The sequence below is a fragment of the Cherax quadricarinatus genome, chromosome 3, assembly GCF_038502225.1.
Source record: "Cherax quadricarinatus isolate ZL_2023a chromosome 3, ASM3850222v1, whole genome shotgun sequence".
Classification (NCBI taxonomy): Eukaryota; Metazoa; Arthropoda; class Malacostraca; order Decapoda; family Parastacidae; genus Cherax; species Cherax quadricarinatus.
In genome coordinates, this window is record NC_091294.1 from 71,233,443 (window position 1) to 71,305,531 (window position 72,089).

A 72,089-nucleotide genomic window follows, 5' to 3' on the forward strand; every position below is an offset into this window, starting at 1 on the left:
TAAGATACTCACCGTTCTTGCAATAAATTTATCTTTCATGATCTTCACAACTACTGCGACTAATCGAATAATCACAGACATCATCCTTCTTTATCACGCCTTTTTAATTTTAGCCTTCAGACTAGTTCTTTCTCACAATTTGTCCCCTTCTTGCTGTTCACCCTATTCATTTCTTTTTCACCTTAAGAGGTCTAAGACATGCATCTGTCTTTCCTGGTAGCGCAATTCAGAGAGTCTTACTAGATTTTTCTAGTATTTTCACGGCTGAGTTCAGTTCACTTCTTTCAGTGATCACTACCTTGCTTCTCTTCTTTCTTTTGTTGTAGTCTCTGACTGTCAAAGTGAACTGAGTACTTTTCAGAGCTTTGACTCCTCGCATCTCATTGTCCTTTCTATTCAACGCTGCTCGAGTTACCTCTTCAGCAAACGTAAAGTCATTGTTTCTTGTTGGGTCTTGGTCTTACTGGTGTCCAAGGCAACGAACTTGCAGATTCTTCTGCCTATTCTGCAGTTCAGGACGTGATCGTGCCATACAGGGATGCTTCGTATTGAGACGGTTTTCTATTTTTTTCTAAAATGCATTCTGGAACATGGGCAACGTCGCTGGTCCAGATTAAAGGATGAGAAGCTGTTCTTTATCAAACTACAGTCGAGTTCTTGGCTGACTTCTCATCATTGCTGTAGCTTTTGGGAAACAGCTTTCGCACGACTTCGTATTGGCTGCACAAGACTCTCACATAGACATCACATGGAGAGGCACCCAGTATCTCCTCTGCAACTTGTCAGGTGTTGTTCATAGTTAAACACCAGCTGCTTAATTGCACCACTTATCAGAGATTATGTAGAATTCATTTTCATTGTTTTTCATAGACTTGGTGCACTCTGCTTGCTCTCCTTTGACACACTATAACTTTTTAATTGAACCTGATTTATTGATGCAACGTTGTTAGCTCATAAGTTCATTAAACTCTCTACCTCCATTTGCTGACAGCCTCCATCAGCTTTGTAGCACTTTTTGACCCATACGATATGGCGAAATTTTGCGAATGTAATATTTTTTTAATCACACCTAGCGCTGTATGACCCTGGTGGGTTTAGCGTTTAGTTTTGATTATAATAATAATTTAATCACACCAACCATCTTCCACCAATGTAGGGTGGCCCAAGAAACACACTCATTGTCATCCATTCAGTTGCTGCCTTGCCAGAAGCTTACATAACAGCTCAGATAACTCTCTGAACTGTAACATCCTCATCTCTCCCTCAGAGTGCAGGCACTGTACTTCCCACCTCCCGGACTCCAAAGTCTGGCTCACCACATACTGTCGATTCAATCTCACATTGGTCTTCAGATGCATGATAAAACTGATAAATTGGCTAAGCTGTATGCTCTCAAAGAGGGAGTAGGTTACAATCTTGGCTTGTCAGTTAGCAGTTTGAGAACAATACGAAAAGAACTTCAACTGAACTTTATTGACTTAAGACTTAGGGAGATTGACACAAGTCAGTCCATCTATCATCATTCCATCATGCAGGAGGAGCCACATGTCTATGGTGCATCCAACAAAATAAGCAGACTCTTGGATGTCACTACTGCCCGGCTTCGGCTGGGTTACAAGTATCTTTGGCAGGTTAAATCACCGCCACCAGATGTAGACCAAACGAAATGTAAACTTTGCCAGATGGACTATTGTCACACCTTGCGTCATTATGTACTGGAGTGCGATAAAATTAATGAATTTAGAGACAACTCACTCAGAAATGTTCAAGAAATGGCAAAGTATTTTATCCACAGTGGTATATTACAGACCATTCTGGAGAAATACCCTGACTTTGCTAGCTGTAAATAATGCATTACCACGTGTGTGTGCGTGTGTGTGTGTGTGTGTGTGTGTGTGTGTGTGTGTGTGTGTGTGTGTGTGTGTGTGTGTGTGTGTGTGTGTGTGTGTGTGTGTGCATATATTAGTACGCTCATGTGCATGTGTCTGTGCGTGCGCCCTCGTGTGTGTGTGTGTGTGTGTGTGTGTGTGTGTGTGTGTGTGTGTGTGTGTGTGTGTGTGTGTGTGTGTGTGTGTGTGTGTGTGTGTGTGCGCGCGAGCGCGCGTGCTTGTGTGTATGCATATATTAGTACGCTCATGTGCGTGTGTCTGTGCATGCGCCCTCGTGTGTGTATGTGCGCGCGCGCACTAGTGTGGGTGTATGATCCACTTAATATTTGTATTTATAATTCATTACAATTGTGACCAGGTGTGGACGTATCAGTGGTTCATTACTTTGTAATTTGCTCATGACTGTAACCATGTATAGGAGTGAAGCTGATTCATCACCTCTGTAACTTGCCATGATTGTGACCAGATCTACCTGGAGTTCATTACCTTTGTAACTAGTTCAGCTATCATAACTTTGGGGTCCAGTCACTGGACCCATTATGTACCTTTGTAATCTTTTGACTACCGCCCACAGGATGGGTATGGGGTGCATAATAAAGATATTAAACTAACCTGATTCACTGAATACCTTCATTCATGTTACCTTGCTCTTACACTAACAACATGTCAAGACAAAAAAAAAAATTGTCTCCATTCTAATCTAACATGCTCACATAAGCCTCTTCGGTGGTTAAGCCCCTATAACACTCAAATCCTTTACCCCATTACTCCAGTACTTCTCAGAATCTCGCCCGTCCTTCCCAGATTTATATACCTTCCTAGTCATCCTATTTTGCTCCTTTCCTTAAATACCCAAACCACATGAGCATCCCTCCTCAGCCCTCTTGAATTATGCTTTTGGTGACAGACCCTTGTGATTTTAGCGCACAGTTCTGATGATGAGGATGATGATGATAATGGTAATAATAATAATAATAATATGCCCTTGGTAACTCCACACCTACTCTTTATGCTCTGACTTCTTTGCATAATCACACTACACGTTGCCCTCAAACACGGCATCTCCACTGCCTCCAGCCTCCTGGCTTCAACGCTCACAACCTATGCTTCACACCCATGTAAGTGTTGGTAGCTTTACCTCCATGGATAAAGTTCTTGGTCTCCAAAGATGACTCAATGCATAATACTCTTTTTTCCCCTCGTCTGTTCTATAGTTTACCCTACCTTTCACTGACCTCTCTGCTGACAAATCCACTCCCAGATATCTGAACACATTTATTTCTTCCATACTCTCTCCCTCCAACATGATATACAGTTTTTCATAGGCTAGATTTTTGGTTGCTCTGATGATCATCTAACTCTTTTCTATGTTCACTTGTAAATTTCTTCTTTTACATACCCTCCCAAATTCCTCCATCAATCTTCGCAACTTCTGTACAGAATCATCCAAAAGGGCCATGTCATCGTCAGAGAACAAATGTGACAACTCCCACTTTGTATTAAATTTATTATCTTTAATCCAAATCTCCCCAACGACAATTATGTTGATATGCAACACAATTGTCCTCAAAGATTTGTTAAGTTATATCATGAATTAAGGAAAGATCGTAGACTTCACCTTACGAAAGCAGACAAAGCAAATGCGATAGTAATTATGAACAAGGTGGATTATAGGGAAAAAATAAACATGATAACAGGAGACAGGGAAACTCAGGTGCCGTCTGCGATGTGGGGAAAGACTGACACATGAATATGAATGTGACTGACCTGACTAGGTTAAGGCTTAAGCCGGTGGGAGAATTGGACTTGCCTCGCATGGGCCAGTAGGCCTGCTGCAGTGTTCCTTCTTTCTTATGTTCTTATGAAGTGATACAGGTGGACTGCCGAGGAAGACACTGGCCTGGGGAAGACACCCTGATTGCTGACCTTTGGGAAGTTAGGAAGGGAAGGCATCCGGAGGGTAGAGGGAAGTCCACGAAGGGATTCCTGGACACACGAAATTGGGAAAACCAGAGATGCTCTGCATACTAAGGACTTTCTGCATGCACACCTAAATATCACTTCTCTCTGTGCAAATATTGTATCATACTGAAATAAAGAACCTTGAATCTTGATGTTGGTTGAAGAGGTGGACCTTGGAGAGGTGAGTAAGGACGATCATCTAATGAGGATACAGGTGATCTGCTGGACACATGAACCTGAAGGAAGACTCACTAGTACTGTAGTAAGAGGGTAATGGATCCTAAAGACGAACCACTAGCCTCCACTTGGCAGGGTTTGGCAACTCAGAGATAACTCTGATGCTCACAGTGGAGGCAATCACTAATAATAATGATAATAATAATGAACAAAAATACAGGGCACCGTGACTCGAACAATACACTAGTCAATGACCCAAATCCTACCGAAACGTTGTTATAAGTTTCTATTATGTGCGAGTTATTTGTGAACAACAACAACAACAACAATAATAATAATCTGAGAGGTGTGCATGACAACTAAGTGGTATTGCAGAGTCTCTGGGTAATGTGATGAAAAGGTAAGTCAACCACAACTGTTATGAATTACAATGATAACATTGAGGAACATATTAAGAGACCGGAGGGAGACTTGATCTCTTGATTCAACACTCTCTGGCGGTTCTTGATTCAACACTCTCTGGCGGTTCTTGATTCAACATTCTCTGGTGGTTCTTGATTCAACACTCTCTGGTGGTTCTTGATTCAACACTCTCTGGCGGTTCTTGATTCAACACTCTCTGGTGGTTCTTGATTCAACACTCTCTGGTGGTTCTTGATTCAACACTCACTGCGGTTCTTGATCCAACTTGAGCACCAGGGTCAGTTGCTTAAAAGCAACTGAGTACACACACACACACAGGAGCTGAGTCTCGACCCCCTGCAGCTACAATTAGGTGAGTACACACACACACACACACACACACACACACACACACACACACACACACACACACACACACACACAAATTTTTGTGAACGACATGACGGAAGGAACAGACTCCGAAGTGTCCCTGTTTGCAGATGACGTGAAGATGATGAGAAGAATTCATGACGTCATACAGTCACAGGCCTAAGGGATCTTCTATATAAACACATGGATGGTACTATGATACTCAGCTAATCTATATAACACATATAAGGGGATCAGCAACTATGCTGACATCTCTCATTCTCTCTCTCTCTCTCTCTCTTTCTCATTCTCTCTTTCTCATTCTCTCTCTCTCATTCTCTCCCTCTCTCTCTCTCTCTCGGTATTACAGCACCATACATGTCCTATGAAAATTCATTCCTGATTAACTAAGGCTGCTCATTATCTGCTTTTATTTGGTGTGTGATGCTGAAAATTTAAGACAGCAAAGAATGGTACTAACTTAGGCTTATGGAGCTGCATAGACATGTGATGATGAAGGAGTGTTGAATGAGACAGACAAGTTGTGGAAGGCAGCCTCCACTGCCCCTTCTTCTCATTCTTTTTTTGCTTCCATAATGTTGACATCTGCAATAAATAACACCATGTGATGCCATGCATATCATAAAACAAACTTCATATGCACTTAATTAAAGATAAGGGAGTAAAATATAAGTTAGATTTCTTGAACTGGTAGAGGGTAAATTAAATGAGCATACCTTTCTGCATTAACCCTTTGACTGTTGCAAGCCCCTTTCTGAAACTGTCATTCTATGTCACAAAAGTTTTGGAAAAAAAAAAATTCTTCTGAAATGATAGAGAATCTTTTCCCAAAAGTACGAAATCTGGTCGAAAACTCACGGAATTACGCTCCCGTGAAGTTAGCGGTCTCGGCGACATATACGCATCGGCAAATTCGCCGAATTTGAGTCCTGTTTTTGGCCAATTCCGTTGTTCCGGTTGACCAAACTCATAGCTATTTCTTTAGAACTCCAATTTTTATTTATCAGTTGAGTACAAGAAACTGCCCATTTACCGATTTGAACTACCCAATAAAGTGGTCAGAAATTGGTAATTTGGCCAATTTCACGCAAATTAAAAAATGCCAATTTCAAAATGGGGTCCAGAATAAACAATGTAGACATTCTTGGCACTAAAATAACATATCCTCTGTTCATTAGTCACGTCTCTAGGCCCCTCTTATATTACTATTGCTTTCTATATTGATTTTTTATTCATACAAATAAATACATAATTTACTGTTATGCAGACTAACGCATTATTGTAAAAATGATATAAATAATATCAGTGCACTAGTGAAAGAATATTAGACTCCCCAGTTGACGTGTATTGGACGTGTGGTGTAATTTGCTTACTCTTGAACATTGGTAAAAATCAAACATTTCCGCTACTTTGAGCTCAATTTCAAGGTCGTTTTCATCATGAAAGAAATGAAAATCAGCTCTATTTCTATAATATGTTTTCCATTTTATCACCTGAGACCATGAAAACGGGAATACAACGATAAATACTATAAGAAAATACAACTCAAAGTAGGCGTTTTAATCCAAAAAAACAGTCTCGAGTTTTTTCTCATTACGCACTGCGTGCTGCAGGATTTTTTTATGTAGTGCACACTGACCACACAGACCCATTCTCTCACATGTGGGCCTACCAGCTTTCTCCTGCTTTATTTGAAGCCGATAGAATTTACGCGTATAAATACATCAGAAACAGTGGCGCGTAAGACATATATATACAACGTAAACAGTCAATGGGTTAAAATATACTAAATATGAGATGCTTAACCTTGCCCACAGAATATTAGCCACTACAATTTAACCTATTTATAAAATATAAGGGGGTTTAATTAATCTTATGCAATGCAATTATAGTTATTCAATTTAACAAGAGATGGAATACTGCAGTAATTATACCAGTCATCTAAAAATTAATATTTAATGTTATGAGGGAATTTTACCATCAACTTATTCTTCTCGTGTAGTTAGATAATACCATGTAGTAATATCTAACTACAACAAAGGTTATTGTAAGTAAATGTGAAATGCAGTTGGCAACTGGCTGACACTCCTTATCATACTGCTCATGACTCAATGTTCTATCTTATCTCCAAGTTTTGAATCAAACTTAATTGGTTTCCTTGCTTAATCTTTGTTAAGCTTTCAATATGATGGCACTTCTTGGTCCACTCTCTCATAACACACAGACATTTGACCTAACAACAGCAGACTCTGCTCCTGTTATCATCAAACACTTGTGTATTTCTCTGTACAACATTATACAGCTGTATTTGAGTCAAACTGTAATAACTATTAGCAGAAATCTAGTAAAATATTAAAAGGAAAATGGATTTCATAAGAGTTAGGTTAAAATAGGCTGGTATAAGGTAGTTACATGGGTCATACATAAACTATTTAAATATTAAATCATCACTATTTATACAATTGACTGTAATCATATAATATACAGGTATTATTTTTGCTATAATAAAATGACCCCAATGAAAATAAGTTACTGTCTGACTTTTTTGGGTTATTCTAGGTCTTTATGCATATGCTGCTATTTATAAGATAAGATTTCGTTCGGATTTTTAACCCCAGAGGGTTAGCCACCCTGGATAACCCAAGAAAGTCAGTGAATCATTGAGAACTGTCTTCCATTGTGGTCCTCATTCTTGTCCCCCAGGATGCCACCCACACCAGTCCATTAACACCCAGGTACCTACTTGCTGCTAGGTGAACAGGACAACAGGTGTAAGGAAACGTGTCGAAATATTTCCACCCCGACAGGAATCGAACCCGGGTCCCCCGTCTTGTGAAGCGAGAACTTTACCAACCAGAGACATCTTCCACACTTCAGCAGTAAAACTGGCCAGTAATGATGAATAAAACATAAACCTGGTCCACTGGGGCTTGAAAGCATATTAATAGTTATCCTCGGGGTTTGAGGAAGCTTGGTTGGCATAAAGTTGCTCTTCCTAAGTAAGAATTACGGTAGTCCTGGCCACAAATCTCACCTTCTTGATCAGACAATTGAAACTAATGTCTCTCTTGATCTCAAATTAAATTTTTGAAATACTGGCTATCTATAATACTATTTTTTTAACTTATTTCTAACTATTCTAGGTCCTATAACAATGTTATTTTCTCTGTGTAACTCCATAAGTCTGTCTAAATTGTCAAATATTATATAAAAGTGGTTATTTAAGCTGTTATATTAAGGACCGCTTATGCTTCCACTATAAACATTTTCCACGGAATATTTCTGACGCCTAATAATTTCCACATTACTACTTGAACATAAACTCTAGTGAAAATATATTGGAACCAGTAATAATTAAAGATCAATATGTGCTGATCTTAATACTTTAGTACATTTTCTGAAGTCAATGTATAACTTTTATAGTAATGATGCCTCTCAAAGGAGGTTCCTTGACCCTGGTGAGAGGCTCTTGATCTAGGGAATTGGATCTGTGATCCAGTTCCCTGAACTGAGCCTGAATACCCCCTCCCCCCTACAGGTGCTGTATAATTCTACGGGTTTAGCGCTCCTCCATGATTATAATAATAATATAGTAATGATAATTGCAAATTATTTACAGGTGACTATGTTTATGTATGAAGAAAACTGTGACCATGTTGATTCCTTCACTTTATTATGATCTTTGCGTGCAGCCAGCAGTAACAGCCTGGTTGATCAGGTTCTGATCCACCAGGAGGCCTGGTCACAGACCGGGCCGCGGGGGCGCTGACCCCCGGAACTCTATCCAGGTAAACAATGATGACCAAGTCATCCTGACTCTCACTCTCATACTTAGTTATGTATATTAACTCAAATTAAGTTTAATTAACAACTGTCCATTAATAAACAGAAAGGTTCAGGCGGGGATCGAACCGCCGTCCTCACATTTACAGTTCGACGCTCTACTGACTGAGCTAAACTAGAAAATTAACTTTATTAATTAGAAGTAATTATATTATAATATATACAGACTTTGCAAAAGCCTTCGACAAGTGTGGCCATGGCGTAATAGCGCACAAAATGCGTGCTAAAGGAATAACAGGAAAAGTCGGTCGATGGATCTATAATTTCCTCACTAACAGAACACAGAGAGTAGTCGTCAACAGAGTAAAGTCCGAGGCAGCTACGGTGAAAAGCCACAGTACTCGCTCCCATCTTGTTCCTCATCCTCATATCCTTCATAGACAAGGATGTCAGCCACAGCACCGTGTCTTCCTTTGCAGATGACACCCGAATCTGCATGACAGTGTCTTCCATTGCAGACACTGCAAGGCTCCAGGTGGACATCAACCAAATATTTCAGTGGGCTGCAGAAAACAATATGAAGTTCAACGATGAGAAATTTCAATTACTCAGATATGGTAAACATGAGGAAATTAAATCTTCATCAGAGTACAAAACAAATTCTGGCCACAAAATAGAGCGAAACACCAACGTCAAAGACCTGGGAGTGATTATGTCGGAGGATCTCACCTTCAAGGACCATAACATTGTATCAATCGCATCTGCTAGAAAAATGACAGGATGGATAATGAGAACCTTCAAAACTAGGGAGGCCAAGCCCATGATGACACTCTTCAGGTCACTTGTTCTATCTAGGCTGGAATATTGCTGCACACTAACAGCACCTTTCAAGGCAGGTGAAATTGCCGACCTAGAAAATGTACAGAGAACTTTCACGGCGCGCATAACGGAGATAAAACACCTCAATTATTGGGAGCGCTTGAGGTTCCTAAACCTGTATTCCCTGGAACGCAGGAGGGAGAGATACATGATTATATACACCTGGAAAATCCTAGAGGGACTAGTACCGAACTTGCACACGAAAATCACTCACAACGAAAGCAAAAGACTTGGCAGGCGATGCACCATCCCCCCAATGAAAAGCAGGGGTGTCACTAGCACGTTAAGAGACCATACAATAAGTGTCAGGGGCCCGAGACTGTTCAACTGCCTCCCAGCACACATAAGGGGGATTACCAACAGACCCCTGGCAGTCTTCAAGCTGGCACTGGACAAGCACCTAAAGTCAGTTCCTGATCAGCCGGGCTGTGGCTCGTACGTTGGTTTGCGTGCAGCCAGCAGCAACAGCCTGGTTGATCAGGCTCTGATCCACCAGGAGGCCTGGTCACAGACCGGGCCGCGGGGGCGTTGACCCCCGGAACTCTCTCCAGGTAAACTCCAGGTAAGTACACAACACGCCACAATGGTGCACAATACAACACAATGGTACACAATGCAACACAGTGGTGCATAATACAGCAGTACGCTACACAATACAACACAATGATGCACAATGGTGCGCAATACAGCACTAAATAACACAACACTACAAAACACAACAAATTACTGTTACCAGTGGTATGTCGGCTACTATGTTACCTGCTGTGTTTTAGACCTTAGTGTGTTACTGCTGTGTTATTGTTTTGTCTGATTTGTTAGGCCAGCGGGATATGAGTAAAAATATTCAACTAAACATATTTATACACCACAAGAATTTTTGCATAGGTACCTAATAGTGACAGTTATAATGTAGAGTTTTATATAGTGATATTGGAATTTGTTATAACAAATTCCAATATCACTATATAAAACTCTACATTATAACTGTCACTATAAGGTACCTATGCAGAAATTCTTGTGGTGTATAAATATGTTTAGTTGAATATTTTTACTCATATCCCGCTGGCCTAGTTGTAAAACTCAAGCATCGTTGGTTCGAGCCCCTCCAGTATCCTGGTTTATTAGAGTGTAAGTGAATAGGATGGACATCGAAGAACTTGGTGTCTATCACCCTCTCATGGAGGCCACCAGACCACTGACTGTAGTTAATGTCTGGAACATTGTTAATAACACTCCTCGTCCATTCGGCAAAGTATGTCAAGTGTGTTGGGATGATGACCTCCTGCTGGAGCCTCCATTACCCAAAGGTCATGGTCGGATTGTACTGATGACAGGAGAACAACACTGCGTTGCTGTGTATTCCTGCCTTGATGGGATGTTGCTCCACTATGACAGTGCTCATTCTGAGACCTCCCAGGAATTGATGAAAAAATACCTCAAGATGAACCCCTGTTTCACAAGACTTGGAGCCATTAATTGCATAAAACAGGACGGTGGGACCTGTGTGTACCACGCACTAGCATTCCTAGACCTAGTTGTCAGCTCCGGGCTCACGGACCCCGATGACATCGCCCGCTGGATCTACATTAGAATGAAGTATTTCCCCGATATTACGGCAATCAACATGGTCAAATCAATGTTGACTGAATTCAAAAATGATATAGATATATCCTGCAAAGACCCACAGGAGAACGTATTGTCGGATGAGATTAAACATTCAATAAAAACTACATCTGTCAAACGTCGTCTGGAAAGTGAGACGCCCTCAGCCCCACCACGAAAAATGATAAAGGTTTGAATTGTGAGATAGAGAGATCAGCAGTATCACTCAGCAAACAGTAGTATCAGCAGTAAACACTCAGGTACACAGGTGAGAAACATCAATAAACACTGAAGCTAACACAGCAGGTAACACTGAGAGTAACACGACACAGTAGATAAAGCTGCAGGGTAACAGCAACAGAACAAAAACAGAAAATACAACAACTTAGCAGACAACATAACGCAACAGGCAACACAGCAGGAATCACCACAACACAACAGGAATCACCACAACACAGCAGGAATCACCACAGCACAACAGGAATCACCACAACACAGCAGGAATCACCACAACACAGCAGGAATCACCACAACACAGCAGGGATCATCACAATACAGCAGGAATTGCCACAACACAGCAGGAATCACCACAACACAGCAGGAATCACCACAACACAGCAGGAATCATCACAACACAGCAGGAATCACCACAACACAGCAGGGATCATCACAACACAGCAGGAATTGCCACAACACAGCAGGAATCACCACAACACAGCAGGAATCACCACAACAAAGCAGGAATCACCACAACACAGCAGGAATCACCACAACACAGCAGGAATCACCACAACACAGCAGGAATCACCACAACACAGCAGGAATCACAACACAGCAGTCAACAAATCAGACAAAACAATAACACAGCAGTAACACACTAAGGTCTAAAACACAGCAGGTAACATAGTAGCCGACATACCACTGGTAACAGTAATTTGTTGTGTTTTGTAGTGTTGTGTTGTTTAGTGCTGTATTGTGCACCATTGTGCTGTATTGTGTAGCGTAGTGCTGTATTGTGCACAATTGTGTTGCATTGTGTACTAGCCCCCCTTAAATCAGGGATAATCACAGATAGCACTACAGACCACTACCCTACCTTCCTCCTGACAAACATTAGTAAACCACCACTTGAATACAACAAAGTCTCATTTAGACTTCATGACGAGGCCTCAATAAGGAAGTTCACAGCTGACCTAGAGATTGTTGACTGGCCTACAGAATTCTCCAAGGCCAATGGTATTGATGACTGGACAGACATTTTTCTTAACAAATTACTTAGACTATACAACAAACATTGTCCTATAAAAACGAAACAGATCACAAACAAACGGCTTGGTTGCCCATGGCTAACCAGCACCATTCTGAAATCCATTGACAAGAAACACCAATATGAAAAGCAATATAGACAGGGCTTAATACACAAAGATATTCTTAAACACTATTCATCAGTTCTCACCAAAGTAATAAAGAAACCCAAACAACTATACTACTCCAGTAGATTCACAGACACTAGAGGAGATATAAAAAAGACCTGGAAAACACTCTCTCAGATTCTAGGGACCCACAAACTGAAAAAAAACAAGAATATTGTCCTAACTAAACCTAATGAAACACCACTACATCCCACTGACACAGCTAACAAGATAAACGACTTCTTCTCAACCATAGGATCTAATCTCGCCAATAAAATCCCACATACCAATGCCCATGCTGGGGACTACCTAGATGGGAATTTCCCAAATTCCTTCTATCTTGCACCAACTGACCCCTCGGAAGTCACCGAGATTATAAAGTCACTTAAAAACAACTCAGGGAATCTGTCTAATGTCCCACCATTACTGTACAAGCGAGCGGCCCATTTCCTTTCGCATGCTATTTCATTACTTTTTAACAAGTCACTAGAAACTAGCACCTTCCCGAAACTACTCAAGATGGCAAGGGTTACACCAATACATAAAGGTGGTGACCCTACAGACTTAAACAACTATAGGCCAATATCAAACTTACCATTGCTATCCAAAATCTTTGAGAAACTCGTGCACAGGAGACTATATTCATTTATAACAGCACAAAACATACTCAACCCCTGCCAATTTGGATTCAGGAAAAATAGAAACACTAATGATGCAATCATAAAAATGCTAGATCTGCTTTACACAGCATTGGAAAATAAGGAATATCCACTAGGAATTTTTATTGACCTAAGAAAAGCTTTTGACACAGTAGACCACGATATCCTACTCCACAAACTTGACCATTACGGTATAAGAGGCCATGCGCTTGCTTATTTCAAATCTTACCTTACTAATAGGTATCAGTATGTCACCATTAAAGACACAGCATCAACAACACGGCCACTTGATACTGGAGTTCCGCAGGGAAGTGTCCTTGGTCCCCTTCTCTTCCTCATAATACATCAATGATCTTCCAAATGTATCTCAACACCTGAAACCCATTCTCTTTGCTGACGACACGACTTATGTCATCTCTCACCCTAATCTTGCCACCCTCAACACCATTGTTAACGAGGAGCTGATCAAAATATCGACTTGGATGACAGCCAATAAACTTACGCTTAACACTGACAAAACCTACTATATTATGTTTGGTAGCAGAGCAGGAGATGCACAAATTAACATTAAGATCGACAACACTCTAATTACCAGACATAATGAGGGCAAATTCCTAGGCCTATACCTTGACAACAACCTGAATTTCAGCACCCATGTCCAACACATAACCAAAAAAGTATCCAAAACGGTTGGGATCCTCTCCAAGATACGATACTACATGCCGCAAAATGCCCTTCTCACACTATACCACTCACTTATTTATCCATACCTCACCTATGTTATTTGTGCTTGGGGATCAACTGCAGCAACACACCTAAAGCCAATAATAACCCAACAAAAAGCTGCAGTAAGAATAATCACTAAATCCCATCCCTGGCAACACACCCCCTCTCTTCATAGATTTAAACTTACTCCCTGTTCAGTACATCCACACTTACTACTGTGCAATCTACATCTACAGGACCTTAAACTCCAATATCAACCTTGACCTAAAACGCTTTCTTGATAGTTGTGACAGAACCCACAGGCATAACACCAGACACAAACATCTCTACGACATTCCCCGTGTCCGTAAATGTAGTGGACTCCAGGCAGGTTGTGTAGCGGGCTAGCTGCGGGATTTTCAAGGATAGCTCCTGGTCAAAGAGGCTGACCAGGTCCCTACTTAACAGAACTCAGTGTGAATGCTTTGAGAAGATACCAGAGCAGCGAACGGACTTCCCAGTGCATCGTTTCAGCGTAAATAGTTGAAGTGTTGTGCAGAAGGTTTGGTGTTGTTGAGTCAGGACCAGTCAGCGCCTCCCCCCCTCTCCGCTGGGGGGGAGGGGGAGGGCGTGTGTAGTAAACAGTGACCCTCTCATAACGCCTCGCCCCTGCCCGTCTCCCCCGCCTCACCCACCCAACTCCCAGTGCCACCCCATCTATAGAGGGTACTTCTCCCCTAACCCACGATGTCAGCGATGGCACTGCAGGGAGTGCCGGGCTCACAGGAACTTCCACTACAGGGACAGCATCGTGGAGTTCGACCGCGAGGCAGCTGTCAGGTGTGCCACAGGCAGTGTGTACTCAGTTCCTCAAGCTTCAACATCCGTGCACACGAGGGCCTGGGATCTTCAGTCAACTTGGCGTCCACCAGGACGTTGCCATGTCCCTAGGACAGCTCTCCATCTGGCTGCTAACGGAGCCACTGGCTTCTTGGACCTCTTGGGGAGGGTCGATGGTGCTCGTGCAAGCAGCAGATCCCGGGGCAACTTGCTGCTGTTTGCAATGGCTGTCTGCCGAGGAGAGACAGGCACCTAGCAATATCTGTTGTTGGGGCAATGGATGAATTCCCTGCTATGTTTGTTAACTGATCATTACTCTGTAATTTGTCTATGATTGTAATCATGTGATAACGTGTTTATCATTCATTACCTTTGAAACTTGTCATGTTTTTGACCAGCTCTACCTGGAGCTCATTACCTTTGTAAATTCTCATGATTAATGTGTTTATGATTCATTACCTTTGCAATTATTCATGAGTGTGACCAGCTCTACCTGGAGCTCATTACCTTTGTAACTTGGTCATGATTATGACCAGATCTAGTTCATTACCTTTGTAACTTGCTCAGCTATCAAAACTTTGGAGTCCAGTCCCTGGACCAATTATGTACCTCTGTAATCTTTTGACTACCGCCCACAGGATGGGTATGGGGTGCATAATAAACATATTAAACTAACTAACTAACGACTAAACCTTTACAAAAATTCAATGTATGTCAAAGGCCCTAAAATCTGGAACACCCTACCTGAGAACTCTAGAACTGCAGACACATTCATCACCTTCAAAACTACCATTAGAAAACATCTTATCTCCCTGATAAACCCCATCAACTAACTACACAAATACCACCTGGTGGTTCACACTTACACTCACTCACCCATTTGACCATAAACAGAAATATTAATCTCAATCTTAAAATAATGAATCCTATGATACTCCAATACTGAAACTATGTACTGTGCCAAAACAAAAGCACTCACATTGCTAAACTCACAAACTAGTATTTAGTCACTTAGCCATAATACCAACTTACCTCATAATTTGTAATATTTTAAAATAAAGAATTAAACCAAGTCTGCCCGAAATGCCTAGCCATGCTAGGCGTTCTAGTGGTACACTCTGTAATCATTATTTAACTACATGTAAACCACACAACAACCAAATTCTGTAAATTCAACATTGTAATCCTTATAGAGAATGAACTTTGAGTTTGAATTTGAATTTGAATTGTGTTGTATTGTGCACCACTGTGCTGTATTGTGCACTATTGTGCTGTATTGTGTAGCGTAGTGCTGTATTATGCATCATTGTGTTGTATTGTGCATCATTGTGTTGTATTGTGCACCTGTGCTGTATTGTGCACCATTGTGTTGCATTGTTTACCATTGTGTTGTATTGTGCACCATTGTGCTGTATTGTGTACCATTATATTGTATTGTGAACGATGTTGTGGAAATTTATTTGGTCCAAATAGTTCCACAGCTCAGATCCAGCATGAGCGTCTGGTCGTCTGAGCCGAGCGACCCTTAAACCCTCCCAAACAAGCAAGGCATTCTCTGGTTGGCGGTTGGTAAGCTTATTTAATTTATAGATTTACTCTTCGGGGAAGGAGTAGGTAGGTTTACTGGTAATACACTAATATTAGGTTTACTAAGGCATCTGTAGATAATGATAGAGTAGACCTAAGACCTTAACATAGGTAGTAATAGGCCGATAATGTAGGCAAACATTAGGATAAGTTAGCTAGGGAGAACTGGCAGCCCTAGCTTGAATGGCGGGGCGCAGGTCACAAAGACAGAATAGCGTCCTTCTTACGATAGACTTCGACTGGACAAGACGTGCCGTGAACATCAGGCGGCGCCCCCACGTGTCTTCACATCTGAGACCTGGGGAAATCTGGTAGAGACACCTCGATGTACCGTAGATGATCTCCTCCATCAGCCCATACAGTAAGACGAGATATTCACCCTTTCCCGTAGGATCTGGCCAGTGACTTAGGAGATCGTGAGTTGAGTTAACTGAGGGCTCGGCGTGCTACAGAGAGAGTATGCCCAGTAAGTACCAGCGTCTCAGAGTCGTCTGAAGCTAGCGTCTGAGTCTGCATAGTTATACTAGGGGATACATACCCTCTTGGATATAGGAATTTCTGAGGTGCAGGCAGGACACTAATAACGATTGAATATTGCAGGAATTAATGCTCCCGGTTGCACGTGGTTCCCAAGGGGAAGTCCAAGGGGGCTAAAGCTAGGCTTAGGAAGTTGAAGATCAGGATATATGCTGCAACACCAAGTAAGTTAGTCCTTTATACGTGCATGCAGGCGAGGTTTCTTGCAATACCAATCATTTGTGAAAAAATCTGTCCTATAAGCCACTTGTGAGGCTGAGGTACCCATCTCAGAGCTCGGTGTCAACAGAGTTTGCCAGGGTAGGCGACTCACTTGGAGGCAGCCCAGACAAATTTTCACAAAAGTGGTCCTTCGAAAACCGGATGTGGAATAGCTAGGTTAAGCTATCATAGCTAGGCCACAGTTAGGAACCAGTTTTACAGAGTTAGGTTAAGCTATCATAGCTAGGCCACAGTTAGGTTAAGCTATCATAGCTAGGCTACAGTTAAGAACCAGTTTAACAAAGTTAGGTTAAGCTATCATAGCTAGGCCACAGGTTAAGCTATCATAGCTAGGCCACAGTTAGGAACCAGTTTAAAAAAGTTAGGTTTAAGTTAGCACACCTAGGTCAAAGTTACTCAGAGGCTAGGCCAAGCTGACTATACACAGAAGTTGTTATTTGCAGTAATTTACAGGCAGGCCAGGTAGGCTAGAGAAGCTTGTGAATTTAATTATTTACAGTGATTACAAGTAATCCAGAGTAGGAGACTTGTGTGTTAATTACTTACAGTGGATTTGCAAGGTAGCCACAGTTAGGCTAGGCTTGTGCAATATTTACAAAAGGTTATAGTAGCTAGGACAGATTTAACCTAGTTATTATTTACAGGGAGTTATAAAGCCAGGTTTAAGTTATAGCACACTAGCTAGGTTAGGATTTACCTTATCCAACCATCCACGCTAAACAGAGTAAGCTGGGCACAGTTAGGCCAAGCTGTTTACATACATTATTTATTTACTGTTTCACAAGTTGAATTGTTGAATTTGCTTGTGTTAACCAAGTGATTTAATTTGTACACTGCACTCTTATTGTGATTTTCATCATCTTTGATTCATGTTAATGTGGGATTTGTGAATTATACCTGAGACTAGGTTAAGTCCTGTAATTATTTGCTGGCATTGTACAGTTGAGTGCTAGATTAAGCTTTCACATCGATACACATTTTGATTGGGATTTGAGAGCTAACAGTGTACATTTTTGATTCATAGTAGAGTCAATATAACAAAGGGAATTGTTAAGCTTGTTGAGAAGCCTTAAGACTCGTTCATTCTTACCTAACACCGTGACGTGCTGTGGGGTGGACTGGGTAAAGTACAATTAGTGTCACACTCCTCATTAAACTTCGACAATGGCAGATGGGGGTTCAGGAGAGTCTGGTTCAGTGCTAACAAAATTAAAACGATCAGTAGCAGCATACAAAGGGCATCTGAACAGAACGCGTAACAGGTGCAAGGCTACTTGCCAACGCAGTAATGTAGACTGCGATGATTTGCAGAACTGCTTGAAGAGTTTGGGGGAAAAGTGGGAAGCCTATGAACAAGCATTCTCAGCATATGAGCTACAGGCTATTGAGGATGAGGAATCCCAGGGAAGTCTTCAGCAGGCTATGGACGAATTCACTAAGGATGATGTAGATTGTCATCAGGAGATGAATATGTACAAAGATAAGTTAAGTACATTAAAGGCTAGTATTCCAAGGATGATGTTGAACACCGCAGGTACCCCAAACAACCACACACCTGTCAATATGTTGCCCAAGTTGCCCCAGCTGAATTTACCAACGTTTGACGGAACCTTAACAGAGTACATTGGTTTCTGGGATCAGTTTAGAGCCCAGATAGATGACAGAAATGATTTGTCAGATGCCGTCAAGTTGCAGTATTTGCGGTCGCAACTCAAGGGTAAAGCCTTAGATCTGGTCCGGCACTACCCGATTACTGACGCTAATTACCAACATGCCAAAGACCAATTAGAAGACATGTTTGGCAACACTGAGGAGATAAAGGTAGCTATACTTTATCGGTTGTTGGATCTAGAGGCTTGCCGACATGACCGTCAAAGTCTAGAGAAGTTCCGTATTGAGATTATGAGCTTGACCAATAGTTTCAGAGATCTGCATGGTGAGAATGATTCAAAATGGGTCCTTAGCCAGGTGATTCAGAGGAAACTGGCTAGCACGACAGTGCATGAGTTACACTTAAAATATCGGACGAATAGGTTCACGATAAGCCAAATTATTGAAGGGTTAGGGGATCTCATATCTCACCTGAGCATAGGTCAGGGGGAGAAATTACCTACCAAGGAGAAGTCGGTCGACTTCCCCAGACATTCGAGAGATAGACCTAAACCACCTCCCAACTAAAGTAGGCACGTATTATGCCCAGGGCGAGTCCTCCACCCACAGGGCCAAGGGAGAAGCCACTAAAGCGGCCAGTATGAGACGGTGCGTGTTTTGTGATGAAGAACACGCTAGTTCAGGGTGTTCAAGCTTCACCACCTATAACCAAAGGGTTCAACGGCTAAGAGAGTTGAGACTTTGTTTCAAGTGTTGTGGAGAACATTTTGCCAGGGACTGTAACACCATGCTCAGGGAGTGTCGGGGCTGCCGGAAGGGAAAGCACCACAGTGCACTGTGTCCTAATGATGCCGGATTAGCACAAGTTAAGGAGAGCAAACCGCAAGAAAGGGCGGAGAGCAAGAACAAGTCAGAAGTAACGATGAGTGTGGTGAGTACGGCACCGAGAATTTGTTCTGGTGAGCAATTTCAAGGCTCGGTGGCCTTGCCCACCATAATGGCGGTGGTCGCGAATGGGAAGAAGTCTGAAACAACCCGTTTGTTCTTCGACAGTGGGGCACAGAGATCCTTCATAGCGGAGAGTCTAGCCACTAGGTTGAAGCTGGAGACAGTTGGTAAAGTTGACATGAAGGTGGAAGGGTTTGGTGGGGAAGTCCCACGCAGGTCTTATCCAGTAGTCAATGTGACGGTCAGGTTAGCCGGGCATCGACGGGAAATTTCAGCCTTGATGGTGAAGAGGCTGCCCAATATCATTACCACTAGGGGACTGGCTGAAGCAGTCAAACGTTTGAGGGAGTTGGGTGTGAAGCTAGCAGAACCAGACATTGCTACAGACAATGTTAGTAATGTAGGCATATTGGTAGGAGGGGATTACCTAGACGAGTTCGTGTCTACGAGAAGGGTTATCAAGGAAGGTGTGGGCCTGTACAGGACTCCAGCGGGGTACATCGTAGGAGGCAGAATACCAGCTCACTTCCCTGCGACCCCGGGAAAGGAGGGCTCTGGTATTACAGCGACTGAGGCTGTACTGGTGATGCAGATTGGTGTGCACGAAGGCCTGTCAGAGGCGCAAGTTGGCATATCCGACAGTGAGCCGGTCCATAAACTATGGGACCTGGATGTAGTAGGGATTAAAGGTGACCAGCCGCCCCCCGAACACGAAGAGACGTATCGAGATTACTTGAACCATGTGCAGTTCAGGGACGGGCAGTATTGGGTGCGACTCCCATGGAAACCGGGCCACCCAACGCTGCCCACTAATTTCAAGAGGGCACGTGGTCAGTTGAATTCATTGGTGAACAGCCTGACCAGGAAGGGTCTGGTGGGGAAATATGATGATATTATTAAGGAACAGCTGGCCCTTGGGTTCATCGAGAAAGTGCCCAATGCCAGCCCTGGGGAAAACACCCATTATCTTCCACACATGGCAGTCACCAAGGAGTCGGTAACCACTCCCATCAGAGTAGTCTTCAACTGCAGCTCGCAGGCGAGTCCCCGAGAGCCATCGTTGAACGACTGTCTGCTCACAGGGCCCTCCCTGACGCAGAAATTAGCAGATGTGTTGTTGAGATTCAGGACGGAACAGTACGCCTATGCGGCAGACATTAGCAAAGCCTTCCTACGTATTGGGTTGCAGCCACAGGATAGGGACTACACAAGGTTCTTGTGGCTGGCTAACAGGGAGATGCCCAAGCAAGGGTATGATACCTATAGATTCAGGGCAGTGTTGTTTGGTGCCACTAGTTCACCATTCCTATTACAGGCTACCATAGACTACCACCTTGTGAACTGTAACAGCCCGCTTAAAGAATTACTGAAGACCCTATTTTATGTAGACAACATGCAGGGTACCACCTCAGATGAAAGGCTGTTGATGGATATTTACCGAGAGTCTAATCAGGAGATGCTCTCAGCTAACATGCCATTGAGAGAATGGGTGACAAACAATCCAACGTTGCGGGGCATGGTGGAACATGACTATACTGGCTACTCAGTGCCTGAGGTAACATCGGTGTTGGGACTAGAGTGGGAAGTCAAGGAAGACAGACTTAGGCTAAAGAGGAAGCCTGATGGGGAAGGGAAGCTGACCAGGAGGTCTTTGCTGAGCAAAGTGCAGACTGCCTTCGATCCTTTGGGTTTGTTGACACCCATCACCATTCGAGGGAGGATGCTAGTACAACAGACCTGGGAGCTGAACCTAGGTTGGGACGACCCACTGCCAGAAACAGTCTGCCAGGAGTGGGATCTGGTTAACAAAGACCTAGCGGAATTGCACGAGTTCACATTCCCCAGGTCCATCGGGTGCACTGGGCGGGATTATGACTTGCACGTCTTTTGTGATGCCTCCTCCAGGGCCTATGGGGCAGTAGCGTATTTGGTGGCCGGGGACCAAGTCAATCTGGTCACCAGTCGTGCGCGGGTGACACCCCTGAAGGATTGCTCGATCCCAAAGCTAGAGCTCACAGCGATGTTGCTGGGAGCAAGACTGGGTAAGTACGTAGAGGAGGTGTTAAGTAATCTGAGGGTGACACACACCTATGTATGGACAGACTCGGAGGTGGCCTTACAGTGGGTCCAGAATGACAGGTCTAAGCTCCCCTATGTCAGGAATCGGGTAAAGGAGATACGGGAACTACAGTCAACGTCAACAATTCTGTATGTGCCTACAGATCAAAACCCAGCCGACCTGATAAGCCGAGGGGTGACACACAGAAAGTTGAGTAAAAGCGAGCTTTGGTTCAAAGGCCCAGACTGGTTACCGGCAAGGGATTGCTGGCCGGAGCAGAAATTCGTGGAGACAATCAGCAGCATAGTACATTTCGCGGGGGAACACGACACTGAATTATTTGACCCCAGGCGCTACTCCTCGTGGAGAAAACTTATAGGAGTCACGGAAATGGTATTTCGATTCGTGAGGAAGCTGCATGACAAGGTAAGCCAGGGTCGACAGTTGTCTCTAGTGGGTCCCAGAGAATATTGGATAAGGCAGTACCAAAGGGGGAGGTTTCCAGGAGTGCTGGAAGTACTTGCGACCCGACAGCAGGTTATGGCATCAGGACGCGTGTCCAACGATGACGACTCAGGGAACAGCAAATTGGTTCACTCATTGGGATTGTTCCTAGATCATGCGGGGCTAATAAGATGCAGGGGAAGAATACAAAACTCTGAGCTCAGCTATGGGGCCAAACATCCCGTGCTGCTGGGAAAGGAGGGATGGGCGACAGAGCTATTGATACAAGATGCCCATCAGAGGACCTTACATGGGGGGTTTGGAGATACCCTCACCTGCCTACGTCAGAATTACTGGGTACTGAAGGGTCGAGCTGCCGTCAAAAGGGTGCTAAAGAGTTGCACGGTCTGCCGGCGGTACGATGGGAGGACCCTACCCTACCCAGGTCCACCACCGCTGCCTCAGGAGCGGGTACATAGTGACAGGCCCTTTGAGACTGTAGGAATAGACTATACGGGGGCTATCACATTGAAGAACCCAGGAGACGTTAAGGAGGGCCCTCAGAAAGTATATGTCTGCCTGTTTACCTGTGCCACTACTCGAGCGGTGCATTTGGAGTTGGCAGAAGATATGACGACAGAGACTTTCGTGAAGTTGTTCAGGAGGTTTACTGCCAGATTCTCATGCCCGCGATTGATTATCTCGGACAATGGCACAAGCTTTAGGGCGGCCGATAAAGTTTTCAGGAATCTTAGGGACAACGGAGAAGTACGAGAACACCTGAAGAGAATAGAGTGCGAGTGGAGGTTCATAGCTCCCAGGGCACCCTGGCAAGGGGGATTCTATGAACGCATGGTGGGCACAGTCAAAAGGTGCATTCGGAAGGTCTTGCACGGCAGGAGGGTGAGCTGTGATGAACTGAGGACAGTGTTAGTTGAGATAGAGGCAAGAGTTAATAACAGGCCTCTGACCTACGTACAAAATGGGATTGACGAGCAAGAAGCTCTCACCCCCAATCACATGCTGTTTGGAAGAAGGATTGAGCCCTTCCCCGCAATTTTGAGTCAGTCTTCCAAGGAGCTGGATTATTATGGGCCAGATGGTCCCCCCATCAATGAAGAACTGCACAGGAGTCACAACAGACTGGTGAACATCCTGGACAAATGGAACCAGGTGTGGCGCAGGGATTACTTGACAACCTTGCGGGAACATTTCTATGGTGCCGACCCCGAGGCGAATAAGATGATGCTAAGTGAAGGGGACCTGGTGCTGGTAGAATCCGAGGCGCCGAGGGCATACTGGCCTCTTGGCCTGGTAGTGTCAACCCACCCAGACAAGGCTGGGCGGTTGAGAATGGTGAAAGTGAGAATGAACGGTGTCGAGACTATAAGACCCATCAACAGGCTTTTGCCTCTCGAGGTCCACACGGTGGGACCGGGACATGAGAAATCAGACCAGAGGTTGAGTGAGCTGAGCGGCCGGACGACCCGTCGAACGGCGCTCGAGTCCAGGGCCCACTGGGGGGGCCTGCGGGAGGCAGACTTGATCTAGACTTAGCGCCTACCTTCGCCGGCGGGAGGATGTGGAAATTTATTTGGTCCAAATAGTTCCACAGCTCAGATCCAGCATGAGCGTCTGGTCGTCTGAGCCGAGCGACCCTTAAACCCTCCCAAACAAGCAAGGCATTCTCTGGTTGGCGGTTGGTAAGCTTATTTAATTTATAGATTTACTCTTCGGGGAAGGAGTAGGTAGGTTTACTGGTAATACACTAATATTAGGTTTACTAAGGCATCTGTAGATAATGATAGAGTAGACCTAAGACCTTAACATAGGTAGTAATAGGCCGATAATGTAGGCAAACATTAGGATAAGTTAGCTAGGGAGAACTGGCAGCCCTAGCTTGAATGGCGGGGCGCAGGTCACAAAGACAGAATAGCGTCCTTCTTACGATAGACTTCGACTGGACAAGACGTGCCGTGAACATCAGGCGGCGCCCCCACGTGTCTTCACATCTGAGACCTGGGGAAATCTGGTAGAGACACCTCGATGTACCGTAGATGATCTCCTCCATCAGCCCATACAGTAAGACGAGATATTCACCCTTTCCCGTAGGATCTGGCCAGTGACTTAGGAGATCGTGAGTTGAGTTAACTGAGGGCTCGGCGTGCTACAGAGAGAGTATGCCCAGTAAGTACCAGCGTCTCAGAGTCGTCTGAAGCTAGCGTCTGAGTCTGCATAGTTATACTAGGGGATACATACCCTCTTGGATATAGGAATTTCTGAGGTGCAGGCAGGACACTAATAACGATTGAATATTGCAGGAATTAATGCTCCCGGTTGCACGTGGTTCCCAAGGGGAAGTCCAAGGGGGCTAAAGCTAGGCTTAGGAAGTTGAAGATCAGGATATATGCTGCAACACCAAGTAAGTTAGTCCTTTATACGTGCATGCAGGCGAGTTTTCTTGCAATACCAATCATTTGTGAAAAAATCTGTCCTATAAGCCACTTGTGAGGCTGAGGTACCCATCTCAGAGCTCGGTGTCAACAGAGTTTGCCAGGGTAGGCGACTCACTTGGAGGCAGCCCAGACAAATTTTCACAGATGTGCACCATTGTGTTGTATTGTGCACCATTGTGGCGTGTTGTGTACCGTAATACATTATAATATAATTACTTCTAATTAATAAAGTTAATTTCCTAGTTTAGCTCAGTAGAGCGTCGAACTGTAAATGTGAGGACGGCGGTTCGATCCCCGCCTGAACCTTTTTGTTTATTAATGGACAGTTGTTAATTAAACTTAATTTGAGTTAATATACATAACTAAGTATGAGAGTGAGTCAGGATGACTTGGTCATCATTGTTTACCTGGATAGAGTTCCGGGGGTCAGCGCCCCTGCGGCCCGGTCTGTGACCAGGCCTCCTGGTGGATCAGAACCTGATCAACCAGGCTGTTACTGCTGGCTGCACGCAAAGATCATAATAAAGTGAAGGAATCAACATGGTCACAGTTTTCTTCATACATAAACATAGTCACCTGTAAATAATTTGCAATTATCATTACTATATTATTATTATAATCATGGAGGAGCGCTAAACCCGTAGAATTATACAGCACCTGTAGGGGGGAGGGGGTATTCAGGCCCAGTTCAGGGAACTGGATCACAGATCCAATTCCCTAGATCAAGAGCCTCTCACCAGGGTCAAGGAACCTCCTTTGAGAGGCATCATTACTATAAAAGTTATACATTGACTTCAGAAAATGTACTAAAGTATTAAGATCAGCACATATTGATCTTTAATTATTACTGGTTCCAATATATTTTCACTAGAATTTATGCTCAAGCAGTAATGTGGAAATTATTAGGCGTCAGAAATATTCCGTGGAAAATGTTTATAGTGGAAGCATAAGCGGTCCTTAATATAACAGCTTAAATAACCACTTTTATATAATATTTGACAATTTAGACAGACTTATGGAGTTACACAGAGAAAATAACATTGTTATAGGACCTAGAATAGTTAGAAATAAGTTAAAAAAATAGTATTATAGATAGCCAGTATTTCAAAAATTTAATTTGAGATCAAGAGAGACATTAGTTTCAATTGTCTGATCAAGAAGGTGAGATTTGTGGCCAGGACTACCGTAATTCTTACTTAGGAAGAGCAACTTTATGCCAACCAAGCTTCCTCAAACCCCGAGGATAACTATTAATATGCTTTCAAGCCCCAGTGGACCAGGTTTATGTTTTATTCATCATTACTGGCCAGTTTTACTGCTGAAGTGTGGAAGATGTCTCTGGTTGGTAAAGTTCTCGCTTCACAAGACGGGGGACCCGGGTTCGATTCCTGTCGGGGTGGAAATATTTCGACACGTTTCCTTACACCTGTTGTCCTGTTCACCTAGCAGCAAGTAGGTACCTGGGTGTTAATGGACTGGTGTGGGTGGCATCCTGGGGGACAAGAATGAGGACCACAATGGAAGACAGTTCTCAATGATTCACTGACTTTCTTGGGTTATCCAGGGTGGCTAACCCTCTGGGGTTAAAAATCCGAACGAAATCTTATCTTATAAATAGCAGCATATGCATAAAGACCTAGAATAACCCAAAAAAGTCAGACAGTAACTTATTTTCATTGGGGTCATTTTATTATAGCAAAAATAATACCTGTATATTATATGATTACAGTCAATTGTATAAATAGTGATGATTTAATATTTAAATAGTTTATGTATGACCCATGTAACTACCTTATACCAGCCTATTTTAACCTAACTCTTATGAAATCCATTTTCCTTTTAATATTTTACTAGATTTCTGCTAATAGTTATTACAGTTTGACTCAAATACAGCTGTATAATGTTGTACAGAGAAATACACAAGTGTTTGATGATAACAGGAGCAGAGTCTGCTGTTGTTAGGTCAAATGTCTGTGTGTTATGAGAGAGTGGACCAAGAAGTGCCATCATATTGAAAGCTTAACAAAGATTAAGCAAGGAAACCAATTAAGTTTGATTCAAAACTTGGAGATAAGATAGAACATTGAGTCATGAGCAGTATGATAAGGAGTGTCAGCCAGTTGCCAACTGCATTTCACATTTACTTACAATAACCTTTGTTGTAGTGAGATATTACTACATGGTATTATCTAACTACACGAGAAGAATAAACTGATGGTAAAATTCCCTCATAACATTAAATATTAATTTTTAGATGACTGGTGTAATTACTGCAGTATTCCATCTCTTGTTAAATTGAATAACTATAATTGCATTGCATAAGATTAATTAAACCCCCTTATATTTTATAAATAGGTTAAATTGTAGTGGCTAATATTCTGTGGGCAAGGTTAAGCATCTCATATTTAGTATATTTTAACCCATTGACTGTTTACGTTGTATATATACGTCTTACGCGCCACTGTTTCTGATGTATTTATACGCGTAAATTCTATCGGCTTCAAATAAAGCAGGAGAAAGCTGGTAGGCCCACATGTGAGAGAATGGGTCTGTGTGGTCAGTGTGCACTACATAAAAAAATCCTGCAGCACGCAGTGCGTAATGAGAAAAAACTCGGACTGTTTTTTTGGATTAAAACGCCGACTTTGAGTTGTATTTTCTTATAGTATTTATCGTTGTATTCCCGTTTTCATGGTCTCAGGTGATAAAATGGAAAACATATTATAGAAATAGAGATGATTTTCATTTCTTTCATGATGAAAACGACCTTGAAATTGAGCTCAAAGTAGCGGAAATGTTTGATTTTTACCAATGTTCAAGAGTAAGCAAATTACACCACACGTCCAATACACGTCAACTGGGGAGTCTAATATTCTTTCACTAGTGCACTGATATTATTTATATCATTTTTACAATAATGCGTTAGTCTGCATAACAGTAAATTTTGTATTTATTTGTATGAATAAAAAATCAATATAGAAAGCAATAGTAATATAAGAGGGGCCTAGAGACGTGACTAATGAACAGAGGATATGTTATTTTAGTGCCAAGAATGTCTACTGTGGAAAATTTTTAATTTTCCGAAACTATAGCGCCTAATAGGTGTTTTATGTGCCGATATGAGTCAAAATGTATTTGAAAATGGAGTAGAACCAAGAGTTCCCTTGGCGCATGCGCGGATGTGCGGGGGAGGGAGGCGCGGATTGTTTTGAATGTGGTGAAGAAGCTGAGAAAGCATGGAACCACGAAATTGACATTCACGGCGGCCTAAGGATTAATATAGGCCTCATTTCATAATAAGAAGTGTCGTAACTGTTCCTGGTGGAGAGTGAGGGAACGTGATTTACGGGACCACGGTAATAGAGTGGCAAAAAGTGTGATAAGAGTAGGACCGGGTGTCAGGTGCACGGCCAGGGTGTGTCCAGGGGACATACCCGTGTGTTAATCCTCGCTCATCGGCCTCAGATCTTAATGGAGTGACCTCTAATTTGTGTAATAGTTATGAGACGTTAAATCGTCTTGTGAATGGTAATGTAATCAGTGATAATAACATTGAGTTAAGAGAATGCGGGATGTGAAATAGAGCGCCTTGCTCCGAGTGAACGTGTGACTCTCGTACCGGGGATAATGGAGATTTATGGAATCACGACTTCTAACCGGGACAAACCGACGGATACCTCGTCCTGCCGGAAGGAGAACCGTGTCGGTGTAGCAGGACATCGAAACTGAGATGGTGAATGGAAGAAATAAGGAGTATCAATCACCCACAGTTAAGTAACCCTTCTAGTTATAGCAAACTTATGCTGGCCAGTAGTGTTATGTTATAATTAGATAGGTTATGAGTGATCCAGCTACATCAAGTGACCACCAGAGAACATCTGGTAAGTGGTGGGATTATGTACAAATGTTTTCCTTGATGGATGTATCCAGGTGTACCCTACCCCCCTCCCCTTCATTCAGCGAAACTACTATAATCTATACAGTCCACAATTAACTAGTAGCACCGTACTTGTGTGTGCTACCCAATCCATACTGGTCTCGGATAGATATGGATAAGATTGTGAGGTCGAAGGGGCCACCTGCAGTGACCAGAGGTGGTTAAGTTTTCTCACATGTCTACACGGGGTGACTACGGTAAACAATATGGTTGTCTCCCAATGAGATTACTTGTATGTATATAATGTTGAGGTACATACAGATAAACACCCTAGAAAATTTTCCATATCTGCCCGCTGGTCCTTCGTGAACCGGATGCAATCAGTGAAAAAATTAATTGAATTAATTACTTAATAATTAAGTGACTGATTGAAGGAAGTCGGTGTAGGGTGCACAAGTTTAATCGATCGTGTGATGGATGATAATTAGCCCAATAAATTGCTAGCACATGGGTGGCTAGGATTTATACAAGAGTAAAGTGCAAGAATTACTCTTATAAGGCGTCTACTTAAGTAGTATAATGGGTGATTATTAATTCCCTAACCATGGCTGGGTCTGAGGAAGTTAGTGCGACTGGCAAGTCCATGGATGCCAAAGCAAAGAAAGCGTCACTACAAGCTCGGAAGGGTCATGTTACTAAATCATACAAGAAGTGTATGGAGTTAATGAAACAAGAAACGGTAAACCCTGATGAATTAAAGCTACACCTAGATGCCTTAGGAAATAGACATGAGTCATATAGGTTGTGGTTTAAAGACTATGAAAAAGAGCTGCTAGAGAATTGTGCAGATGATGCTGAAAGGGAGCGACTGCTGGATCAACATTATGAAGTGGAGGACAACATTGTGTCCTGCAAAACTAAGGCTTTGGAGAAGGTAAAGGGTGTAAACAATGTTGTTGGTCAACCTAGTAAGGAAAGTCAGAGACATCTACCAAAACTCCCAGAATTATGTATGCCTGTGTTTAATCCGGGAGAACACTGGGAGGAGTTTTGGTCTATCTTTAAAGCAGTCGTACATGATAGGAGTGATCTTGCAAGTGTTACCAAATTATGCTATTTAAAGGGACAAGTAAGGGGAGATGCGCATGTTCTCATACAAGCATTCCCAAATGTAGATGACTCCTATAGTGAGGCAGTTGACTTGTTGGAGGTCACTTACGGTAACTTGGAGCAAAGTAGGCTGGACCTAGTGGCTAATTTGGCTAATTTGAAGACTCCAGATCACAACCGCAACAGTTTACAGCAATTTAGGATCAAACTAGAAAGCACTCTTAAGACCTTGAGTAATAAATATGATCTGGAGGGAGCAGAGTGGTTGTTGAGTGCCTTGATTCAGAATAAATTGAACCACAAGACCATAGAGTGGTTATCTAACAGATATCACAAGGGTTACTTCAGGTTGGAAGAAATAAGAGTGGGACTGCAAGAGCTAATTGTCCAACTGCAGATCAGCCAACCCATTACCTCTAGGAATACCACATCTACAGACCCCAGTGCACCTGCCAAGTTCCACAAAGGGAAACCTTATCCTAATATCAATAATCCTAAGCCACCTACTACACGGGGTTACGTAGGCACGTATCAAGTGACAGGTGCCAGTTATAGTGGTTCTCCACCTCCAAGCAAGAGGAGGAAGTACCACAATAAGGGTAGCCCAGTTGATAAGAGGTCAGGCAAAGAAAGGAGAGATTGTATCTTCTGCAACGGTACTCATTTCTCTAAGAACTGTAATGCCTATAATTCATGGGATGTTAAAGTGGAAAGATTGGAAGAGCTTGCTAGATGTATCAGGTGTCTAGGAAATCATAATGTAAGGGATTGCCGTGCTAACTTGCACTATTGTTATCAGTGTAACAAGGGAAGACACCACATAGCTATGTGTAAGGGCAGATCTAATCGTAATGATGGTAACAATAGTACTGATAGTGATAATAACCCAGACACAACAGTAGCCCACGTAAAGATTGCAGCTAACGTCGGTAATGATGGCCTAGCTGAGGTAGCTTTGTCTGTGTTGGATGTGGTGATTAATGATAAACGGCGTAAATCCAAAACTGTAACAGCATTACTGGATCAGGGATCACAACGTACCTTCATAAAACGTAACTGCCTTAATGGGATGAAGGTACAAATGGGAGATCCTGCTATACTCAAGCTATCTGGCTTTCTCTCGAATAAGAAGGCCCAGTCATACGACACTGTTTATGTAACTGTCCGGCTGGGCGATGAGAGAAAACGTATTAATGCCGTAATTGTGGATAGGCTCCCAGAGAAAATATCTACCATAGGGCTTGGTAACGCTACTGAAAGGCTTTCGAGTAAGGTAGATTTGGCACCTTCTGGTATAAATAATGATTCGGTGGGGCCAATAGATATTTTGATAGGTAGTGACCATTATGCCACCTTTGTAAAGGGTATGACAAAGAAATGCGGAGTCACCTTTCTAAGGACCGCCGGAGGTCACGTGATGTATGGCAGGCTTCCTCGTACCGATAATGAATGACTGGAGGAATCCATAAATACAGTTACGGTGTGTCTTACTCATGAAGTATCACCCCAGTGTAAATATACTTCAATAGAGGATGAAGTTGAACCTGTGTATAAATTATGGGAATTGGACAGCATAGGGATCAATGTAAATGAAGAAAGTCCAGATGATTCCTTTACTCAAGAACAATACCAGAAGGATGTTAAATTTGAATCTGGACAATACTGGGTGAGACTTCCGTGGAAGCTGAACCATCCAGACCTACCAACTAATTACCGGATGGCGTATGGACAATTAAAGGCTCAGCTCCACGAATTGAGCAAGACACCAGAACTGTTGACTGCTTACGATGATATAATTAATGAGCAGTTAAATAATAAATTCATAGAGGAGGTACCTCCCGAGCAAACCCAGATTTATGGTCACTATTTGCCACACCACGGAGTGAAGAAGGATTCCAAGACCACTCCTCTGAGGATTGTGTTTAATTGTAGTGCCAGGAGTAATAAAAGTGTACCTAGTTTGAATGACTGTTTGATGACAGGTCCGTCGTTGACGGAAAAACTGGGAGACATACTATTAAACTTCAGGGTTAAGAATTATGCCTTTACGGCAGACATAAGTAAAGCTTTCCTGAGAGTGGGTCTGCAGGAGGCTGACCGGGATTGCACTAGGTTCTTATGGCCCGAGAATCCTGGTGACCCACTTAGTCCCCTGAAGACTTTTCGCTTCAGGAGTGTATTGTTTGGTGCTACCTCCAGTCCGTTCCTACTCCAGGCAACGATAAATGCACACCTTAAGCGTACGGGTGGTCCACTGAGTGGAGTAATGGGGTAGACAATTTTATGTGGACAATTTCCTGGGGGTGACGTCTACTGAAGAGGAACTAATGAGCATATACGCAGGGGCTAATGAAATAATGCAAGGTGCAAATATGCCCCTGAGGGAATGGAACAGTAATTCGTCCAGTTTAAGAGTTCAAATAAATAAAGACAACCCTGGAGTTGAAGTGTCCAAATATAGTAATGTGCTGGGACTGACTTGGGACACAGAGGGAGACTTGTTATCGTTAAAGCCTAATGACTACAGCATGCCCAATAAATTAACCAAGAGAGTCTTGCTTGCAGAAGTTTCAAAATGCTTCGATCCACTAGGCTTAGTGTCCCCACTTACCATAAGAGGAAAATTGTTGATACAAGAAGCATGGAAGCTTAAGTGTGCTTGGGATGAAACCCTACCTGAGGAATTTGTTGAAAGGTGGGAAGAACTAATAGGGGAATATGTAAAATTACCAATGTTGAAGTTCCCCCGTAATGTGGCCAGTCAAGAGGGAGAAAATGTACTCCACATTTTTTGCGATGCTTCGAAATTAGCATATGGAGCAGTCGCTTACCTTCAATGTAATAGTGCCATTTCTCTTGTTATGTCTAAGGCTAAGGTGGCTCCAATCAAATCACGCACCTTACCTCAGTTGGAATTAACGGCCATTTATGTAGGTGTCAAATTAGCCAATTATATAAGAAATAAATTGCGAGAGATAAATATCAGCGACACCGTAATTTGGTCTGATAACGAGGTATCCTTACAATGGATTCGTAATGGTAACAGTAAGATTGTGTATGTACAAAACAGAGTTGCTGAAATCAATCAAATGCAGGAGAAACATCACAGTTTGGGTCAGCATATGTTAACCTTTAATCACATTCCTGGTGACGAGAACCCAGCTGACTTCTTGTCTCGAGGCTTGACTTATGAAAAATTTGTGAGTGCTTTATCGTGGTTTAAAGGGCCAAGTTGGCTGGTGGACAAAATTAACTGGCCGGTGCAAAAGGCACATATTGCTCCTGTCGAAATTACGGTGAGCACCGCTCCGGTCAGTAGTCCCTCCTTAGCCATTGATATGAACAGGTATTCTTCCTTACCTAAGCTGATTAGTGTGACCAGGTTAGTGTTTAAATTTATAAGTAAGATGAATATCTCACATAATTTTCCCCATCCCCTGAAATACTGGCTACAGAGGGTACAAGAAGAAACCTACAGGGATGAGATTAAATTCATGATGGACGGAAAAATTGTGAAAGGCTCAATAATAGAAAAGCTGGGGCTGTATTTAGAGGATGATGTAATTAGGTGCAGAGGCAGGTTACAAAATGCTGAATTGGGGGAATATGCTAAGCACCCTATCTTGCTGCCCAAAACTCATCACCTGACAACCTTGATTGTCTTTAATGCCCATAATAACGTGATGCACAGTGGGGTACAGGATACCTTAAACTGTATTCGGGAAACCTTCTGGATTCCACAAGGACGGCAAAGTGTAAAGGGGGTTATCAAGTCGTGTGTAATATGTCGCCGGGTGGATGCCAGAACCTACATGTACCCAGGTCCTCCACCATTGCCCAAGGAACGCGTGCAGTTGGTAAAACCATTTGATGTGACCGGAGTGGACTATAGTGGGCCAATCATTTTGACGGGTACTTCAGATGGTGTCCCCTTGAAGGTGTATGTATGTCTATTTACTTGTACAGCTACTAGGGCTGTTCATCTAGAAGTGGCTCAGGACTTGTCTGCAGAACAGTTCATACAGCTGTTCCGGAAATTTGCAGCTAGACGATCCTGTCCAAGATTGATGATCTCAGATAATGCCACCAATTTTGTAGCAGGTGCTCAACACTTGATGAAATTAAATAAGAGTGATGATGTACAGTCTTTGTTGACCCAGCGAGGGTGTGTCTGGAAATTTATTACTCCCAGAGCCCCCTGGCAGGGAGGACTGTACGAAAGAATGATAGGTACAGTGAAAAGATGTCTTCGTAAGGTGCTACACAGGAAGAGAATTGATTTGGAGGAGTTCCGGGCAGTGTTGGTGGAGGCAGAGAATCGAGTGAACAATCGCCCTCTGTCATACATGAGCGACACTCCTGACGCGGAGGTACTGACTCCCTCTCACCTAATATGTGGACAAAGGTTAGAAGCTGCGCCTATCTATAGAGATAATCCCGAGGGAAGTGATGAGGATTATAATAACGTGACTGTGTTGAGTGACAAGTTCAAAATGTTAAATAAGGTAATTGTTCATTGGTCTGATGTGTGGCGTAAAGAATATCTTCTTACACTACGTGAACACTTTTATGGTGCGCCAGAGGCAGTAAACCGACAGAACATTCAACCAGGTGACATTGTGTTAATTGATACTGAACAACATCGAACACTGTGGCCTCTGGGCAAGGTAGTTACATTATACCCAGACGCACAAGGTGTTGTCAGAAACGTCAAAGTGTTGTGTCGTGGTCAGGAAAGTTTGCGTACTATTAATAAATTAATTCCCTTAGAATTAAATGGTGTTCAATCCAGTGCAGATGGAAACCTAAGGGAAAGTGACACGAGTGATATTGAAGACACTGACCGGGTAATGCAAGAAGAAACTGTAGTAAGACCCACTAGGAAAACAGCAGCGCAATCTAGAGAGGGCTGGAACCGTCTCCTGGAGGAAGACGCAATTTAAGTCGTCTAACAACGACTTCCGCCCGGCCGCAGTGTGGAAAATTTTTAATTTTCCGAAACTATAGCGCCTAATAGGTGTTTTATGTGCCGATATGAGTCAAAATGTATTTGAAAATGGAGTAGAACCAAGAGTTCCCTTGGCGCATGCGCGGATGTGCGGGGGAGGGAGGCGCGGATTGTTTTGAATGTGGTGAAGAAGCTGAGAAAGCATGGAACCACGAAATTGACATTCACGGCGGCCTAAGGATTAATATAGGCCTCATTTCATAATAAGAAGTGTCGTAACTGTTCCTGGTGGAGAGTGAGGGAACGTGATTTACGGGACCACGGTAATAGAGTGGTAAAAAGTGTGATAAGAGTAGGACCGGGTGTCAGGTGCACGGCCAGGGTGTGTCCAGGGGACATACCCGTGTGTTAATCCTCGCTCATCGGCCTCAGATCTTAATGGAGTGACCTCTAATTTGTGTAATAGTTATGAGACGTTAAATCGTCTTGTGAATGGTAATGTAATCAGTGATAATAACATTGAGTTAAGAGAATGCGGGATGTGAAATAGAGCGCCTTGCTCCGAGTGAACGTGTGACTCTCGTACCGGGGATAATGGAGATTTATGGAATCACGACTTCTAACCGGGACAAACCGACGGATACCTCGTCCTGCCGGAAGGAGAACCGTGTCGGTGTAGCAGGACATCGAAACTGAGATGGTGAATGGAAGAAATAAGGAGTATCAATCACCCACAGTTAAGTAACCCTTCTAGTTATAGCAAACTTATGCTGGCCAGTAGTGTTATGTTATAATTAGATAGGTTATGAGTGATCCAGCTACATCAAGTGACCACCAGAGAACATCTGGTAAGTGGTGGGATTATGTACAAATGTTTTCCTTGATGGATGTATCCAGGTGTACCCTACCCCCCTCCCCTTCATTCAGCGAAACTACTATAATCTATACAGTCCACAATTAACTAGTAGCACCGTACTTGTGTGTGCTACCCAATCCATACTGGTCTCGGATAGATATGGATAAGATTGTGAGGTCGAAGGGGCCACCTGCAGTGACCAGAGGTGGTTAAGTTTTCTCACATGTCTACACGGGGTGACTACGGTAAACAATATGGTTGTCTCCCAATGAGATTACTTGTATGTATATAATGTTGAGGTACATACAGATAAACACCCTAGAAAATTTTCCATATCTGCATTGTTTATTCTGGACCCTATTTTGAAATTGGCATTTTTTAATTTGTGTGAAATTGGCCAAATTACCAATTTCTGACCACTTTATTGGGTAGTTCAAATCGGTAAATGGGCAGTTTCTTGTACTCAACTGATAAAAAAAATTGGAGTTCTAAAGAAATAGCTATGAGTTTGGTCAACCGGAACAACGGAATTGGCCAAAAACAGGACTCAAATTTGGCGAATTTGCCGATGCGTATATGTCGCCGAGACCGCTAACTTCACGGGAGCGTAATTTTGTGAGTTTTCGACCAGATTTCGTACTTTTGGGAAAAGATTCTCTATCATTTCAGAAGAATTTTTTTTTTTCCAAAACTTTTGTGACATAGAATGACAGTTTCAGAAAGGGGCTTGCAACAGTCAAAGGGTTAATGCAGAAAGGTATGCTCATTTAATTTACCCTCTACCAGTTCAAGAAATCTAACTTATATTTTACTCCCTTATCTTTAATTAAGTGCATATGAAGTTTGTTTTATGATATGCATGGCATCACATGGTGTTATTTATTGCAGATGTCAACATTATGGAAGCAAAAAAAGAATGAGAAGAAGGGGCAGTGGAGGCTGCCTTCCACAACTTGTCTCTGTCTCATTCAACACTCCTTCATCATCACATGTCTATGCAGCTCCATAAGCCTAAGTTAGTACCATTCTTTGCTGTCTTAAATTTTCAGCACCACACACCAAATAAAAGCAGATAATGAGCAGCTTTAGTTAATCAGGAATGAATTTTCATAGGACATGTATGGTGCTGTAATACCGAGAGAGAGAGAGAGAGAGAATGAGAGAGAATGAGAGAGAATGAGAGAGAGAGAATGAGAGAGAGAGAATGAGAGAGAGAATGAGAGAGAGAGAATGAGAGAGAATGAGAGAGAGAGAATGAGAGAGAGAGAGAGAATGAGAGAGAGAGAATGAGAGAGAATGAGAGAGAGAATGAGAGAGAGAGAATGAGAGAGAGAGAGAATGAGAGAGAGAGAGAATGAGAGAGAGAGAGAATGAGAGAGAGAAAGAATGAGAGAGAGAATGAGAGAGAGAGAATGAGAGAGAGAAAGAATGAGAGAGAGAATGAGAGAGAATGAGAGAGAGAATGAGAGAGAGAGAATGAGAAAGAGAGAATGAGAAAGAGAGAGAGAGAGAGAATGAGAGATGTCAGCATAGTTGCTGATCCCCTTATATGTGTTATATAGATTAGCTGAGTATCATAGTACCATCCATGTGTTTATATAGAACATCCCTTAGGCCTGTGACTGTATGACGTCACGGGGTACAGCTTGAGTCAGGGTGAGATGCGCTGCCTCGTTCTCACTCGACGGACCACCTACAAGCAGGCAGAACAGGGCAGGCCTGGGCTCCCACCTCTCATCCACAGTCTGACAATATATAGTGTTACCATCCAACAAGGTGTTTACCTTCAACCCTCGTATCTCCTTAACCCTTTATAGTACTACCTACTATCATATTCCCAAGCTTCATTATTTGATCATCACTTTATTTGTATTAGTCCCTTTTATATTGTCTCCTTTATTTTAGCTTAAAAAAAAAAAGAAAAAAAACTACCTTAGCTCATTATTTTACATTTGTTAAATAATTCAGGTGCTATTTTTTAGCTTAAGACTATTTACTTTGTTTTATACTTAATTCTAACTATAGATTCACTACAAATCTTATGATTACAAGCATTGATCCTGATACCAACCTCTTATTTAATGACTTAAATGAATCAAACAGTTACTGTAATTACTACACTGCAGAACAATCAAAGGCACTTCTCAGTGCCAACAACAACATAACTATCTTTAACTACAATATCAGATCTTTAAGCAAGCATTACGATGACCTCATAGCATTACTAAATTCCTTACATGCCAATATGTCCATCATTACACTAACTGAAACCTGGCTAAAGCCTGATAGTACAGATGTCTATGCCATTCCTGGTTACACAGCCATACACAACTGTAGGCCAGACCAACAAGGGGGTGGCACAGCCATATACTACTCAGACCAACTAGAATGTATCACTAATACTTGCACAAGGGATGAACATGAGGAATATATAATAGCTAAATTCAAATCCAGAGAATTCGTAGTTTGGAAGTTAGGAGGAGGTGCGGGATTACCAAAACTGTTGTCCAGAGGGCTGAGGAAGGGTTGTTGAGGTGGTTCGGACATGTAGAGAGAATGGAGCGAAACAGAATGACTTCAAGAGTGTATCAGTCTGTAGTGGAAGGAAGGCGGGGTAGGGGTCGGCCTAGGAAGGGTTGGAGGGAGGGGGTAAAGGAGGTTTTGTGTGCGAGGGGCTTGGACTTCCAGCAGGCATGCGTGAGCGTGTTTGATAGGAGTGAATGGAGACAAATGGTTTTTAATACTTGACGTGCTGTTGGAGTGTGAGCAAAGTAACATTTATGAAGGGATTCAGGGAAACCGGCAGGCCGGACTTGAGTCCTGGAGATGGGAAGTACAGTGCCTGCACTCTGAAGGAGGGGTGTTAATGTTGCAGTTTAAAAACTGTAGTGTAAAGCACCCTTCTGGCAAGACAGTGATGGAGTGAATGATGGTGAAAGTTTTTCTTTTTCGGGCCACCCTGCCTTGGTGGGAATCGGCCGGTGTGATAATAAAAAATAATAAAAAAAAAAAAAAATCCAAATACCTACAAAAACCTCTCACATTGATAAACATCTACAGAGTTCCACAGTCAAACATTAGCCAATTTAGTCAAAACCTAGGAAGTATGATAACTGATGCACGCATGAACAAAGATCACTTACTACTCTCAGGTGACTTCAATATAAATCTCCTGCAAGACCAGGACCCACACGTTACTGAATTCACAAACACAATGAGTAACTGTATGTTACTACCAACAGTAACAAAACCTACAAGAGTTACAGAGACTAGTGTTTCCCTACTTGACCACATCTGGACCAACACCATATCCCCTTTAAAATCAGGCATAATTACAGATAATACCACAGACCACTACCCTACTTTCCTCATAACAACTCTTGGTAAACTACCCCAAGACACTACTAAAGTCACCTTCAGACTTCACAATGAGGCAGCCATTAATAACTTCACAACAGCAGTAGCAAACATTGATTGGCACACTGAGCTAGAAATCTATACAGATATTGACGAATATATTAATAATTTTCTAAAAAAGACCCAATACCTCTATAACAAGCACTGCCCTAAAAAAACTAAACAGATGACAGCTAAGAGACTGAACAGTCCCTGGCTAACACCCAGCATTCTCAAATCCATAAATACAAAACACCAATATGAAAAACAGTACAGAATGGGTCACATAACCAGAGACCAAACAAAACGTTACTCGTCAATCCTAACCAGCCTGATAAGAAGGGCAAAAAAATTGTATTATGAGAACAGATTATCCAACTTACGAGGTGATATAAAAAAGACCTGGAAAACCCTATTAGAAATTCTTGGAACAAAAAAGATATCACGAAATAGCGAAATAAAATTAGTTTGTAGATGAATGGTTCAGAGAACCGACATATTGATAAATTAGACACATGTGCAACTCTTGGGTATCTTTATTGGGGAAACGTTTCGCCACGCAGTGGCTTCATCAGTCCATACATAGGAGAAACTTGAAGAACAGGAGGAGAATGAGGTAATCAGTCCCTCAACCTTGAGTCGATGTGTTCAGTCCATCGACTCAAGGTTGAGGGACTGATTACCTCATTCTCCTCCTGTTCTTCAAGATTCTCCTATGTATGGACTGATGAAGCCACTGTGTGGCGAAACGTTTCCTCAATAAAGATACCCAAGAGTTGCACATGTGTCTAATTTATCAACATGTCGGTTCTCTGAACCATTCATCTACAAACCTGTCAGACACTGCAACTTCTTGGGATCTTAATACTTAGGAATTCTTCGCTTGCCTAATTCTTGGGCACAACCTACTTCCACATTGAACAAATGTGACACTACCTATGACTGCTACACCTCTCCTGCCATACGGTTTATAAGCTGCTTCTCCGCTCATCTGCCGTATTCTACTCAAGATTGATGGACTGAACACATCGACTCAAGGTTGAGGGACTGATTACCTCATTCTCCTCCTGTTCTTCAAGTTTCTCCTATGTATGGACTGATGAAGCCACTGTGTGGCGAAACGTTTCCCCAATAAAGATACCCAAGAGTTGCACATGTGTCTAATTTATCGAAATAAAATTAGCAAAATCAGATGAACCCCAACTCCCACCAACAGAAACAGCAAACAGACTCAATGATTTCTTCTCCACTATAGGACAAAACCTTGCCAATAAAATCCCAAGCTCAGATACCCCACCAAATGACTACCTCACCGGCAACTACCCGAACACACTGTTCCTAGCTCCAACTAACCCTTATGAAGTCTCCCTTATTATCACCGCACTAAAAAACAAGGCAGGAGATTTAAATACCTTACCACCCTTTATATACAAAAAACTGTCACAAGTGCTATCACCAATCATTGCAACACTCTTTAACAAATCCATAGAATCCTCCACCTTCCCTACAGTACTCAAAATAGCAAGGGTCACCCCGATCCACAAAGGAGGAGACCAAACAGAGTTGAATAACTATAGGCCAATATCCAACTTACACCCTCTCTCAAAAATCTTCGAAAAATTAATTCATAAACGAATCTACTCCTACCTTATCTCCCAAAACATACTCAACCCCTGCCAATTTGGATTCAGGCCTAATAAAAATACTAATGATGCTATTATACACATGCTAGAACATATATACACTGCAATAGAGAAAAAAGAAGTCCCACTGGGGATCTTCATTGACTTACGTAAAGCTTTTGATACAGTTGACCATGACTTGCTCCACGTAAAATTGTCACACTATGGTATAAGAGGGCACTCCCTCAACTACCTCAAGTCATACCTCAGCAACAGAAGCCAATATGTGTACGTAAATGGGGCAAACTCTTCTGCGCAACCAATTACAGTTGGTGTCCCACAGGGAAGTGTCCTTGGCCCTCTTCTCTTTCTCCTATACATAAATGACCTTCCAAATGCTTCGCAATTACTCAAACCCACACTATTTGCAGATGACACTACATACGTCTTCTCTCACCCGAGCCCAGTCACGCTAGCCAATACTGTAAATACCGAATTACAGAAAATATCTACCTGGATGAGGACTAACAAACTTACACTAAACATTGACAAAACCTACTTCATTCAGTTTGGTAACAGAGCTACAGATGTCCCTCTTAACATAATGATAAACGGATCACCTATCACAAAGCTAACAGAGGGAAAATTCTTAGGAATCCACCTTGATAATAGACTCAAATTTCATACACATATACAACAAATTTCTAAGAAAATTTCCAAGACTGTAGGCATACTATCGAAGATACGGTACTATGTTCCACAGTCAGCCCTCCTGGCCCTATATCACTCTCTTATTTACCCCTATCTCACCTATGGAATTTGTGCATGGGGCTCAACAACAATTAACCATCTCAGACCACTAATTACCCAACAAAAGGCTGCAGTTAGAATGATAACAAATTCTCACTACAGGCAGCACCCTCCACCAATATTCAATACACTAAACCTACTCACCATACAAAACATCCATACTTATTACTGCACCTATTACATACATAGAACACTTAACTCTGATATTAACCCTCCCCTCAAACATCTCCTTGCCAACCTCAACAGAACACATGACCATAACACAAGGCACAGATTACTCTTTGATGTTCCTCGTGTCCATCTCACACTATGCAAAAACTCAATGCACATAAAAGGCCCTAAAATCTGGAATTCATTACCTGTAAATATAAAAGAAACACTACCTTTTATAAATTCAAGTCTCTTCTCAAAGATCACTTACTCACCCAAAACCAAATAAATACTGAATAACTGAACCTTATAAATTGTATATCTTAAATGTTTCTCACAATTATATCACATAAATGTTAAACCTAAAACCCAATCTAACTTTATTATTTTTTAAATACACTACCTAACAAAATACTCCATACGACTGAATGTACAACAATGCATGCAACCATATGACCTGTCTTTGTAATACTCATTTGTGCTTTATAGTTATCTGTTTACAATAATGTATTATCACTGATTTCATCATTGCTTAGTTAATTTTAAGCCAGCCCGAAATGCTATGCATAGTATAAGTGGCATGCTCCTCTAATCTGTATTTTTTTGTACCTCTGTATGTATGCTCAAATTGTAAATAAATAAATAAATAAATAAATAGTTATCTGTTTACAATAATGTCTTATCACTGATTTCATCATTGCTTAGTTAATCTTAAGTTAATTGTAAGCCAGCCTGTAATGCTATGCATATAAGTGGCTTTGGCATGCTGCTCTTACCTGTATTTTTTGTACCTCTGTTTGTATGCTAAAATTTCTAAATAAATAAATAAATAAATAGAAGATCCCTTAGGCCTGTGACTGTATGACGTCACGGGGTACAGCTTGAGTCAGGGTGAGACGCGCTGCCTCGTTCTCACTCGACGGACCACCAACAAGCAGGCAGAACAGGGCAGGCCTGGGCTCCCACCTCTCATCCACAGTCTGACAATATATAGTGTTACCATCCAACAAGGTGTTTACCTTCAACCCTTGTATCTCCTTAACCCTTTGAGGGTCGACAGGCCCTCTCAGAAACTCGTTCTCAGGGTCGACCAAATTTAAAAAAAAAAAAAAATAATTTTTTCTTATGAAAAGATAGAGAATCTTTTCCCGATCATAATGACACCAAAATTATGAGATTTGATGGAAAACTTACGGAATTATGCTCTCGCGAAGTTAGCGGTCTCGGCGATGTTTACGCATCGCCGATTTTGCCCAATTTGAGCCCCATTTTCGGCCAATTCCTCTGTACTAGTCGACAAAAAACATGAATATATCGCTAGAACTACATTTTTTCTATTGAATAAGTGCAAGAAACCACCCATTTACCATTTTCAACTATCCAATACAGTGGTCAGAATTTAGCAATTTTGCCAGTTTCACACAAATTTCAAAAAATGCCAATTTCCGAATAGGGTCCAGAACAAACAAGAAATACATTCCTGGCACTAAAATGACATTTCCCCTGTTCATTAGTCACGTCTCAAGGCCCCTCTTACATTCTTTTGCTTTCCACTTTGAATTTTTATTCTCACAAAAAATAGAAGATTTACTGTTATGCATACTACTGCATTAGTGTAAAAAATGATATAAATCATATTAGCGCACTTGCAAAAGAATATTAGACTCGCCAATTGACGTGTATTGGACGCTTGGCATGATTTGTTTACTTTTGAACTTTGGTAAAAATCGAACATTTCTGCTACTTTGAGCTCAATTTCAAGGTACTTTTCATTGTAAAACCAGTCAAAATCATCTCAATTTCTGTGATATGCCTTCCATTCTATAAAATGAGACCAGGAAAACTAGAATACAACAATAAATACCATACAAAAATACAGTGCAAAGTCGCTGTTTTATTCTAAGAAAATGGTCAAAGTTTTTTTTTTCTCATTATGCATTGTGTGCTGCAGGATTTTTTTTATACCGTGCACACTGACCACATATACATTCTTTCATATAGAGGCCTACCAGCCTTTTCCCGCGAGATTTGACGGCGCTAGAATTTATGCGTACTAGTACGTCGAAAACCCCTGCGCGTAAGACGTACTAGTACGTCCGAAACCCTCAAAGGGTTAAGAACCCCTATGACAGAGAGAGAGAGAATGAGAGAGAGAATGAGAATGAATGAATATCTCTTCAGAGGTTTTCTTTAAAATGTTTTAAATTTTAATAGTGACCTAAAATACGTTAAGATTTTTTTATATATACATGTATATTTAGATTTCACCCTTTAGAGAAAAGAAGTTTTCCAAGGTATAACGTCATTACAGTGTGCACACAGACTGGTCAGTTTTTCTTCTTGTAGCAACCTATATCTTCCATTGCTGTTTGTCCTCTTGTGGGTTTATTGAGTTAGTAATTGTTTTATTTGTATGCCAGATGCACATTTGAAATTTTGTTGAACAATGTAGTATATAATTTTCTATCTGACTGAATTGATTCCCTAGGTGAACAAGGTAATAAGATAAAAAGTTTACACCACAACATTTGACTTACAGTCACGGTAATAAAGATGAGGATTGTGGTGAGGTTGTCTCCCGAATCCCTAACAGATGAGAAAATTACACTTGCTGCCACTAACGTGGATGAAACCATGAGTCTTCTGCAAAAACTTCCTTCAGATCAGTGCTATAACTTGAATGCATTAATTAAATAGTCCTAACAGAATGTTTAGGAGTAGATGGAAAGATTGTAGAATCTCTGTATTTATCTAACCTTTTAACTGTGTCAAATGGAGTAGCACTCAGATGATGACTGTGTCCAACATACTAGTATGCACAATTTTTTACGTCTTCAAATACTCCATCTAAAAATATTTTTGACCTTAGCTTAACTGAGGTCAAGAATGTTGCTTTTGAAAAATTTTGATACCAGGCGGGTTCATGCAGAGCATCAGGTAAACTCCAGGTAACTCTGCCTAACTAGCATAAATAAACATTGAAACCAGGAGCTAGTTTTCCACCACCTTTTTTCCTACCAGCAAACAGGGTGTGGAAATGCCAGAACAATGCATTATTCATTCTAAATTTAATAAAATTTCATGATACTAGCAGTAGAATTCAGCATTGTGTATGTGTTTGTGTGTGTGCGTGTGTTTTCACATACACATTCACTATGCAACATTTATTATACTGTAGTTAATCACTTCTTTCTTTGAAATAAGCTGAATAATGCAAATGTATGCTACTTCTCATAAATTTCATTACAGAGTGGACAATAGTCCAAATAACAGCACAGAGTGGTGGAGAGTGTAACTTCCAGAAGATTGGCACTCTCCCTTCCACCCCTGGACTGTACATATCCCGCTGCACATGTGGTCTGCAACCAGTTGTAACTGTGCAGGTATAAATATGAGATTAAATCAAGACCAAATCATTAGAAGATTGATTGTGATTGCCTTATTTTTACTCTGTAACTGTTGTATATGCACCAAGTCAGTTGAATTACAAATCTTAAGTTAGTTGTATCAGGAGTTTTGTGCTGTGTTGTAATGATACCCATACTGATAGTTTTCACTTGTGCTTGCTGTTAATGATGTGTAGAAGCTTGTGTGACATAGTTTGTTTTGTATTTTTACGCTATAAAACAAATGCAACAACAAATCTCACTGCTCTGTGTTGTTTGCTCGCTTCATTCTTCTGGGATATCCACGGTTTTGCAGTTAAATTTGCTGTTAAAATTATTATGAGTGGGCTTTGTATTGCAGTTTTACAATTTTTTTTGAGCACGGTAACATTCACGAGGGGTTCAGGGAACCAGGTTAGCTGGACTTGAGTCCTAAAAGTGGGAAATACAGTGCATGTGAAAGGAGGGGTGGAGATATGTTGCAATTTTTGATCTGCAGTGTAAGTGTGGCTCTAGCAAGACAATGATGGAGTGAATGATGATGAAAGTGTTTCTTCTTTTTTGGGTCACCCTGCCTCAGTAGGACACAGCTGATGTGTTAAAAAAGAAAAAAAATGTTGGATCATTACAATCAGTAAAATATTTACTAGGCAGTGATGCAATGATGAGCAAGAGTCAGTGTTGTGAGTGAATAAAACTGTACATAAGGAATAGAGAAAGTTTATTTAGGTTTTGTTTTAGAATAGGTTAAAACAAAGGCAGAACTGCTTGATCATTAATGTTGACCAGGTTGTCAAAATATATACTCTTACATATTTAGAAAATAATGACTGATATCTTGTCACCCTGCTTCGGTGGGAAATGGCTGACATATTAAAAAAAAAAAATCTTGTTAAGTTTTCATCTGTTTTTCCAGTCTAAATAAACTTAATTTAACTTCATATGTTTCCTAGCAGACCAAAAACATGTCACTTGATTTCTCTTGATACTTTTTTATATTTTTGTTGTCTTTATATTTTTTAGGGGCTTGAGCATCCAACAGGCTTATCTGAATATGTTGGATAGAAGTGCACTTAGACAAAGGATTTTTTCATAGATGTGCTGTTGGAGTGGGAGCAGGATAACTTTTGTGAAGGGATTAATAGAAACCGGTTAGCGAGACTTGAGTCTTGAAGGTGGGAAGGGCAGAGCCTTCATGCTGAAATAGAGGTGCAGATGTTGCAGTCAGAGGGTAATATGTGATTGTGATGTCAGCACACTTCTGGAAAGGCTGACTGAATGAATATGATTTTTTTTTTTTTTGGGGGGGGGGGTCACCCTACTTTGGTGGAAGATGGCTGTTGAGTAAAAAAAGAAAAAAAAAAAAAGATTATTTTGTAAATTTAAGATTTTTCCTATGCACATATTATATGGGCTGTTTGAAAATACTTGAAACTTGTCTTCACACAGTTGTATTTATTTAGAGGTAGTGATGATAAATCTTCAGTAATATTTTAAGGTATCCCATCACTAGTATTGACTAAATTCATATAGGCTGTAATGTTATAAAAAAAAAAATATGAATTTAGGCTTATTTTGATCATTTGGTATTAAAGGGTATTTTAAAATTAATGTTTGTAAATATACATCTTAGGCAGTGGCAGCTCCCAAAGATAAAGGGTGCGGGGAATCCAGCAGGAGGTGGAACTTATAAAGGAAGAAAACAAAATTATTAACAAGGACTACCGAGACCAGTAGCAGAAATACTTCACCAAGAGAGAATGCTTAATAATAAACTTATGGTATTTTGTTTATACTGGCTTATTGGTTGTATTGGGCAGTACTAAATATCAATTATTTGCAATAATTTTCTTAGTAATCTTCCATAGTATTTGCATATTATACTTTTTCCTTCTTTTAACACAGCCATCTCCCACCAAGGCAGGGTGGCCCAAAAAAGAAAAGGTTTCACAATCATTCACTCTATCACTGTCTTGCCAGAGGCGCACTTACACTACAGTTATAAAACTGCAACATTAACACCCCCTCCTTCAGAGAGAAGACATTGTACTTCCTATCTCCAGGACTCAAGTCCAGTCTGCCGGTTTCCCTGAATCCCTTCATAAATGTTACCCTGCTCACACTCCAACAACACGTCAAGTCCTAAAATCCATTTGTCTCCATTCACTCCTATCTAATATGCCCACACATGCTTGCTGCATATTATACTACAGTGCTATATTTGTATTTAGGAATTATGTGAATAGCTGAATGTATTCTTGTCTTTTATGCAGGTCATATTGACTGATGCTGAATTCTTATTTTCCTCTATTGCAGTGTGTTGTTATGAGTATGGAGGTGGCCTGGTTGCGACACTGGTGCTGCTTGTTAGTTGGCTCTCTTGACACTCGTGATCAGTGCCTCCTGGAGGAAACTACTGCTCGTATACTAGCTAACTGCAAGGTACCCCTCGCAGACAATCAGAAGCAACTGCTGCAGGTTAGAACTTCGTAATAAATGTACTGCTATTATTACATCTTTCAAAACTTTGCCTCTCAAGCCTAATATTTGTACATATCTTGTTTTCTAATTTATAATTTTTTCTGTTATCAGTATTATTGTATGTATATGTATTAATGCCAGTTTTATTCACTAGTCTTTATTATCAGAGTTCTTCAATGTAGTTTAATTGTAACATTACCTAGCATTTCTAAGCGCATAAAATAAAAGGATGGTCCCTTGCAAGGTAAATCATGTGCTAGTGAAAGTGCTGTAAATATTTCCTCTTTTGTCTTATTTTGTATTTTATATTTAATAATCAGTGATTAAGTAGAACTGAATGCATAATTTCATATATAGTACGTGTCATGGCATTATGCCGGGTGAGCGCCCCGGCATACTGCCATGATGAAAATCAAAGGCCTACTATGGGGGGATGTCTTTTTTCATCAGTGCATTCTGCTGGGTAGCAGATGTTAGCATGACGTCATGGCCTTCCTCCACACTTCACAATGACTTCTCATTGCTCACATGGCTGCCGTGGTGAGAGGAAGTGTTGCAATTTTGTCTCTCATCTGTCCCATCTTTTGTCCAGTGTTCCCTTTGGTTTTGGGGCTATACATCTTTGATTATGGGTAAAAGGAAGTCTTTAACACCTGAAACTATAACTCAGATCATAGGGCTTCACAAAACTGGGCACCAGATGAAAGAAACAGTGGAGAATGTTGGTGTGTGTGAGCGTTCAGTGAGGAACTGGTGCAGCGTTTCCAAACTGGTGGTGGTGTCGAGTTACCGTCTGCCAAACCTTGGCCTGGCCCCTCGAAGAAGACATCTGTTCATACCTTAACTGTGTTAAAGAAGCAGTTACTCTCTCATTGCTTCTAACATCTGCTACCCAGCAGAATGCACTGACAAAAAAAAAAAAACCTGTATGGGGGCTCATCATGGCATAATGCCATGATGAGCACCATATTTCTCAATAACTTCACTTCAGTGATTGTAATATTTGTAGCATAGCAGGCGATAATACTGATTTATTCAATAAATGTAATGGAGATTTTTGAATGATACACTTCACTTTCAGTAAAAAATGTTACTTTAAAAAGAAAATTAAAAAAATTATTTTTAAATTTTTTCAGTATATTATTAGCTGCCCATTACCATTGGAAAAAAAGAACGGATTGGAACTAGACTTCTCTGTTAATGTGCGTGCAAGTGTAGCATCCTTACTTAGTGCATCGGTGAAAAGTCATTGTGTCAAACACCTCTATGCTGCTATCCAGAAAGAGGAAGCAACGTTGGAGCGATTGCAACGAGCTCAGAGACATCCAGTAATACTTGTTCTGGACAAGGTAATTTTAATTTCAGGCGATGAGAATTAGTGTACGAGTTCAGAGCAATAGTATAAACTTTCTAGAAGAATTCCCTTTTCAGTTACTTTAATTTATATTTTATTTTTTCTTTATTTAAATCCTACTCAATTGATAATTATTAGGACTATGATGGTGACTTATGTCACTTCTAATAGCTCATGATCACTTTTACCAAGTGGATTTATTGTATTTAAACCAAGGATATCTTTTCTTTTCTAAAAGCACTAGATTTAATGTGGATGTCGTTTTGCCTTTTCTCACGGGAATTGCTTCATTGTTGAGTATGGATGCATGATGTGCAGTGTCTGTGATGAGTGGGGTAGAATTTGCTGAAGCAGGGTGACCCAAAAAAAAAAAAATTTACCATCATTCACACTATCACTGCTTTGCTAGAGGCACCAGATAAGATAGTTTAGATGTCCCTCTAAACAGTAAATATCATACTGCATAGAAAATTAATTTGAATATGATTTTAAAGTAGCTCCCTCTTTCAGAGCATTGTCTCACTACCATGGGAGATGATGTGGATATTAAGAGATCAGCCAGTCACTAGGATGCCAAGTATTTGTATGCTATTGCTGTTATATCAGGTAAACTTTTCAAGTATTTTTTTGAAAGTTTTTAGATTCCCTAGTTTCACAGTACATTATTAGGATGTATTTCTTTTCATTAAAGTTAATTTTATGTATTATATCAACATGTTTTCTTTAAAAAATGTGTGATTTAATAAGAAAATATTTAAATTTACAATTCTTGTTTCCTTGGGAGGAAGATGTGTTGTTTGCAAGGAGACCTTCATTACATTTTATCCAAGACTGCCTTACTGAAAATTAAAAAAACTCACATACACTGCCTTACAAGGCAAATGAGCACCATGAGGTGAGGCTTGGGAGAGGTCATAAGTGAAGCCATGGGAAGAGAAGCAGACCAAACAATATGTATTCTTAAGTGTTGATTTGCATGAAGGTGGGGGAGGCATGGGTCAGGCTCATAGGAAACTTTTTCATTATATAGACTACTTACATACAAAATAAGCAATGGAACCTGCCAGTGTGTACATTCCAGTATTTTGTTCAGTAGTATCAGATATAGTGAATGTCTGTTGGCTGCTTCCAGAATCTTTTTTTTACCTCCTGATATAATTGAAATGCCACTCCATAGTTCATGATGAGTGAATGTAAGTTGCTGTGATTGATGCACATGGTGTTGACATTGTCCACCCAGGTAAGCATAATTGTGTTCTTGCAGGCGAGTCTGAATGTCACACCCTGCTTCCTGATGTAAATCTTACTGTGTCCCTCACATGGAATGCTGTAAATCCCTGCAGCAGTGTTACTCTTGGGCCTGCTCTGGTTTTGCTGATTATGACATCAATGTCCATGCTGGCTTTTCAGGATATAGGGATGATACTGGAGGCAACCAGTCTTGTGGAACTAATTGTGTCTAGTATGTTGGGTTGGGGATGTTGCCTCCTGCATAATACCAGAATCCATCAGAGTGCAGGCACTGTACATATTTCTAACCTTCAGTATTCATGTCCAGCTAATCAAGAGTTCTGAATCCCTTCTGAAATATTACCTTGCTCACCCTTCAATGGCACTTCAAGCTATAAAATCCACTTGTCTCCCCTCTGATCTAACATGCTCACACAAGCTTGCTGGATGCTTAAGCCATTATCACTTGTAACCATTTTTAATCCCTTCCCCAAACCGTTCCTTTCAAGCCAGTTTTATGCACTTTCTTTGTCATTCTACTGTTTTCCATTCTCTCTAAATGCCCAAACCACAACAACCCCTCCTCAGCCCTCTGAATTATAATTTCTACGCTTCAAACTGCATATTGTTCACACACATTATCCTCATGTGTGACGTCTCGACTGTCTTCAGCCTCCTCCTTGCTGCTATGTTGAAAGCTTTTGCCTTACACCCATATAAAAGTATTGATACCATTAGAATCTGGTCCGTTACTCCTCTTTTTTTTTTTTTTGCCCCATAGGTAAAGTTCTTACTTTCCACAGATGCCACTTATATTTTTCCCTTTGTCTGTTCTGTGGTTCACTTAGCCTTTCATAGACCCAACTGCCAACAACTCCACTCCCAATTTTTTTTTTTTTTTTTTGTAACACACTGGCCATTTCTCACCAAGGCAAGGTGACCTGAAAAAGAAACACTCATTCCCAAATACTAGTTGAATATAATCATATTCAGTTAATTCTTAAACACTGGTGATCAAGAGATTTGGAAGTACAGTACATGTTTTGAGAGGAACAGCTGCCACTTCTGATCATTATTTAATGGAGTGTATGAAGAATGCTGTTAGTAAGAAAAAAATGAATGGGGACAAGGATGGTTAGTGAAAGGTTTGAGCAACTGTTGGAAGAAAGGATGGTTGTCATGATAGAATGTTATAAGAAGGGTGTCAAAGAGGTGTGGTATGAATTTAACCCTTTCAGGGTCGACAGGCCCTCTCCCAGACTTGTTCTCAGGGTCGACAAATTTAAAAAAAAAAAAAAAATATTTTTTCGTATGAAAAGATAGAGAATCTTTTCCCGATCATAATGACACCAAAAGTATGAAAGTTGATGGAAAACTTACAGAATTATGCTCTTGTGAAGTTAGCGGTCTCGACGATGTTTACACATCAGCGATTTTGCCCACTTTGAGCCCTATTTTCGGCCAATTCCAGTGTACTGGTCGACAAAAATCATAACTATTTCGCTAGAACTCCATTTTTTCTATCGATTGAGTACAAGAAGCCACCCATTTACTGATTTCAGCTATCCAATAAAGTGGTCAGGATTTAGCAATTTTGCCAATTTCATACAAATTTCAAAAGATGCCAATTTCCAAATAGGGTCCAGAATAAACAAGAAAGACATTCCTGGCTCTAAAATAACATTTCCTCTGTTCATTAGTCACGTCCCCACACCTCTCTTACATTCTTTTGCTTTCCACTTTGAATTTTTATTCTCACAAAAAATAGAAGATTTACTGTTATGCAAACTACTTCATTAGTGTAGAAATGGTATAAATAATATCAGCACACTTGTGAAAGAATATTAGACTCACCAGTTGACGTGTATTGGACGCATAGCATGATTTGTTTACTTTTGAACTTTTGCAAAAATCGAAGATTTCTGCTATTTTGAGCTCAATTTCAAGGTACTTTTCATTGTAAAACCAATCAAAATCATCTTAATTTCTGTAATATGTCTTCCATTCTATAAAATGAGACCAGGAAAACTAGAATACAACCATAAATACCATACAAAAATACAGTGCAAAGTCACTGTTTTAAACCAAAAACACTGTCAAAGTTTTTTTTTCTCATTACGCACTGTGTGCTGCAGGATTTTTTTTATACTACGCACACTGACCACATAGACCCATTCTTTCATATGTAGGCCTACCAGCTTTCTCTCACTAGATTTGAAGGCGCTAGAATTTAGGCGTACTAGTACGTCAAAAACCCTGGTGCATAAGCCGTACTAGTACGTCAGAAACCCTGAAAGGGTTAAAAGTTTAGTGTTTGTGTGCAGCAGGAGTTAAAGGTTACAGGAGAAAATGATTGTTAGAACATTGAGATGGAAATGGTGGAAAGGGAGTAAAATTGCAGTGCATCTTTAAAAGATGGATAGGGATGATGAATTAGACACATTTATATTGGGGTATCTTTATTTGTAGATGTTTTGCCATCCTGTGGCTTTATCAGTGCAATACATGGACATAATATAATAGTCACTGGATAGTGAAACATCAAGTAGCGATATCCAAATATTGCACATATCTAATTCATCATCTTGTCAGTATTTATTTATTTATTTATTTATTTATTTATTTAAAAATTTGAGCACACATACAGAGGTACAACAAATACAGGTAAGAGCAGTATGCCAAAGCCACTTATACTATGCATAGCATTATGGGCTGGCTTAAAATTAACTTAAGATTAACTAAGCAATGATGAAATCAGTGATAAGACATTAATGTAAACAGGTTACTATAAAGCACAAGTGAGTATTACAAAGACAGGTCATATGGTTGTATGCATTGTTGTACATTCAGTAGAATGGAGTATTCTGTTAGGTAGTGTATTTAAAAAATAATAAAGTTAGATTGGGTTTTAGGTTTAACATTTATGTGATATAATTGTGAGAAACATTTAAGATATACAATTTATAAGGTTCAGTTATTCAGTATTTATTTGGTTTTGGGTGAGTAAGTGATCTTTGAGAAGAGACTTGAATTTATAAACAGGTAGTGTTTCTTTTATATTTACAGGTAATGAATTCCAGATTTTAGGGCCTTTTATGTGCATTGAGTTTTTACATAGTGTGAGATTGACACGAGGAACATCAAAGAGTGATCTGTGCCTTGTGTTATGGTCATGTGTTCTGTTGAGGTTGGCAAGGAGATGTTTGAGGGGAGGGTTAATATCAGAGTTAAGTGTTCTATGTATGTAATAGGTGCAGTAGTAAGTATGGATGTTTTGTATGGTGAGGAGGTTTAGTGTATTGAATATTGGTGGAGTGTGCTGCCTATAGTGAGAATTTGTTATCATTCTAACTGCATATCAATGATATACATGGACAGGGATGTTGAGGCTCGGTGGCTCAACATTGGACCACTATGTCTGGGCTCATTTGGAAGTACAGCTAGAAGTCAAGTGATATGTTTTCTTTTTTTTTTTTAAGTACCCTAGGTGTTTTAGTGTGAAATAGACATTAATTTAAAAGAAAAAACTTTAATTTATAGAGGTTGTTTTTAGTTTTGAGTCAAAATTTAAAAAAAACAATGTATATCAAAAAAATAAACAAATTCTTAAGTTCAGTACAACTCCCTAAGAAATATTCCATTATTGTTTTGTTTATTGATGTTTTTTATTTTTATTTTTTAATGCATTTTTTCCCATTCTTTGTCTCAGCATCACTCTTGCCGACGTTCAAGTGTCCTAGTTCAAGTAAGGCTTTGATCTGTTGGATCCAGATAACAACTTGCCAAGAACACAAGAACGTTTAAAGTCTGTGTTTGACGAGACTGGCTGGCAAGGTATTACACCTCGCAGACCTACTCACCAGGAATTCAGAGATGCTATCACTAACCAAGATTTATTTGTGTGAGTTCCAAGCTTTTTTTAACTAAGCTCGTGATATGGGTAATGTGGATATTTTGAATCTTTTAGCATTAACACTTTGTCTTGTGTTGCTGAATGTGATTACTTGTCCAGTTTACGTGTGTATATAGTCATGTATACATACATGATGCATATACATTAAAATGTTCATATTCATGGGGGTAATGTTTCTGTAGATTTAATAAGTATGGGAATTTTATGAAACTTTTAACACTTGAGGCAAAATATTTTTTAATACTAACTTAAAACTCATATTTTTGACTGATATTTTTTTTTTAACATGCTGGCCATCTCTCGCCATGGTAGGATGACCCGAAAAAGAAACACTATCACTGTCTTGCCAGAGGCACACAGATATGACAGTTCAAATGTCCCTCCAAATAGCAAATATCCTAAACCCCTCCTTACAATCTTGTTCTGTAAATCAGTGCATTAAACCCAAAAACAAATGAGGAAAAATTATATCCAAAATTCAGTTATTGCTCCTGTACTGCAGAAGTATAACAGAGATTTATAACAGAGCCATCACTTTCTTAGGTATCCAGCAAGAGTGAGGTAAGTATTCTTAAGAGAAGACTAAAGCATAATCACAGAACTGTACACTTCCTGGTATCTATATCCATTTTACCCATACCCCATTCACTCATTTCTTGCATTTTCTTGTATCTCTTCCTCTTCTCATGAATGTTTTTTTTTTTCTTGTATGACTCATTATGTTTTCACATTTAATTCACCCAAACACCCTGCCTCTTGACTCACAAAATTGCAATAATACTGTTTGAAATAAATCACTGAATGAGCAGGGTTCAAAGCCATGGCAGGTGAGTCGTAAAACGCTAGTCTGCAAGTGTTAGTACTTGCCTGCCATGGGTTTGAGCCCTATCCCTCCTGTGATTTGATAACCCTGCCTCTCTTATATGTCATATGTTTTTCTAATACCGGGTATGATATATTATATATGATATATTATGATATATTGGCAGTTTGGAGGGATATGTTGTGTATCTTTATATGTGTATGCTTCTAGACTGTTGTATTCTGAGCACCTCTGCAAAAACAGTGATAATGTACGAGTGTGGTGAAAGTGTTGAATGATGATGAAAGTATTTTCTTTTTGGGGATTTTCTTTCTTTTTTGGGTCACCCTGCCTCGGTGGGAGACGGCCGACTTGTTGAAAAAAAAAAAAAAATTCTGGTCATGGCTCAGGTAGTCAGTACATGCCAGGTGAACTGGTTGAAGGAGTTGATTGCAGGGCATTGGTTCTGCTCTATGGTTGTGCTTCCGTACGTCTAGCACCCTGAGGACGAATTCCAGACCTGTGGGGGGTTGTTCTCAACTACTTAATAGCATACAGGTATGTTAAAATTTGAGAACTCATTGTAATAATACAATATACAGCAGTGCCTATTTATTACAGTACTTTTTTTTTACCTTACTATGTATCTACTCTAGGTAGTAGGTTGGTAGACAGCAGCTGCTCAAGGAGGTACTACCGTCCTGCCAAGTGAGTGTAAAATGAAAGCCTGTAATTGTTTTACATGATGGTAGGATTGCTGGTGTCCTTTTTTCTGTCTCATAAACATGCAAGATTTCAGGTACATCTTGTTACTTTTACTTACACTTAAGTCACACTACACATACATGTACAAGCATATTTCTTCTTTCAACGTACCAGCCGTATCCCACTGAGGTGGGGTGGCCCAAAAGAAAAAACTGAAGTCTCTCCTTTTAAATTTAGTAATATATACAGGAGAAGGGGTTACTAGCCCCTTGCTCCCGGCATTTTAGTCACCTCTTACAACACGCATGGCTTACAGAGGAAGAATTCTGTTCCACTTTCCCATGGAGATAAGAGGAAATAAACAAGAACAAGAATTAGAAAGAAAATAGAAGAAAACCCAGAGGGGTGTGTATATATATGCTTGTACATGTATGTGTAGTGTGACCTAAGTGTAAGTAGAAGTAGCAAGACTTACCTGTAATCTTGCATATTTGAGACAGACAAAAGACACCAGCAATCCTACCATCATGTAAAACAATTACAGGCTTTCGTTTTACACTCACTTGGCAGGACGGTAGTACCTCCCTGGGCGGTTGCTGTCTACCAACCTACTACCTACAAGCATATATATATATATATATACATACCCCTCTGGGTTTTCTTCCATTTTCTTTCTAGTTCTTGTTCTTGTTTATTTCCTCTTATCTCCATGGGAAAGTGGAACAGAATTCTTTCTCCATAAGCCATGCGTGTCATAAGAGGCAATTAAAATGCCGGGAGCAAGGGGCTAGTAACCCCTTCTCCTGTATATATTACTAAATTTAAAAGGAGAAACTTTTGTTTCTCCTTTTGGGCCACCCCATCTTAGTGAAATACGGCTGGTACGTTGAAAGAAGAAGACGATGTATCTACTGCTATGGTAGATTGATTCATAAATAAAAACACATTTACCATCATTCATCTATGGCTGTCTTGCCAGAAGCATACAATTCAAATAACCCTTGATATTACAACATCCACACTATTCTTTTAACCATTTGACTGTTTCGGTCGTATATATACGTCTTACGAGCCACCGTGTTTGACGTATGTATACTCATAAATTCTAGCGGCTTAAAATCAAGCAGGAGAAAGCTGGTAGGCCTACATGTGAGAGAATGGGTCTGTGTGGTCAGTGTGCACCATATAAAATAAATCCTGCAGCATGCAGTGCATAATGAGAAAAAAAATCTCAGATCGTGTTTTTTGATTAAAACGCCGACTTTGTGGTGTATTTTTGTATAGTATTTATGGTTGCATTCTCATTTTCTTGGTCTCATTTGATAGAATGGAAAACATTATAGAAATAGAGGTGATATTGATTGGTTTTACTATGAAAATAACCTTGAAATGGAGCTCAAAGTAGGGGATATGTTTGATTTTTGCTGATGTTCAAAAGTAAACAAATGATGTCATTTTCCAATAAATGTCCAAATACTCATTTTAATATGCAGTCATGAATGGGTTGACATTATTTGTACAATTATTACAATATTGCAGTAGTCTGCATAACAGTAAATCTTCTATTTTTTGTTTGAATAAAAATTCAAAATAGAAAGCAAGAGTAATATCACAGGGGCCTGGAGACATGACTGATGAACAAAGAAAATGTTATTTTAGAGCCAGGAATGTCTGCATTGTTCATTCTGGACCTTATTTTGAAATTGTCATATTTTTTTAATTTTCGTGAAATTGGCCAAATTGCAAATTTCTGACCACGTTACTGGGTAGTTGAAATTGGTAAATGGGCAGTTTCTTGTACTCAATCGATAGAAAAAATGGAGTTCTAAAGAAATAGCTATGAGTTTGGTCGACTGGAACAATGGAATTAGCCGGAAATAGGGCTCAAAGTGGGCGATATCGCTGATTTGTAAATATTGCCAAGGTTGCTAACTTCGTGAGAGCGGAATTCCATCAGTTTTCCATCAAATTTCATTCTTGTGGTGTCATTACAATCGGGAAAAGATTTTTTTCTACTTTATCCTTTTAAAATGCACCACCACAGGTGGTGAGATGACTGATGCTCCACACTCCATGAAAAAACTTTGGTTTTTGGAACTTTTCAAATTTCAGAATTTCAGATAAAGAGATGTGGACCTGTATAATGATTATAATCTGTATATGTTGGCCCTCGAACACAGGTGAGAGAGATACGTGATAATATACACTTGGAAGATGGAGGGATTGGTACCAAACCTGCACACGAAAATCACTCCCTATGAATGCAAAAGACTCGGCAGGAGATGCAACATTCCCCCAATGAAAAGCAGGGGTGCCATGAGTACATTGAGAGACAACACAATAAGTGTCCAGGCCCCAAGACTGTTCAACTGCCTCCCAGCATACATAAAGGGGATTACCAATAGACCCCTGCCTGTCCAGTGCCTTCTTAAAGGCACTGGACAGGCACCTAAAGTCAGTACTTGACCAACCGGGCTGTGGTTCGTATGTCAGTTTGCATGCGGCCAGCGGTAACAACCTGGTTGATCAGATCCTGATCCACCACGAGGCCTGGTCTCAGACCGAGCCGTGGGGTTGTTGACCCCCGAAACCCTCTCCAGGTAAACTCCAGGTAATATGCACAGTGGAGCATTTGCACATATCTATATGTACATTGTGCACATACATGGGCATGATCACCTACAATTTAGCATGTATATGCTTCACAATAATATCTCATAGATTTCTTTCTTTCAACACACCGGCCGTATCCCACCAAGGCAGGGTGGCCCCCCAAAAAAACGAAAGTTTCTCTTAAATTTAGTAATTTATACGGGAGAAGGGGTTACTAGCCCCTTGCTCCCGGCATTTTAGTCGCCTCTTACAACACGCATGACTTATGGAGGAAGACTTCTGTTCCACTTCCCCATGGAGATAAGAGGAAATAAACAAGAACAAGAACTAGAAAGAAAATAGAAGAATACCTAGAGGGGTGTGTGTATATATATGCTTGTACATGTATGTGTAGTGTGACCTAAGTGTAAGTAGAAGTAACAAGACATACCTGAAATCTTGCATGTTTATGAGACAGACAAAAGACACCAGCAATCCTACCATCATGTAAAACAATTACAGGTTTTCGTTGTACACTCACTTGGCAGGACAGTAGTACCTCCCTGGGCGGTTGCTGTTTACCAACCTACTACCTAGGATCTCATAGATTTGATTTCATAAAATCAGAAATGAAAACACTTTTTTTTTCAGTATAGGAGGTCTAGTTTGAGATATACAAAAATATTTTTTTTTCACTTTTATAAGGAAAGTGCCAACGTTAGAATACCAAGTATAAAAGGTGATAAAATATTTTATTCCTAATAGGAAATATGTGAAATACTGAGTATGAAGATTTAATGATGTTAAAAGAACAGTTACACCTCACCTTTCTTGGATTTAACTTCAATGTGTCCTGTGTGTTCAGCACTCTCCGCATGATTATAATAATAATACAGGAGAACATAGCTGAGTGATCCATATGGATTTAGCCCTTTCTGGGAATTCTGTATAATAACCACTTTTTTTCCAATTTATAGGCTTTAGTGTATTCTGTTAGAATCTCTTTTGCTCCGAAATGACTGTTACCCTGTATAATGTGGGTCTGACGGTCTGGCCAAAGTGTAGTGGGGGTAGGGGAAGTAAGAGGTGGTCTAGCTAAGGTGTAATGGAGGTAGGTGAGGTGAGGTGGTCTGGCTGAGGTGTAGTGGAGTTAGGAGTGATGGAGTGGGCATAGCCTTGTTGGCAAGAGGCTGCAGTTACTACTCCATGAAGTCAATGAGGAGGGCAACAGAACTTCAAGATTCGACTCGACTCAAGAAATCATAATGACACGATTGCAAATAAACCATACCCCCGGCCGGGATTGAACCCGCGGTCATAGAGTCTCAAAACTCCAGCCCGTCGCGTTAGCCACTAGACCAGCTAGCCACAATAAGATTCATCCAACTAGGTATATTTCTACACCATAGGAAAGTTAGCACAGGCACCTCTGTGACCACAAATGCAAGTTTTTACAGACGAATCTCCAGCTAGCGTGGCCGTGACAAACTCTAGCTCAAGTCCCTTCACTGCCGTCAACATGACTCAAGAAATCGTAATGACACGATTGCAAATAAACCATACCCCCGGCCGGGATTGAACCCGCGGTCATAGAACGCGACGGGCTGGAGTTTTGAGACTCTATGACCGCGGGTTCAATCCCGGCCGGGGGTATGGTTTATTTGCAATCGTGTCATTACGATTTCTTGAGTCATGTTGACGGCAGTGAAGGGACTTGAGCTAGAGTTTGTCACGGCCACGCTAGCTGGAGATTCGTCTGTAAAAACTTGCATTTGTGGTCACAGAGGTGCCTGTGCTAACTTTCCTATGGTGTAGAAATATACCTAGTTGGATGAATCTTATTGTGGCTAGCTGGTCTAGTGGCTAATGCGACGGGCTGGAGTTTTGAGACTCTATGACCGCGGGTTCAATCCCGGCCGGGGGTATGGTTTAACTTCAGGATACTTGTCCTCCACCCAAACTCACATAGCAGAGCTGTATTAACAATATACTCTTTAAATCAACTTGCTTTTTAATGACAAAAGCAATCACATGATATACCGCAGGAAATGCATGCAACAAAGCAACATATAAACTAAGCTAACACAAATACCATCAAATATTATATGTACAAAAAAACTAAGTCATGACAGAAGTTGACAATGACTAAAATGAAAGTGAAAATTTACCTGACTGCTGAATGATGGAGATTAGAGCTATCGTCTTGAGGTTGATGCTGGTGAAAGAGATTGAGGTGACCTAGATATACAGGGAGACATGGAGGCTGCCTCACCCATACCTCTGACCCCTTCTCGCTCAGAAGTACTGCCTCCACTGCCACCTCAGGCATCTGAGGTAGGGAGGAGAGGATAGATAACTGCTCATAAGATTTGTATTAGAAATTTTTGACTATTATTCACACTAGATTGAAATCACAAAGAAAATAGAACTTATATATTAATGAGGTACATACTTTATTCAAGGTGTGAAGTAAGAAGGCAGCCTGGTAGTCTGCACCATCCACACATCTGCCAGTGTTACTGGAGGTGGTTATTAAAGCACTTGGCACCCGCTTTTCAACAGCCCACCGGATTGTCTGGTACAGAAAGACTCCAAAAGAGAAGTATATCAGACTTATGAGAATAGTCTTGAATCCAAATATTTTGGTAGTGCTGAGGGATAATGCCTTGTCTTCCAGAGTGGAGTCTGTGGACATGGCTGTAGCTGAGGAGAGAGAAAGGAAGTGGACACTACACTTACTTTATTTATATATTCAGTCTAGAATGAATGTCACTGAGTTGTCCACATTTTTGTTTTGTAGTATACAATATTTCTCGATACTGTATGGTATATTCACTTCAAGGGGAAGACCTTGATGTTGAACATTTTTTGATCCAAAGAAGTGGAGCCACTCTTTCTTTCCTCGAATCAAACCTGATTATTTCCCATTTCCCAGTTGTTATACAACCCCAAGTTTAGCATTATCCATTATTATAATTAATAATATTGAAATAGATATAACTTAAATAGATAATCAGGTTATTCATAAATATGAATGAGGTGTCTGTGTTGTTGACAGTGGAATGTACATATAAATTAATATGAACAAGAGCAATGGCTGATGTTTCTACCAACCTGTAGCAGCTCTCAGACTGTGGAGTAGCAGCATTTGCTGCTCTCCAGCAGTCAATGAAGCTGCTATCTGTACCTCTCCCTTCCTCTTCCAGACTTCCTCAACTGCTTCCCTCCTCTTCCTGGCTTCTTCCACCAATTCTCTCCTTTTTCTGCCACCCTCCACAGCCTCCCTTCTCACTCTGTCTGTCTTTACCCCAGCAGTGGGGGGCAGGGTATCCATGGACTTGACAGAGGATTGGGAGGTGAGAAATAAAGAGAAGGATTTCAAGAAAGATGGAGAGGTAACAGCAGGTTCAGGAGGAGAAGATGCAGGAGGAGTAGAAGTTGGAAAAGAGGTAAGTAAGTGGGAGGAGGTGGAAGATGAGAAAGATGGGAAAGAAGAATTAGAGGATGATGACAAAATGGAAGAGGAGAAATTAGTAGAGAGAGAAGTAAGTGAGGAAATAGATGAGGAAGAGGGAATGGAGGAGGTGGTAACTGAAAAGGAGGAAGAATTTTGCAATGAATTTGGCAAAGAAGATGAAACCAGCTGGTGAGTAGATTCTGCAGAAGGTGCAAGGGTGGCTACGAGGGAGGTGGTGATGGAAGCGAGAGGAAGTGCTGGGGACGACAGTGTCATAGGGGAGGCTGGAAGATGGTTCCTCAGTAAGTCAGAGCCAGCGGTCCCAGTGTCCTTAGCAAAGCTCCAAGCACTGTCTCTGGGCACCTGCTGGAGTCAGAGAGCTTCTGCCTTCTGTAGGGGCACAACACCTGGAGACTTACTGTTGTAATGGCAGACATTGATAAATTTCATAAACTGAATACAGTGGACCCCCGCATAACGATGGCATCACATAGCGATTATTTCGCATACCGCTTGCTTTAATCGCAAAAATTTTGCCGCGCATACCGATTAAAAACCCGCTCAACGATTTTCGTCCGAGACGCGTCCAATGTGCGCCCTCAGCCAGCCTCACATGTGCCGCCCGTGCCATTGTTTACCAGCCAGCCTCCGCGGTAACATCCAAGCATACACTCGGAATATTTCGTATTATTACAGTGTTTTCGGTGCTGTTTCTGGAAAATAAGTGACCATGGGCCCCAAGAAAGCTTCTAGTGCCAACCCTACACCAATAAGGGTGAGAATTCCCATTGAAATGAAGAAAGAGATCATTGATAAGTATGAAAGTGGAGTGCGTATCGCCGACCTAGTCAAGTTGTACAAGAAACCCCAATCAACCATCGCTACTATTGTGGGCACCAAAAAGACAATCAAGGAAGCTGTTCTTGCCAAAGGTTTAACTGTGTTTTCGAAACAAAGATCGCAAGTGATGGAAGATGTTGAGAGACTCTTATTGGTGTGGATAAATGAAAAACAGCTAGCAGGAGATAGCGTCTCTCAAGCGATCATATGTGAAAAGGCTAGGAAGTTGCATGAGGATTTAATTAAAAAAATGCCTGCAACTAGTGATGATGTGAGTGAATTTAAGGCCAGCAAAGGTTGGTTTGAGAGATTTAAGAAGCGTAGTGGCATCCATAGTGTGATAAGGCATGGTGAGGCTGCCAGTTCGGACCACAAAGCGGCTGAAAAATATGTGCAGGAATTCAAGGAGTACATAGACAGTGAAGGACTGAAACCTGAACAAGTGTTTAATTGTGATGAAACAGGCCTGTTCTGGAAGAAAATGCCAAGCAGGACCTACATTACTCAGGAGGAAAAGGCACTCCCAGGACATAAGCCTATGAAAGACAGGCTTACTTTGTTGATGTGTGCCAATGCTACTGGTGATTGCAAAGTTAAGCCTTTATTAGTGTATCACTCTGAAACTCCCAGAGCGTTCAGGCAAAAGAATGTCCTCAAGGATAATTTGTGTGTGCTGTGGAGGGCAAACAGTAAGGCATGGGTCACTAGGGACTTTTTCTATAACTGGTTACACCATGCATTTGCCCCCAATGTGAAAGATTACCTAACTGAAAAGAAATTAGACCTTAAGTGCCTCCTGGTGTTAGACAATGCCCCTGGTCATCCTACAGACGTGGCAGAGCGACTTTATGGGGACATGAGCTTCATTAAGGTGAAGTTTTTGCCTCCTAATACCACTCCTCTCCTGCAGCCCATGGACCAGCAGGTTATTGCAAACTTCAAAAAACTGTACACAAAAGCTCTGTTTGAAAGGTGCTTTGTAGTGACCTCAGAAACTCAACTGACTCTAAGAGAGTTTTGGAGAGAGCACTTTAATATCCTCAATTGTGTAAACCTTATAGGTAAGGCTTGGGAGGGAGTGACTAAGAAGACCTTGAACTCTGCTTGGAAGAAACTGTGGCCAGAATGTGTAGACAAAAGGAATTTTGAAGGGTTTGAGGCTAACCCTGAGAGGATTATGCCAGTTGAGGAATCCATTGTGGCATTGGGAAAGTCCTTGGGGTTGGAGGTTAGTGGGGAGGATGTGGAAGAGTTGGTGGAGGAGGACAATGAAGAACTAACTACTGATGAGCTGATAGATCAACTTCAAGAGCAAGAGGCCAGACCTGGGGAAACTGGTTCAGAGGAGGGGAGAGAGAAATTGAAGAGGTTGCCTACTACAAAGATAAAGGAAATCTGTGCAAAGTGGCTTGAAGTGCAAACCTTCATGGATGAAAATCACCCTCACACAGCTATTGCAAGCCGTGCTGGTGATTATTACACTGACAATGTTGTGAAAAACTTTAGGCAAGTCATAAAGGAACGAGAGGTACAGGCCACTATGGACAGATATCTTGTGCGAAAGAAGTCCAGTGACTCTGAAGCTGGCCCTAGTGGCATTAAAAGAAGAAGGGAAGTAACCCCAGAAAAGGACTTGCTACCTCAAGTCCTAATGGAAGGGGATTCCCCTTCTAAACACTAACACTCTCTCTCCCCTCCTCCCATCCCATCAATCATCACCAGATCTTCAATAAAAGTAAGTGTCATGTAATTGTGCATGCCTTTTTCAGTTTGTGTGTATTAAAATTAACATTTCATGTGGTAAAAAATTTTTTTTTTCATACTTTTGGGTGTCTTGCACGGATTAATTTTATTTCCATTATTTCTTATGGGGAAAATTCATTCACATAACGATTATTTCGCATAACAATTACCCCTCTTGCACGGATTAAAATCGTTAACCGGGGGTCCACTGTACACAGTAAAAACATATATATTACTATGGTTAGAAGAATAAACAGATAACTTGCACATAGGAAAGGAATCTTGTGATGACAGTCTACATGACCCCTGTGGGTTTAGTGCTTAGTTATGATTATAATAATAATGTATGGCCCTTGTGGGTTTAGCACTTAGTTTTAATTAATTATGACGACATTCCATCATAGACTATTTTCATGTTACAGTGGTCCAGGATGGACTGAGATGTTACCATAAATTCAAATTCACTTTTTTTATTTCTTTTATAGAGTATACAGATAATGTAGTTTACACATAATAAAATATTGTTAGGTACAAAAGTATGCAATACATTTTGTATAAACTAATGCTAATGCTTAAGGTTCCTCTGTTAAATGTGAGTTATTTGTGAATTCCTAAATACAGTTCAACCCTGATTCATATGCTTCATAATTTCTGTAATTTATATTATACACTGTTACTACAGGCCATTTAACAAAAAAAATGGGTATAAATATGATCATAATTTTTAAAAGTGTGGACCAATAAGCCATTGGAAGGCCTCAGTCAGATGACCAAAAGCTCCAGCTGTGGGTTATCATATGGCTAAGATCTGTGTCAGGAAACACTTGTCCTGTTTCCTGACAGACCTTACCAAACCAACCAGCCATATTATCCAGAGTTAGCCACCCCTCCATCCCCATGGTGTGGGTGGGTGTGGAGATCAGTGCCTGGGGCAAGGGGGAGGGTGATGGCTCCTTCCACTCAGGATGCTGGCACTCCACCATCAGGATGCTGGGAAGAGGGAGGTGGAGGGAGTGTTAGTATCCAGTGAGATGGGGTGGAGAGGGAGAGCCTTTCAAGAGGAACTGTATAGCCCCTATGGGTTTAGCACTCCAAGTAATAAATACAAAACCTTCTCCGGATTCTCTCAACACTCATCCTCATCCATGATTCGCACCCAAGCTGACTTGTCTACAACTACGGATAACACCTGAGACTTCTTCACCTCAAACGGCAACATAGATTACAACTCGTCAACACCCAAAGGTATAACCCAGGAATTCAGTCCTCAACAACGACCCGACTCCATTGATAAAATTCTACAGGAAAATAGTATGCTAAGACGACAAAACAAAACCTATGAAAAACTCATCATGGACCTAAAGTGCTCACTACATACCCAAAACACGAGAATTAAAGACCTTGAATATCATCTTACGACACAAAACTCAAAGATTAGTGAACTAGAAAACAAACTGACATCATTAATAAACTCGTCTAAAGAACAAGAAAACCTACATTCAACTATAGACACACATGCTAAACAAATAAATTCTCTCACCACCAAGCTGTCAGAAGCTACACAAGACTGGAAGTTAAACATGGAATCCCAGTGGAATGCATGCTTCCAGTATCAAAGTGATATGATTGAACAAGACAAGCTCCTAGACTGTCATTTTAACCAGCTCTACCTTACCACCAGATACAAACAATGAGAATTGCACCATCAAAGCACTCCAACTAATAAAAGATGAGATAAAAGTTAACATTAAAACCAGTGATATCCAGGAGGCCCGACTGCTAGGCAAGCCGGGTCAACAACAAAGTGTTAGGTTAAAATTCAATACCACTGATGTAAAAAGTGATCTAATAAGTTCCTCCATAAAGAAACAGAGTAATGTGTATATAAATGAGTGCCTAACTAAAAAACGTCAGAACCTATTATACAGACTTCGAAAACTTAAGCGTGATAATGCATCAATAAAACAGTGCTTTACTCGTGATGACATTATCGTGGTAAAATTATCAGACACGGGTCGTAGGTTTGAAATAACAAATGATCAAGAACTAGCATGTTTCCTCTCATTCACTGGTTTGACTGAACCTTGTTAAGACATATCTCAACACATTATCAACCATGTTCAGTGCTGTAGTTTAGTAGAATTTACCCTTATTCTAATCCATATTTTCATAACTGTTAGTGAATAACGGTAATTAATTCCCAGCTACTTAAGACACTTAAGGCGCTATTCAAGGTGCTAGTCCAGGTACTTAAGTGTTTTATTCTCTGTCTTATTTTATACCTGAAACCATAACTTTTAACTTTGAAATAATCAAGGTGATAAAGTGTTTTATTTTAATTTTCAGTAGCCCCATTATATTTTTAGATTTAAATTAACTATCTTAGTTCATAAGTTCATAATTGTTAGTGGTTTAACATCATTGCTTTGGTCTTTTTGTTCTTTAATACTTGTAATGGCTATTTCTCTACGTACCCGTTATGAATGTAAGTATTGATCCTGATATCAACCTCTTATTGAACAGCACACATAGTCCAAACAGTAACTGCCATTACTACACTGCTAGTCAGGCTAATACTCTTCTCAGTGTCAACAAGAACATTACAATCTTCAACTACAATGCTAGATTATTGAGTAAACACTATGATGACCTCATTGCATTACTTAAGTCTCTAAATGCTACTATAACTTTCATTATACTTACTGAAACCTGGCTCAGACAAGATCTGACAGACATATTTACCATACTTGGTTACACAGCCATACATAACTGTAGTCTCGACCAATCAGGAGGAGGCACTGCCATCTATTACTCTGATGAACTAGAATGTGTGAAATCAACTAATGTACGGGACGAAAACGGTGAATATATAATAGCTAAATTAACATCAAGAACACTTAAGAAACCTATAACAGTTGGTGCAGTCTACAGACTACCACACTCAAACACTTACACTTTTAGCAATAACCTTAGAAATATGATAATTGAGTAAGAGTTGAATAAACACCATCTGATACTAGCAGATTTCAACATCAACCTTATCCAAGCAACCGACTCTCCAGTAACTGATTTCACAAATGCTGTGAGCAACAGCTTATTGCTACCCACTGTAACAAAGCCAGCAAGAATCTCTGACACAAGTCCCTCGTTACTCGACCATATCTGGACCAACATAATATCCCCACTACAAGCAGGTATAATCACAGATAACACCACAGACCACTATCCTACCTTTCTCATAACCAACTTATCTAAACTGCCTCAAGAAACAAGAAAGATCTCATTTTGCCTGCATGATGAGACATCAATAAACAACCTAAAACTAGCTCTAGGTGCCATTTATTGGCAGAGAGAGCTGGACAGTAATAATATCGATAAAGACATCAAAATTTTTTTTACATAAAACCCTAAACCTCTACAACAAACATTGCCCAATCAAAACGAAACAGATCACAGAAAAGAGGCTAAACAGCCCATGGCTAACAAAAAGTATCCTCAAATCTATTAATAAAAAACACCAAATTGAAAAGCAGTTCAGATTAGGCTTAATTACTAAAGAATTTACTAAAAGATACACATCAATACTAACAAAACTAATACATAAATCAAAGCAAATGTATTGTGAAAATAGATTTAGTGAAATGAAAGGTGACATGAGAAGTACCTGGCAGATAAATAACAAAAAGGCACAATACCATGACTGGAACGATACACAAATAACCTGCACATAAGAGAGAAGCTTACGACAACGTTTTGGTCGGTGTGACTTTGTAAATGGTCCAAGTCAGACCGAAACATCGTCGTAAGCTTCTCTCTTTTATGTGCGGGTTATTTGTGTACCTGGCAGACCCTCTCCAAAATTTTGGGCTCAAGGAAACCGACTGGAAATAGAGAGATACTTAACTAAACCAGATGAACCTCACATACAACCTATTGACACGGCCGACAAATTTAATGTCTTCTTCTCTACTGTAGAATCAAAGCTAGCGAGTCAAATTCCTAGCTCAAATACCCATCAGAGCGAGTACCTCACTGGCAACTATCCAAATACTCTATTTCTAGCTCCAACTAATCCCACTGAAGTCTCACTCATCATTAAATCATTAAAAAACATATCAGGTGATCTAGATAACTTGCCGCCATTCATATATAAAAAAGCTGCACCAGAACTGTTGCCCATTATTGCAACAATGTTTAACAAATCTATAGCTTCCTCAACCTTCCCATCCATACTCAAGACAGCAAAGGTCACCCAGATCCACAAAGGTGGAGATCCAACTGATTTGAACAATTACAGACCCTTATCAAACTTGCCCTTACTATCCAAGATATTTGAAAAAATAATACAAAAGCGACTTCTACCTTACATCCAACAACATACTTAACCCATGCCAGTTTGGATTTAGACCAAAAAAAAGCATGAATGGAGCTATTATACAAATTCTTGACCTAATATACACAGCTCTTGATAAGAATGAATATCCCCTGGGGCTCAGTATCGACCTAGGAAAAGCATTTGACACATTTGACCACAGTCTCTTGCACCTCAAACTGAATCATTACGGCATAAGAGGACATTCTCTTGACTACCTAAAATCCTATCTTAACGACAGATACCAGTATGTGCATGCAAATGGAGTCAACTCTGCTATCCAACCTGTAGCTGTAGGAGTACCCCAAGGTAGTGTCCGAGGCCCACTCCTCTTTCTCATCTACATCAATGATCTCCCCAATGCATCCCAACTCCTTACACCAGTTATATTTGCAGATGACACTATATATGTCTGCTCCCATTCAGACCCAGCTGTGCTTGAAAACACTGTAAACAATGAACTGCTAAAGATATATGCTTGGATGATGACCACCAAACTCACACTTAACATAAACAAAACTTACTTCATGCTGTTTGGCAACAGAGCCTCAAATATTCAACTTAACATACTGTTAAATGGTTTCCCTATATCAAGACACACGGAGGGCAAATTTCTAGGTCTTCTCTTTGACTGTAATCTTAAATTTCAGTCCCATACCCATCACATAGCCAAGAAAATTTCCAAATCAGTAGGAATCCTTTCCAAGATACGCTACTATGTACCACAAACAACTCTCCTTACCCTGTACCACTCTAATGTATCCTTACCTCACCTATGGTATCTGTGCCTGGGGCTCAACCACAGCCAACCACCTTAGACCCTTAATCCAACAAAAAGCTGCTGTGGGGGTGATAACCAGCTCCTGTGCTAAACAGCACACTCCACCACTTTTCAAAAGACTCAACTTGCTAAATGTACAAGACATACACTCTTATTATTGTGCCTACTACATATACAGAACTTTAAACTCCACTATAAACCCTTCCCTAAAACTACTCCTTGATAGTTACAACAGAATACACAGTCACAATACAAGGCATAAGGCCCTTTTTAACATCCTTTGAGGAAAACTTTCACTGTGCAAGAATGTTATGCACATAAAAGGCCCAGAGATCTGGAACTTGCTACCGGAACAGGTCAAGGATCCCCAGACAGCTTATAAATTTAGGACTCTGCTAAAAAATCATCTTATCTCACAATATTAACCAAATCAACCAAACATCTACTGACTAGTTTTATCATGTGACCTGGCTTTTAATTCTGCCATTCCATAAAATATTGCCATCTGCACCATTCCTTGTAAATTAGATTTTGTACTAGTATACATAAGTCCAAATAAGATTGTATAACAGCTAACCACTATTCTATGTTTAGTTTTAAGTAATAATTACTATGTACTATTATCTTACCTAGTTTTAATTAGTTACTATGTGTTAGGATTAGTTTGCCCGAAATGCCTCGGCATGATAGTGGCTATCTTTGTACTTAGTAAATCAAAATTGTAATTACACATTGTAACCTTTACGAAGAAATAAACCTATTATTATTATTTTTTTTTTTTTTTTTTTTTTTTTCAACAAGTCGGCCGTCTCCCACCGAGGCAGGGTGACCCAAAAAAGAAAGAAAATCCCCAAAAAGAAAATACTTTCATCATCATTCAACACTTTCACCACACTCGCACATTATCACTGTTTTTGCAGAGGTGCTCAGAATACAACAGTCTAGAAGCATAAACATATAAAGATACACAACATATCCCTCCAAACTGCCAATATCCCAAACCCCTCCTTTAAAGTGCAGGCATTGTACTTCCCATTTCCAGGACTCAAGTCCGACTATATGAAAATAACCGGTTTCCCTGAATCCCTTCACTAAATATTACCCTGCTCACACTCCAACAGATCGTCAGGTCCCAAGTACCATTCGTCTCCATTCACTCCTATCTAACACGCTCACGCACGCTTGCTGGAAGTCCAAGCCCCTTACCCACAAAACCTCCTTTACCCCCTCTCTCCAACCCTTTCGAGGACGACCCCTACCCCGCCTTCCTTCCCCTATAGATTTATATGCTTTCCATGTCATTCTACTGTGATCCTATTATTATTATTATTATTATTGTTAAAGAGAGAACAGGCGAATATGTGTGAGGGGGGGGGGAGGCCATACTAACTGTACTCCCCCACCAAGTATTATATAAGTATTATATAAGTATTATATAAGAACAGAAGAGTCATGTCTTGTGTGAGTGACTTTCTTGCTTTCTTAAATCCAAAATTGTTTCTTCCTTTAATGATAATAATAATGTAAAATTCTGAACTCAAAGTTAATCATCACATGTATAATTTCACATATTTTCAAATGCACATGTCTTCAGTAATTTTCTTTATTTAATTAAACTTAAATTGCAATCTCAAGCTGCAAGTTTTTTTTTTGTTCTGTTTTTTATCATGTTCAATTGGTTTATTGAAGTATTGGTTCACTACACCTGAGTTGGTGGAGTCAGTTCATAAGTCTGTTATTATACCTCAAATAAAAGTCTTCATTACCTACGACTACATGGGCACTGTGTCAGTCCATTATGTTCAACATTTCTCTGTGAATATAAACGTGATAATAATTTTATACATATCACTGAGCTAGGGATCATCTCGCAATCTCCAATACGGAATTACTCGCACACACAGACTAAATGACATATATAGTATGCATAGTCATGGAGAAAATTATCAGAAGAGTTTTGGAGTGCCTAGAAGGGAATGAGCATATACATGATAACCAGCATGGTTTCAGGGAAGGGCAATCCTGTGTCAAACCTACTGGAGTTTTATGACAAGGTAACAGAAGTAAGACAGGAGAGAGAGAGGAGTGGGTAGACTGCATTTTCTTGGACTGTAAGAAGGCTTTTGACAGTTCTGCACAAGAGATTAGTGCAATAGCTAGAGGAGCAGGCAGGAATAACAGAAAAGGCACTGTAATGGATCAGAGAATACCTGATAAGAAGGAAACGAGTCATGGTACGTGACTAGGTGTCAGAATGGGCACTTGTGATCCACATGGGTCAGTCCTAGGGCCGGTGCTGTTTCTGGTACGTATATGTGAATGACATGACAGAATTGACCATTTCAGAGGTGTCCTGTTTGCAGATGATGTGAAGCTAATGTGGAGAATTCAAACAAATGAGGATCAGGTAGGACTACAAAGGGATCTGGACAGGCTGCAAGCTTGGTCCAGTGACTGGCTCCTGGAGTTTAACCCCGCCAAGTGCAAAGTCATGAAGATTGGGGAAGGTCAAAGAACACCGCAGACAGAGTACAGGCTAGGGGGGCCAAAGGTTGCAAACCTCACTCAAAGAAAAGGATCTTAGGGTCAGTAGCATTTTGAGCACATTTGAGATGCACATCAACCAAATAACTGCTGCAGCATGTGTGTGCCTGGCAGACCTAAGAACATTTGAGTAAAGAGTCATTCAAGACACTGTACACCATGTATTTCAGGCCCATACTGGAGTATGCAGCACCAGTATGGAACTCACACCTGGCCAAGCTCATCAGAAAATTAGAGAAAGTGCAAAGGTTTGCAACAAGACTATTCCCGGAGCTAGGGGAAATCAACCTGACGACACTAGGGAACAAGTGGGATAGGGGGCACATGATAACGACATACAAAATACTGAGAGGAATTGCCAAGATGGATAGGGACAGAATGTTTCAGAGATGGGACACAGGAACAAGGGGTCACAACTGGAAGCTGAAAACTCAAATGAGTCACAGAGATATTAGGAAGTATTTCTTCAGTCACAGAGTTGTCAGGAAGTGGAACAATCTAGAGAGTAATGTAATGGAGGCAGGATCCATACATATCTTTAAGAAAAGATCCGATA

At 40.8% G+C, this 72,089-nt stretch overlaps 1 protein-coding gene, 1 long non-coding RNA gene and 1 pseudogene across 2 annotated transcripts in view; 2 read left to right on the forward strand and 1 right to left on the reverse strand.

Annotated features, from left to right (window-relative positions):
- The window catches only part of LOC138853766 (uncharacterized), a 180,308-nt gene extending 172,069 nt beyond the window's left edge, over positions 1 to 8,239 (reverse strand). Inside the window, exons 1-2 of the long non-coding RNA XR_011392917.1 lie at positions 7,564 to 8,239; positions 5,281 to 5,405 (exon numbers count right to left, since the gene is read on the reverse strand). This is a non-coding gene — a long non-coding RNA (uncharacterized lncRNA). The remainder of the gene's footprint in view (positions 1 to 5,280; positions 5,406 to 7,563) is intronic.
- Positions 8,240 to 15,954: 7,715 nt separating this feature from the next.
- LOC138853762 (uncharacterized) lies at positions 15,955 to 19,939 on the forward strand. The gene is made up of 2 exons (XM_070092306.1): positions 15,955 to 16,753; positions 16,888 to 19,939. Exon 2 carries the CDS (start codon positions 18,211 to 18,213, stop codon positions 19,222 to 19,224), a length of 1,014 nt encoding a protein of 337 aa, XP_069948407.1. The 5' UTR covers positions 15,955 to 16,753; positions 16,888 to 18,210; the 3' UTR covers positions 19,225 to 19,939.
- A 5,443-nt stretch (positions 19,940 to 25,382) lies between these two features.
- Positions 25,383 to 55,051, forward strand: LOC128706621 (uncharacterized; annotated as a pseudogene).
- The last annotated feature ends 17,038 nt before the right edge of the window (positions 55,052 to 72,089 follow it).

Bases quoted from the DNA above. Each gene is read 5' to 3' on its own strand.
- LOC138853762 (XM_070092306.1), top strand. From the start codon at position 18,211: ATGGCAGATGGGGGTTCAGGAGAGTCTGGTTCAGTGCTAACAAAATTA.